General features: G+C 40.1%; 1 long non-coding RNA gene across 2 annotated transcripts; it reads right to left on the reverse strand.

The window, feature by feature from the left end:
* Positions 1 to 7,137: 7,137 nt before the first annotated feature.
* LOC127489003 (uncharacterized) lies at positions 7,138 to 28,948 on the reverse strand. Of its 2 annotated transcripts, none has more exons than XR_011378101.1 (3): positions 28,689 to 28,948; positions 21,103 to 21,166; positions 7,138 to 13,161 (listed from the first exon to the last, which is right to left on the reverse strand). It is a non-coding gene; the product is annotated as an uncharacterized lncRNA (long non-coding RNA). The 2 variants fall into 2 exon arrangements; XR_011378100.1 differs by lacking the exon at positions 7,138 to 13,161 and adding an exon at positions 13,179 to 13,719 and having other exon boundaries at positions 28,689 to 28,947.
* Between the last annotated feature and the right edge of the window lie 43,141 nt (positions 28,949 to 72,089).

A 72,089-nucleotide genomic window follows, 5' to 3' on the forward strand; every position in this document is an offset into this window, starting at 1 on the left:
TGTGGAACTGTGAGCTAATAATGGTATTGCTTTAAGCTGATAAGTGAGTGGTAATTTGTTCTGTAACAATAGAGTACCAGCACAGTACAATATCACAAGGATGGTATCACTACTCAAACTTCAAATAAGTTGCAATTCCAATTAAATTCTAAACATATAATTTAATAATACTTTACAAATTAAACAATAGAATGAAAAGCTAGGAAAAGGCAAGCTAAATTAAAGGAGAAAAAAATCAGTCAGTTATCAAGAACTATTGTAAAGCTATAATAATTAAATTGTTATATTGGAATAATAGACAAGTATTTGTAGGTAGCATTGCAAAGAACCCTCAGGCAGAGAAATATGTATACACGAATTTAGTATACACAAAATTAACACACATATAAATGAGTTAAGAATAAAGTATTTTAAAAATATTGTATTAAGCAAACTGGATTTCAATAATGAAGAAAATAATGATTCAACCCTCAAACAATGTATAATAAGTTCTAGTTATTTTAAATATTTTCATTTAAAAATCAAAGCCTTATACCCCTTACTAAAAATCTAAATATACTTTATGGTCTCCATGGGATGGGAAAATATCCCCTCTCCCAACCCAAGGAAATAAAATATATATATCATGATATAAACAGCTTGTTAAATATTACTATATTAAAATGATAATTTTACAAGAATGCTATCAATCAAAATCATGAGTAACCAATATCTAAAATAATAGTTAACTCCAAAAATTACTAAGCAAATGGCAAAAAAATGCAGGGAAAGCAGGAATGGTTAAAATACATATACAGAAATACAACAAATAGTAAGTAGAAAACTGAAAAATGAAATAACAAGAATTACTTTTCACATAGCAGATAGAGAAAAAAAATCTAAAAATGCCAAAGATTCATAACAATGACAGAATCTTTAGATTCTGTAAATGTAGGAGAGGTGCACATTGTTGTACCTTTTTGCAATACAATGAGATACTTTTTAACAAAATTAAAGTAGTCACGATTCATGATCTGGTAATTTATCTCCTAGATTTAAAATTTTAAGACACTTCTACATGTACTCTAAAACTCTTCAAGAATGGTCATTGAAGTGTTACTTCTCATAAACATTTATCCATAATCTAAACATTGAAAGAAAAAGCAATACATAAAACATCAACTATTTATTAAATGGGGTACTACATAACAGTAAAACAAATACATAAATAAACATGAATTAATAAACCTTGCATATGTCTTACAAATAAGTTGATGAATGAAAACATCAAAATTAGGACTTCTTGAAAAAATGGTTGATTCTATGGCACAAGAGTTGAGGATACTTCTAAAAGTTTGTGGAAAGTGAAATTAAAAGATAATTTTGTTACAAAAAATTGGACATCCATGCACTTCTTTCATATTACACATTTTTAAAAAGTTATTTTTTTCATTTGAAAGACACAGTGAGAGAAAGAGAAAGAGAAAGAGATAGAAGAGAGAGAGAGAGAGGAGCTATCTACTGTTCACTCCCCAAATGACTGCAACAGCCTGGGCTGTGCCAGGGTAAATCCATGAGCCAGCAGTCCCATCTGTGTCTCTCACATGGGTGCAAGGAACTTAAGTACGTGAGCCCTCCACCACTGCTTCCAACACACATTAGCAGGAAGCTGGATCAGGACCACAGTAGCCAGGACTTGAACCAGCACACAGAAACAGATTGTGTGCATCCCAAGAGATGGTTAACCCACTGTGCCACCATACCTACCCTCATACAACACTTTTGCATGTGAACTTTGCAAAAATCCCTGTGTATATGAAATGACCCTGGAACACCTTTTAGTGCCAGAACGTTACGGAAGCACCACACAAAAAGAAAGACATCCATGACAGTGAAGTTATAACAAAGGGACACAGGAGCCAACCGAAAGATTGGCCCCAGTTCAAATATTAGGAGTAGCCCAATAGTTTTGGATTGTATCTAAAATATACAATCCGTATCCATGAATGTACACTGGCATAAGAAATCATTGAATATATACATAGAGAAAAAAAGAAAAACCTGAATTGCAGCAGAAGTACAAAATTTATACTACTAACTTATTCTCAAGGAGAGAGAACTAACCTCTACATTGTAGCTGTGTGTATTAGTCTGTTTCATGAGTTTAACTTCTTTGGAAGGAAAGGTTTATTTCAGCTTACAGTGTACAGGTGGCCCATTGCCCACCGTCTCTAGAGGCTATTCATGGCAGGTATGGAGGAGCAATCATATGGTAAGCTAGAAAGCAGAAGGAATAGCCAGGCAGAACTTGAATTCAAATAATCAATCATCCCTCAAGGACAACCCTCTGAGGGAATCCCCCACTCCCACGTCCTGAAGACCTCCTACCAGATCCAGCTCTCTGTTGCACAATTAGATCAACTCTCCATCAACTCTTACCATCAACTGTTACCACTAAGACCCCTAATCCACCAGCTGTTACCACTAAGACCACAGGGTTTAAACTTCTGCGAGAATTTTGGGGAGACAAATTCTCCTCAACCCTTCACGCTGCACGTAAGAACTTCCATCCAAAGAAGGGTAAGTATGGAATGGGAAAGGGGGGTGGGTACTCTCTCATGGAAAGAAGAATCAGATGTGTCACTCCCTCAGCCAGGTGGCTAGGGTGCAAATAATGTAGGAAACTGGGTGAGATTGTTCTGAAAACATTCTGCATTATTTTATCAATTTTCTGGTAAATATAAACCCATTCTGAATAATCAAATGCGTTTCTTTTAAAAAATGGAAAAAGAAGGCCAGCGCCACTGCTCAGTAGGCAATCCTCCGCCGGCACACCGGGTTCTAGTCCCGGTCGGGGCGCTGAATTCTGTCCTCTGAATTCAGGCGCTGAATTCAGGTGGCAGCGCACCTGCTGCATCTGCCATTCAGGTGGTGAACCAATGCAAAAGGAAGACCTTTCTCTCTGTCTCTCTCTCTGACTGTCCACTCTGCCTGTCCAAAAAAAAAAAAAAAAAAGGAAAAAGCAGAATAATTGAATATGGTTCTATTTTTAAAGAAAACACATGTATTATAACATGTAAAAACTACCAAAGTGGAGACATGTATATTACCTTAAACATTTTATATTTCATTATTTACATAATTTCCTCTGTCCTTCCTTGCATTATTTAATTCTTATAATTAAAATATAGGTCATGTTTGAAGAAAAAGGAAGCTCTGCCAGATATCCCATGAATAGGTAATATTGGCTAATTGTTGACCTGAACCACCACCAAATTACTGACCTGATTTACTGATACATGTTGTCCAATGATGGCCAGAGCATGCAAAGCAGGAACTGAGATGGAAGCAGAGAACAAAGAATGAGTAAGGACATTCCCTACAAGAACAGGGAGCTCATTTGGGGCAACTTACAGACTACCATATCAAGGCAGGTGGGCAATCTGATCAACAATACTGTAGAAAGGGCTGGGAGTTTGCTTCAGTGTTTAGAGTGCCACTTGGAAAACATATTACAAGTCAGAGTCTGTGTTCAAGTCCAAGCTCCACTTATGATTCAGATTCCTGCTGATTCACATCTAGGAGGCAACAGGTGATGACTCAGGGACTTGGTTACCTGACATCCATGTGGGAGACCTGGATTTAGTTCAGGATCCTGGATTTCACCTGACCAAAGCCCCGCCTGTTTTGGACATTTCAGGAGTGAACAAGGGGATGGAAGATTTTATGTGCATATGTATGTATATGAATATATGTACATGTGACTATATATGTACATGTATATATTCAAATAAACAAAAACATAAATAACATGAAAATAAACTTAAATATATAAATAAAACATTCAAATAAATAAACTTAAGTACATCAATAAAATTCTACACTTAAAGAAAAGGAAGCTATGGCGAGATTTTTTCCCCAAAAGGAAGTAGATGGAGCAAATGTCATGCATTCAAATTCCACAGGGAGCTGATGCTATACTCCCTCACATATGCTTTAGGAGCTAACCTCTTAGGCATTCTTGTGGGCTTTCTGACTTTATCAAAAAGAGTTATTACAGCACTAAAGCCTTATGACCTGGGAGCAGTGCCAGCTAGATCAGCAGGTGGTTCGTGTCCTTCTGAGTTAGGGAGAGAGGTCAAAGCCACGTGAGGAAGATGGTATCGCTATGGTTTGCTGTCACACATGAATGTGTTCTTTTTCTTTCACATCCACTGACATTGTGGCAAGGAATTTAAGTAGCCCTGTTTAATAGTCAGATTTATATGTAACAGTTATGACAGCGCTGCAAATTTTGACCCACTACAGCTTCATTGCTTTGTAGAATATTTACAAACCGAGCAACTGAGACGTTAGGTTTTGAGGTCTGCATTGTGGAATAGCAGGTTAAGCTGCCGCCTGCGACAACGGCATCCCATGTTGGGATGAAAGTTTGAGTCCCAGCTGCTGTACTTCAGATCCAGAACTCTGTTAATGCCCCTGAAAGCAGGAAATGATAACAAGGGTACTTTGACGCCTGCCACCCATGTAAGAGATCTGGATTGATTTCCAGGTTCCTAGCTTCAGCCTGATTCAGCAAAGGCTGTTGTAGCCATTTGGGGAGTAAACCAGCAGGTGGAAGATTCCCTCTTCCTCTCTCTCTCTCTCTTTCTCTTCTCTCTCCCCATCCCGACCCCCATCCCTCTGCCTTTCAAATAAAATAAATAAATCTTTTTTTAAAGACTTTCAGTTTGCAGATCCTTTTAAAGGGTAATTTTTGTCTATCTATAAAAACACTTCAAGCAGTTGAAATATTACCAGTATATGATCATTTGTAGACACTCTGTTACAGGTAATCTGACTAATTTTCTCCACCTTATCGCTATAGAGCTCAAGACTATACAACCTGAAGTGTGGAAGAAGTAAACATTTTCTTATATCCACCACTCAAACTCACTTTCTAACATAGACTGCAGAGAACAGCTCTGTGGTTAATGGGCCATCCATGTAGTTTTCTAAAAGCTTCTGAAAGCCTTTTGAAAAAAACAAGATAGGAGCAAGGTGCTTGTATTTTGTCAAGAAAAAAGGAATCTGAGAATCAAGAGAAGGAAGGGAATACAGACTGGAATTACAAAGACGGCTCTGCAGAATAGACAACCTGTCAATTATTTAAGACTGCTCTAAGTGGACCTGACAGGTCATTACTAATGACTTTCTCGTGGTTAAGTGCCCCTGGGGAATATGGATAAGCTGATGCAAGTCATTTGTCTAAAACATCTGGTTCAAGATCATTGTTATCTGACCCAACTGGAAAATACTATTAATTAAAAGCCAAAGGGATGAACACTTCTGTACATTACCAATGCAATATGATAGCAGGATATTCTAAATGTGGAATTCGCTTCACTGGTTCAATCTCATCATGTTTTGCTCTAGTCTTATTAAGAAATTAGCTTTGGGGCTGGTGCCATGGCTCACTTGATTAATCCTCCGCCCATGGTGCCAGCATCCCATGTGGGTGCCGGGTTCTAGTCCCAGTTGCTCCTCTTCCAGTCCAACTCTCTGCTATGGCCCAGGAGGGCAGTGGAGGATGGCCCAAGTGCTTGGGTCCCTGCATCCGCATGGGAGACCAGAAAGAGGCACCTGGCCCCTGGCCTCAGATCGGCACTGTGTTGGCCATGGTGGCCATTTGGGCAGTGAACCAACGGAAGGAAGACCTTTCTGTCTGTCTCTCTCTCTCACTGTCTATAACTCTGTCAAATAAATAAAAAAAATAGCTTTAAGAACATATTGGGTGAGGGGGAGTCAATTTTCTAAAGCAAAGTTTTGTGCATTTATAAAGCATCAGAGGAAAGTATATCTTTTGTCATGACAATGGTTCTTAACCTTTTGGTAAAAGGTGATAAATCTGTTCAAGAATGTGATAAAAGATATGGTAAATTTCCATGTTGACTATAACATACAAAGACATGCAGGCAGTGTTTTACAAACAATGTCTTTGTGGCCAGGTACTCCTGAAGATGAGCAAGGAATCTCAGATTAAGAGTGTATTATAGAGGACCTTGTTGTGGTATAGCGGGTTAAGCCACCATTTGCTATGCCAACCTCCCATATGGGCTCATGTTGGCATCTCAGCTGCTCCACCTCCGATCCGGCTTCTTGCTGATGCACCCAAGAAGGCAGTGAAAGATGACCCAAGTTCTTGTGCCCTTTCATCCAGGGGGGAGAGCTGGTCTGCAGCTCCAGCTCCTGGCTTCAGCCTGGCATAGCCTTGGCTGTTGCAGCCATTTGGGGAGTGAATCAATGGGTGGAAGTCTCTGTCTCTACCTCTCTGTAACTCTGCTTTTCAAATAAGCAAGTAATTATTTTTAAAAGTGTAAGATTTTTCTGAGTTGTTGAATTCTGGAATCTATTGTAGGCAATGAATGTTTCTATGATGGCATACAGGTATATAAATCTTAAGTAAAACAATTGTGAATATGAGCACAATGCTGCATATTATGTCAAACCTTCACATGAAACATTTAGACACAAAATAAATAAATTTAGCTTTTAAAAGGAAAGAAATGTTGGTTCCATGATAGAGAACAACAAGTTGTACTGAAGTTCTTAAGGGACATTGTTTTAATATTTTACCTTGAAAATTTTTAAAAAGATTTATTCATTTATTTGAAAGGCAGAGCTACAGAGAGGCTGAGGCTGAGGCAGAGAGAGAGAGAGAGAGAGAGGTCTTCCATCTGCTGGTTCACTCCCCAAATGGCTGCAATAGCTGGGGTGTTAAGCTGATCCTAAGTCACGAGCCAGGAGCCTCCTCTAGGTCTCCCACACTGGTGCTAGGGCCCAAGGATTTGGGCCATATTCCACTGATTTCCCAGGCCATAGCAGAGAGCTGGATCGGAAGTGGAGCAGCCAGGACTCAAACCAGCACCCATATGGGATGCTGGTGCTTCAGGTTGTGGCTTTACCCGCCACAGTCCCGGCCCCTTACTTTGAGATTTAATGTGAATGAGAGTAAAAGGTTTTCTAAATAACAAATATACAAAATATATATGAGGATATTTAAACAGTCAACCACATATTAGATGTATAGTCAATGTATATCAGATTTTAATATACTTATCTGTCAGAAACAAGATAATTACATTAATTTTGTTTAAGAGATTTTAAAACATCATAAGAAGCAAATTTACAAGTAGGAGACTGAACCAAAACAGAAATTAGATGTCAAAATCGATCTTTATAGCTATATATGCCTATACCTAAAAATATGAGTATGTCTGTCAGAATGAAAGATTTCAATCTAAGTATTGTTCAGTTCCAACAATATTAAAAGTATTTTATTCCTCACTTGACAATGTCCATGGGAAACTTGCAACTTGTCAGACACTGTACTAGGAAAGCATGATGCAGAATTAACCTAAGCAGGCAAGACTCCTTTCTTCATGGAACTTGTGTGGAGTTCCATGTTGGAGGAGGTGGTAGAGCTAAGCTTTGTGTCACCTAAGCTTAACCTATTTGTCTAAACTTTTCTTGAACCCTTTGCCTTAGCCATTGTTCACAATACCAAGCACACACAAGCCTTCTTTATATCTTGCCTTTTTAGTTTCTCCTATTTGGTGTTCTTGGGAAACATCTTTTCACGCTAACCTGACACCTACCCATAATCCTATGTACTTCTAGCTAACTTCAATTTTTCAGGTCTTTTTTATATTTTGTCCTCAAAATTACTTGAACTTTTATAGTCTATAAACTTTTTTTTTTTTTGACAGGCAGAGTGGACAGTGAGAAAGAGAGACAGAGAGAAAAGTCTTCCTTTTTGCCATTGGTTCACCCTCCAATGGCCGCCGCAGCTGGTGCGCTGTGGCTGGCACACCGTGCTGATCCAAAGGCAGGAGCCAGGTGCTTCTCCTGGTCTCCCATGGGGTGCAGGGCCCAAGCACTTGGGCCATCCTCCACTGCACTCCCGGGCCATAACAGAGAGCTGGCCTGGAAGAGGGGCAACCGGGAAAGAATCCGGCGCCCCCACCGGGACTAGAACCCAGTGTGCCGGCGCCGTTAGGCGGAGGATTAGCCTGTTGAGCCACGGGTGCCGGCCAGTCTGTAAACTTTAAATAGTCTTTATGTTTCAAATTATTTGCCCAAAGTCTGTTTTTCATTGAGTTCTTAATCCATAATGACATGGACCCAAAGGCCTAGAGAAATTCTAGGAACAGAGTGGTTATTTGATAAAGGCCTAAAGAATAAAAAAAGGAGACTCTGGATAAGTGAGTGATTATGTAACATATTATTGTGGGGTTGTAATTTGTAGGAGCTTTGAAAGCTTTGTGCAAAGGGTGAGACCTCTAACGGGAATTCAGAGATCTGTAGGAGATAGATGGCATTGCTGTCATGACTAGCAAAACTGAATGCAGTGCTGTATACTGGATGTCATAAAAAACACATTTGCTTGATGCTTCCACTCATCCATCCATCCCTCCATCTATCCATCTATAATTTACATTCATTAGAATATATTGAATGTCCAATAAATAAGAGTGCAATGTTCTTTCTTTTTTGTAACATTTTTCTAGGAAACAACACAGGGGCTGCCCAATAGCAGAGATTTGACAATTTATTTAACTGGATGAATGGTTACACTAAGTTAGAACGATAGAAGTGAATAAAAAGAATAAAGTCAAAGATCAGGGTAAAGAGGATTGCAATGCTGTGTTTTCTAAAATACAACTGTTTTGACCAAAATAACCCATGTTGAATATTTACACTGTATAAACAGGATGGCATTTTTAGAAGTCAGTCTGTTGTTCCCTTCACTAGATATCTTCACATGATAATGTAGTTCTTAGTTTAAATATGTTGAAAATACATACAAATAAGTAGCAACATAGACTCACACATTTGCAAACATTTAAAATCAAAACAGAAAAACAGTCATCATCTGTTCCTTTCTCATTATACCTTAATTTGGTATGCAAATTGCACGGCTTCTACCCATACCTAAATTTTACATGGCAATTTGCTAATCCAGTTTATGTAATGTGGTGCAGACACAGACATTTATAAATGAAAATATAATAAGATCTTATTATGATTCCTGATATTTTATTAGCAGTAATTGAGTGTGATAATTTTCCAAGATAAGCAACCATTTTGATATATATATATATACATATATACTATTTGACAGGTAGAGTCATAGACAGTGAAAGAGAGAGACAGAGAGAAAGGTCTTCCTTATGTTGGTTCACTCCCCAAATGGCTGCTATGGCCAGAGCTGCGCCGATCTGAAGCCAGGAGCCAGGTGCTTCCTCCTGGTCTCCCATGCAGGTGCAGGGACCAAGCACTTGGGCCATCCTCCACTGCCTTTTTGGGCCACAGCAGAGAGCTGGACTGGAAGAGGAGCAGCCGGGACAGGATCCAGTGCCCCAACCGGGACAAGAACCCGGGGAGCCGGCACCGCAGGCGGAGGATTAGTCAAGTGAGCCATGGCGCCAGCCCTTAAATCTCATTCTTGTGCTGTGTGCATTGACATTCATTAGGACTCAAGTATTTCACCCATTTAAAAACAACATTGCAACTTTTGTTTAATTTCCAATTGTTGTAGGTATACAATTTTGATCTATTTGAAATTGTAAAACTATCCTACTTGACAGATTAATATTTTTAGTATACAGTGTTTTTAATTTGGAGAGAAATACCATCTGGAGATACCATTTGGAGATAAATACCAGGCACCCACATGGGATGCTGGCGCCACAGGCGGAGGATTAACAAAGTGAGCCACAGCGCCGGCCCCTGTGTTTTTTGATATATAGTATATGGAAAGTCTCAGCTCCATCCACCAGGATGTAAGCTGAACAAAATCAAGATTAAGGTAACAGAACTGGTTCAAATCAGTTAAATCCAAAATGGTATCCAGATTATGCACTACCTTTCCTCCAGTCCCATTAGACCCTCACTGTGACGCATTAACAGAGTAAAAACCTCTCCCCCTCCTGCCATCACAGGTTACAATTACCATGACAACCTACAGAAATGACCACAAAAGGGGAGAAAAAGAGGTGGAGCCTTAGTTCTGGAAGTTGCCCCCCCCTTTCCAGAAATACAATGACTACTCAACCCAGATAATAACTTACCTTTCCGGACCCCATAAACTTCATTTGTAAAGAGATTGCCACACTAAGAAGAGAGCTACTGCCAGAGGTAACTTGCCCTACAAAGCTTCTTGCTTGACTAACGAGACAACTCTACTGCTCATTTCCTGCCTTCCTTTTCCCAAACTTGATTTTCCCACTCAGAGGACCCACACCTTTTCCTTTTCTTAGTCCAAGACTATCTAGAAACCTCAGTCATGTGGCCACCGCCTTGAAGGACATTCTTTGTGAACTCTTGTGTGTGCATATATACCTAAAACTCATTTTTCTTATTATCTGTCTCATATTACATGTGATTTGTAAGCCATAACCACTGAAGTAGAGGAAAACATTTTTAACCTTCTCTATATGAAATATAGTCAGAGTCTCAGTTCTTCCTGCTAAATTGATCACAAAGCATGTGAGTGTGCCACATGCCTCAACTTGGCCAAGGAAGTGGTAATAGTAAGGAACTGTCTCTATAAGTGGTTGGAGGAGTTGCTGTAGAACCCCCAGACTGGAGATGTCTGCCCCACATGCAGAAAGCCAAATCACTGGCATTGAGATGCTGGGAGAAAGGAGGTACTTATTGCAATGTTCAGAACTAGGAGCCAGGCTGCTGTAGCTCAAGTCGCAGGCTCCTTGTGGGGAGAAGGACAAAGCTTCTTATAGATTTAAGTTGGGTCTTGAGAATGGATGTTCAGCTCATACCTAAGTTTCTGGTTGGTCTGCAGTGTTTGGGCTTTAGCCATTCCGAGGACAACATGCAGATGGTAATTACTTCCTGCCACAGGCCTGGAATTTCCCTGAGAAGATACCCTTTGAGACCATACCAGCCATCAAGTTGGTAATTATTGGAGAAAAAAATGACCACATGAGACCAGTGATGGCTGTAGTACTCCCTCAATTCAGTAAGTTAAATTTAGTAAGAGGCCAACTTGCAATAAAAAAAGGTTAAAACAACAACAACAACACACATGCACACACAACACAGGACAAAGACACCTTACACTAAGGGAGAGAGGCTGAGAGGCAGGGGCCTGGTGGTATCCAACATTTGCATTCAAGGCCATGTATAGGGGTTCAGTTTCACTAACAGGTCAATGTAATGTTTGACGTAGCTTGACTGCCAGTGTGAGATAGTAATAGGAAATACATATATCTTGGTCTCTGGTTCCAGCCCTGAGCACAGATCACCTAACACCTTTGTAGTTTTCTCAGTGATAGGGGTGCTAGAAGAATCTTTGATCCCAATATTTTATTCTGGCCCAATCTCCTGAGTCACAATTCCTAATACCCTACTAGATGGGGGCACTAGGAAAATTACTTTGCTGTAATACTTGGCCTTTGACCCCAGTTCTTGACCCAAATTCCTTTGGAATTTACTGGACACCTTTTTTTTTTTTTTTTCCCTAATGAAACAACTCATAGTGGGCTCTTGACTAAGGTCTGGTCACCAGAATGAGATAACCATGATTATAAAAGTAGGTCATTCAGTTCTCCCTCTCCTATTCTCCAGAGAGGGAAGAGACACTGGAAATAAATAAAACCTCCATAAAGTTCTCCAAATTTAAGGGTTCAGAGAGCTTCCCAATTGTCAAACATATCCTTGTGCTGGGACAATGGTCATCTCAACTTCACAAAGACAGAAATTTCTGTGCTTAGGACTTTTCTAGACCTCACATTGTGTAGCTTATCTGGCTTTTTTATTCTTTCTTACCTTCCCTATCATTCAACTGCTACATGTAAACAAAGTGTTTCCCTGATCTCTGTGATTGATAGAAAATGAATTGAACTCAAGGGGAAGGAAGAAAGACCCCTGATGTAGCTGGTTGGTCAGAGTATAGCTGATGATCTATTACTTATGATTGGCATCTGAAATGGGGAGGGAGCGGTCTTGTGGAACTGAACCTTCAACCTTTGGGATCTGACTCTGTCTTGAGTGTTGGAATTAAGAGGAGTTATAGAGTGGAAGTATCACTATGTATTTCATATCACTATGAACTACATGAAATTTGTTCAACTTATATAAATTTAAAAAAGAGGAGTTATGATGTTCAGAATTTAAGAGGTTCATGTTCTTATCTCTGACATACGAAAGAACTCAAGGACAAGACATAGATAAAGCTTAGCAGAGGAATTAGATTTACTAGCAAAGTGAAAGTACACACTTAGGAGGGAGTAAACCCTTTCAGGAATGGACAAACATTTCCAGGAATTTGGTGACTGGACATTTTCTGGCCTTTATAAGAAGTCTTGGAATTTTCATGGCATCAGGAGCACAATGGGAGTGGGAGTGTCAGCCATGGTAATTTTATTATAATGGAATTATAATAGGCTATAAGTTGTCAGTGCGACACAGTAAATAGCCATGTTGATATTTTTGGCTGGTGCTATTTCTGGGCAGCAACTTTGCTATAATAGCAATTTCAAGTTGCCATTCATGGGATGAGTTTGAGCGGCAACCCTAGCAGGAATGGTATTTCCTCCACCTCTTTCTTGGATACATATCTGTCTCTATAGCTATAGCAATAGGACTCCCAGCAGGCATTTTCTAGAAAATTATTGGGAACTGGGGAAGTGCTTTTCCACATCAGATGTCGGAAGTGTTATTTTAAATGGTGAGTCAGATGGAAAAAACATTTTGTTTTTTCTTATATTTCAGAGCCAAAAAAGGCACCTTTTCAACAATAAGAATTTAGTCTGATGTTTAAACTGTGGCTTTAGGCATCTGCCTTATGGCTTCTTTTTGCTTCTGTATTTTATTCTGTAAAATGGATATATTAATACTGTCTTTGTAAAATTGTGACAAAAAAGTTAGATAATAATATATTCAATATGGTTAATACTGTTTCCAGTCAATGACAATCACTAATTGATATTTAGTTTATATTAGGACTATAATTAACTTTTATATTTTAGGCTTTATAGAGACCTTCCATAGATTTATATAAACCCCAACAAAATTAACTTATTTGTACAATGACTATTGCTTTCTTATCTCAAGGCTTGTTGTTAGAGAAGGAGCTATTCCATGACAAGTTGAATTTATGTGACCCCTCTGCTTCTGCTCCTAGAAAACAAGGAAGTTGAAGGAATCCCATTTTCTTCTATCCCACCTTGTAGTCCATGGAATAACTTGCAATAAAACCCTCCCTTTTCCTATAGGACATGGACAACATCCATGCATTCCCCATTCTTTCTTTATGAAAAGATCATAACACAGAAACCATGCAAATGCCTACTCTTTGGCTCATAAATGACTAATTGAATTGCTTTTTACTGCTTCAGAATATAATCCATGATGTTAAACGAGGTAAGGAAGACTGTAATCAAGAGGAGGCCATCACTATAGGTGTGGAGTCCTATGAGGTGTTGCAGTGGGAGAGAGAGGTGGAACCCAAGCCTATGCGTGTGACCATTTCTAGACAAATAGCAAGGCAAGGGCAGTAGTTGGAGAATTACTAAAAGGAACATCAGGGTCAATGGGGATTCTAGCTGAAGGCAGGCCAGGGAGATGGGACATCATTTGGAAGATGGTGGAGGATGATGAAACTGATCAGACAATGAGGATGATCCGATATTGTTGATGGGGAGTTCTGCTGAAACTGGTGTAACAGGAATCTTCTTCCTAAAAGCAGATAGTGCAGCGGTAGACAAGAAGACCAAAATCTGAGCCTCACTGAACAGTGGATTCAGAAGGAGCCTAGTGCAGGTTGGTCAAGGAAAGAATATGGATCAAAGGGAGCAAAATGCTTGTAGACAAAATTTGGTTGGCTTCCCTCCTTCCCCCAAGCCCTTGAACTCAGGTCAATCTCAATTGGAAACAGCAGATAACTTCCACTATGCCCCCGTTAAGGGCCGCTACCAGAAAATAAGCTGGCCACAAGGTAAAACACTCTTTGACCTACCATCCAATCAAGACACTTTTAAAACCTTTCTTCTCCATAAAACAAAGCCTCTCTCTGGCTAATTCTTGAGACTTTTGCAGGTCTGTAGTCACAGTGTTTTTCCTATTGCAATAATCTCTCCTGTATAGGGCCTCCACCATCTGCCTAGCAATGATATTTTAAAAGAAAATCTGTCCTTTCTAAGTATGAATTTTTTTTGGTTACCTGTTATAAGTGTGGGTGAAATCAGACATGACCCCCTAATATCTACACAAAAATGTGGCCCTTTAAAGTTTCCCAGAGTGCTATCTGGGATGCCACATATGCTACCGGAATTTGGGGTGCCATATGATTTCACCATGAGCTTATTAATAAATCCCCGATATTAATAAGCCCAAGAGTGTTCTTACCTAATATTTAGAGGAGAATTCTAAATACTGGCACAGATAAACGAGGCAGCATAGTACATTTTAAGCTTTTATTTAGTGAGGAAGGTTCATAAGAGAGTGAGAGCTTTATTTAAGAGAGAGGTGAATGGGGGTTCATACCGAGCACCAGGAACCAGCCACGTGGATGAGTATCTAGGCCAGGAAGCCTAGGGCGCATGGCCCAAAGGCCATGAGCCCTGGAGGCACAGGGCTACAGCAAGCCCGCCTCCTGCCAGACACTCTGTGCCCCAGGCTTTTAATCTACTTCCAAAGGGGAGTGGATAATTAACCTGATTGACTGGTTGGCACCCAGGTCTGGCCAGGTAGGGGCATGAGGTCACACAGGGGCGTGGCGAAGGCTTGGTCTTCCAGTTCACAAATCTAATCAATTTTAGCCTGTATGCCTGCCTACTTCAAGGGGAAGTAGGGCAATTTTCTATAAAATAAACTAGAAAATATACATACTTTATTTTGCTTCCTCTTATAAGAGAAAAATATGTTTTCATGGCGAAGACAGTATCCACCTTTAAGTTTTGAGTTTGAAAGAAGGAAAATGCAAGATGGCTTCTCCATACAGAGTCGTGGTATTGCTCAGAGGGCTTCTAATGTTCTTTGGTTCTTATCACCTGCTTTTAAAGCATATGTGACATGACTCTTGGCTCAGCCTTGGAGGCTGGTCTCACCCTTCCCTTCTACCAGTGTCATGGGCATAGGTATTTTAATCTGTATTCTAGGTTCTTGTCCCACAGAGATAAGAATCCAAAGCACAAGCATCCACATAGTGCCCAAGTGAGAGAGAGCAGGATTTATTTAAAATAGAGACACAGTGAACATACATTCACGCATGAGTGTGGGCCCCTCCACATGGAAAGATGACATCATGAGTGGGCCAGAGAGTTGACCACGAGAAGTAAGGGGGAAAAGAGGAGGCCTGAGAAGGATCCCCAAGCATGGCAAGTAGCAAAATAAGGCATCTCGCCTGTTATTAGTCTATTTTATGTGGTGGTGGGGAGTGGCTTATGAGAATTTCTGGGATCTATATAGTCCCTAAACACGGAGTTTAACTACCATGTGGCCAGGAAGGCATCTCTTCCTTGCTGGTCCCCAGTGAGACACAGGTGCATCATGGGAAGGTGGACATATTAGATTGAGAAATGAAGGGATAAAGTTACAGTGGAGGACTGGTAAAAATTCCTGTTGTCCGGCGCATAACAAATCTTCCCAGGCAGATGAATCAATTAAATTCACAGGCTTTTTTGGGATTCTGCTCCCGGGCGAGGTTCACCAGTCCCAGCAGAGCGGGGGTCCAGGGAAGTCGCGTGTCAAAAGTTGAGAGGGCTCCTTTTATAGATTCAGGGGTTAAAGGTTGAGGCGGGTCTGATCCTCCTTGGTTGCCCTTTAGGCACCGTGGGGACCTTGACAAGGACTTTTCTTCCCCGGAAGTGCGGGTAGGGACTTTCTATTCCCGGAAGTATTATAGGCCTTCCCTCCTTGGGGATCCCAAAGCTACCACCTAGTAGTACCTAACTCCCTGCCTAATTTCACAAGGACTAAGACAAGAAATACACAGGGTGTTACTTAAAGCAACTGTCAATGAGTCTGCTGTTTAGGACAAACATTAAGAGTGTTAATTGTCACTGTGCACTAACTCCCCATGCAGGACCTCTGTCCTCAATGAGTTGTTATTATGGAAGTTAACTGTAAAACTAATTCTCAGTTTTTTGTGTGTGTGTATGTGTGCAAATTTTTGAAATGTTTGCTTAGTATAGAGTTGGTCTTCTGTGTGCAAAGTTCATTGAAAATGAATCTATGGAGAATGGGACTGGGAAGGGGAGAGGGAGGAGGAGGAGGAGTGGGAGTGTGGGTGGGAAGAATAACTATATTCCTAATCTTGTACTTATAAAATTTGTATTCCTTAAAAAATAAATTAATCAATTAAAAAAGAAGTACATAGGGACATTCCAGAAAAAAATCTGCCCAATAGGTAGTTACTGCAGATGTTTCCTGAAAATGTGAGGTATTATAGAGGATTCTAGTGTGGAGAAGCAGTTTAATAAAAAAATAGATATCAATTTTTAGAAGATTCTCTCTCCCATCTTGTTCCTCCTCTACATCCGTTTCATTTCTTTGAAGTGCACACTTCTGCTATGCAGAACAATTCAAGAGTTTCTTATCCCTACCACAGACTCAACTCTGGGAATCCCATACCTATGCAACTCATTAATGGTCCTGCTAATCTGAGATCTATTTACAGTAGAGTTAGTTCCTGTGGGGAGCAACTCGGACTAGACTAAGTTACTGGAATTAAGACTTATTCTATGCATCTGCTCTCCCACAATATGGTGCTGGGAGAGGAGCAAACAGCTTCTACCCAGCTGCCTTTCACCAACTTGACAAGCTGCAGGAGCTGCTCCTGATTGGAGGAGAGCAGCGTACTCGGCGTGTGGGTAGCAGAGTTGGGATTGGTGGAAGAGGACTATAAAGGAGGAGAGAGACAACATGCACCAGGAACATCTATCTGAAGGAACACCTGTGCAGCCCTGGAGCGAGCCGGCCGGCGGTGTGCTGCTCCCCCGCGGAAGTGGGGAAAGTGGCTAGGGGGAACCGCCCTTCCACGGAGGTGGAAGGGACGGCAGCCAACCTGGGAAGAACCAGCAGCAAACCCGGGGAGGGCCGAGCAGACAAAAGAACAGCGCAGGGTCCTGTGTCATTCCTCCACGAAGACGGGGAGCGACAGTTCCAACCTTTAGCAACAAAAAACACTGGAAAAATGCTTTGAAAGTACAGACTCCCAAACACATTAAGCAGTAAAGAGGCAGAATCGTTAAATAAGCTAGGGGCCATTGGCCTGAGGCTATCTTCATATTTTCAAGTTTCTATATGACAAGCTGCACCCTCTTTTTAGCACAGAAACTCAAACCTAACTTGGGAGAATGTTATTGTAGCAGAGCGCAGAGGCTCAGTCAATCATAAGCACCACCGTTCAGTCAATGACAGACTGATAGAACGATGCCAAGTAAGGCACTTGCTCTTTGAGAGAGAAAGCAAACTATTTATGCATTTTACCTCTACCTTCACACTACAAAAACTCACTGCTTTGTTGCCTCGGAGCCACTTCTGGATTTGAATGCTGCTAAATTTATGAATCTTTTCATGCATGTATAAACTCAGCTCAATCTATTTTGTCTACAGTTTTTCCTTCAGTGGTTTTTGGAATCAGAATTGATATCCAAAGGAGACTTTCCTCTTCCCCAACAATGAGTAACCAAGAAGCCCATTGTACTCAATGCTGAAACCAAGCCCTTATGGCCTGGGGGACTAGGCTGCCTCCGGCCTTCTCACCAGGAGTACCTCCTCCTGGGGTTGGCTGCCCTCATTCCTACCTGTACACTCACAATCCCACTTTAAATAAATCCTGCTCTCATTTTTGCACATTATTTATGCCTCTGCTTTGAATTCTTATCTCACATGGGACAAGGAGTTGGAATAAAAACAGGAGACACTTTCCTAAAATACTTACCCAGTGCCTTGAATTCAGGTGCTAAATACTACCAGATCCTACTCTACCATGGTCTCAGTCTCCTTCCTTCAAGTATTCCTTGCCCTGCTTTCATTAAAATTAACTCTGAGTTGAGGGTGTGGTGCAACCAGCCCTCCAGGATCCCTAATCCCCTGTGGATAGCATCTTGATGCTGGGCCTTGTCTTGAGGAGTTTCTTTCCCAGGAACTCCAGGCCTGTAGCAAAAAGTAGCCACCACCTCCACATTGCCCCCAGACTGACTGAAGGGCGCTTTGCCATTATCAAAATTCCCAGGGAATCAAAGCAAGGTCATGAGCACAACCTTAATTCCAGTCGCAAGCTCTCTCCTTCTCTCTACTACTCTCAGCCTGCTAACCTTTTAACTCACTTACCTTCCCACCTCATGATGAAAAGAAAGCAATACAGATGCCTTCTAAAATTAGGCCCTCAGAACAACTAACGCTGCTTCGTTAGCCTTCTTTAGGCCTTGGTCATTATTGAGTTCACCACAACAGTGAACATTTTCCCTTGCAAGGGAAAGCTTCCTCTGCTACCCCAGAAATTTTCTGAGGCATTTAGTACTTTCATTGGAAGGCAGGATCTGGGACTTCCTGATCTTTGAAGCCAGATTAGACTCCAATATATGCCTGTCTGCCCTAAGAAATATTTGCAGCTACTTATTTTAAGAAGCTTTTGAAAGACCAAATTTACATCTATAAAAGAAATTTCCATTTGTAAGGCTGCTTGCCCCTCTGCACCAGGAAAGCAGGACAAAATTACTACAAATATTCCTAAGGAGCTGATGGGCTAAAATCTGTAGGACATGCCTTGCCTTTGTTTAAGGTGTTTTCCCTGTCTGTAAGCTGGACTTTTACCTGCACATTTATTTCTTTATTTTGGAAAGTAATGGTTTTTAAGTCTGGAATCTAAGTTCTATGTATTTGAGATGTGAATTTTCTATGGTCTCCCACCTAAGGCCATCAATTTGAAAATGCAAATTTGAGGGAGATGACTCATCACAAGAGAGGAAGAGAACTATTTGGAAAGGAGCAAGCAATAATCTCAGTATTTTTCAGAAATCTTAGTGTTAGTCATCTTGTTCCTGAAAACCAAAATAATGGGGACAAAGTCTGAGGGTAAAGAAAAGACATATGAGGGTTAGCAGACCCTCCAGTCTCCAGATCTACCACCGTCCTGAATAAGGGTGCTCTGGGATGTTTAGGAGGCCACAGGGAAGCAGAATTCAGGAATAAGGGAATAAAGGACAGACGCAGCAGCCTGTTGGCCGCTGGCCAGGTGATAAGGGGCTAGTTGGAGCTGCAGTGCATATCCAGTCCAGTTACAAGGTCAGCTCAGGTCCAAGTTCTTCAGTGGTCAGCAATGCCATACTCTTCAGGGATTTTGATAATGGCAAAGTGGGCTTCAGGGCTTTCTGTCTTGCACCCAGAATTCTCCTATAGAACATTGTTCAAGACAATGCTGTCCACAAGTGTCATGAGTCCAGCGATTAGAACCCTGTAGAGCCATCTCCACCACTCTCTCGATTCAGTGAGTTAAGCTAAGAGAGACTGGCTGGGAGACTGGGGCCTGAGGTTTTTCATTCAAGGCACTGTTTGGGAGCTTGCTTTTAACCTAGAAAGGTTATTTTTTTTCTTTTGTCCAGAAACACAGTTCAGATCTAACTATTCTTCTAGAAACTAGCAGGTTTTGTATTATTATACATGGCCCCTGATTAACAATTTAAAATGGAAGTGATATGATCTTTGTCTCTGTGTGTACGTCTATAGATGTCTGTGTATGTTTCTGTATGTCTATATCGGCATGTATGTTATTTATAGCTTGCCTACCATCTGTGTGGGTTCCAGGTCCTTGGATTTAAGGAACTGTGGGTCCAAAATATTTTTTTTAAAAAGATGCATATCTACTGACCATACATACATATATTTTTCCTTTGTAATTATTTCCTAAATAACACAGTGTAACAAGTATAAGTGTACTTCAAACATAGAATTACAAACAATAGAATTAAAAGCGATAATAGACTTCTCCATTCAGCTCTGTTTTCTCAGGTAGCTACTGAAAGCATGTCAGTGAGAGCAGGTACACTCAACTGGTCTTCCCATTCATGTTCAGACGATTACTGTTGTAAGAACTCTCCATTCAACTCTGAGAAAGAGAACATTCATTGCTCATTATAGGTCTGTAGGAGAAGTGGCAGATCACAGTGAAGCCCAAAGCAACCTCTCCATTTAGAAAGAGATTTGTAAATTTTTGGAGTTAGGCTAATTGGGGGCAAACTGGACAAAGCAGTGACAGAACATGACAGGTACAGAGGAAAGGGATTGGGGGTGTTCTTTGAATAGGTATTGGCAAGTGACAATTATGGGCTATTAGTATGTTAGACAGCCCCTGAAGCTTACCATGAAGCATGGAGAGAGGGGGTCCTCTGTTGTCTCTAGTTTCAACAGTATTAGATTTCAACAGTATTGTGTGAGAACAAGCTGTCCCTAAATTGCCTGTTAAGTATTCAAAAGAAACATCTAGTGAGCATTATCTGAGAAGTGGTGGAACACTTTTATTTATTTATTTTGTTAACTATCAGGTCAGTTTGACACAGGGGACATGCACAAAGGTATGTTTTGTCTTAGCCACCTGCAGCAAACTGGATGACTCCTTTGCTCTGTTTTTCTACCTCATCATGCATCCCTAAAAATGTCCTCCTTAAAGACAACGAGCACCCTTCTTGTCAGCAGCCTCTTTTCAGAGACAAAACCCTCGTGTCTCTGACAGTGCTTGTAGACAATCATATCCTAAAGGAAGTAATCTCTAACCATTGAGAAATTTTCCCCTGGTAACCCAAAGCTACTTTTCAAGCCAAACCAAAGTATGCACATTGTGTATTGAAATTTGGATGGGAATTTGACCTCTTTGGAATACTTCCAAAGACTCATTGTAAGTTGTTGGGCTTGGGTTTCCCACGAATAGGTCACTCACGTTCTACCCTGAATAAACCTCATATTAAACTTTTTTTCAGATCCTGTTTGTTTCCATCGACACTGTCCTGATTGATTCTGAGTCCCTCTAATCAGAACTTGATTTGCCAGCATTTTTACATACAAGCCCCTTCCGACCTAATCCATAAAATCTTTCCCCAGGCCCCTTATCAGACTCCTTACCTGATCTCCTTGTAATAGCTTTCTCTCTGCAAAATAACCTGGATTTGGTGATTGGTCTTCCAGCCTACAAATACAAATACACCAAAAGACAAAAGACAAAAAATACACCAAATGCCTTTGGTAACACAATGGCACTGCTGGCAGAACAGGAAGTCCTTCCTAAATGTTTGCCAGTGGTACACCAGCCCCAGTCAGAGAGCTGGACACAGCCTGTGAATAAAGCAGCTGCCAAGCATGTAGCTCAGTGATTCTCCAAGGCTTTCACCTCTGGTACAGTGGTATTTCTCTCTCTGTCTCTGTCTCTGTCCATCCCTCCTTCCCTCCCTCCTTCCCTCCCTCCCTACCTCCCTCTCTTTTGTTTGCAGTAGAAAAATGTCTCCAGGTGAGTAATCTCGAAAGGCCACTTTATCTCCCTCCTTGACTTTGTATGTCCCTATGTGAGTCCTGTTTAACCCTCCCTGGGTTCTGTTGGGGTAAATCCCCAATCTCACTATTTGAGGCAGGACTGGGTTTCACGGTGGTGAGAACACTTGCTGAGTCCTTCCAGGACCCTGGTTTTATTGTACTCCAACCTTTGGTGCCTGTTCTTTGTTTAGCATCTGCTACGATTTGTGCTGTATTAAGTTGTGTACTTTTTATGGAATCATAAAAAGAAAATTCTAAGAGCGCTTAACTGACTTCATAGCCCCTCCTCTCTCATCATGGCCCCAGCTGCACGGCCTTAGGTAGCTCCTCTGTTTCACTGTCTGCTACGTGGCAGGGTGGAGCCAATGGTGGAAGCCTGGACTAGTTTTCCATTAATGGATGATGTAGAACAACAAAGTTAGGTAAGTTTTGATGTGTACATGTGTGTGTTATATGTGTTACATTAGTTACATATAATATTTACATGATAAAATACCATAAAGAATTGTATTTTGAATTGACTTACAGATCAATGAGTGCTCACATAAATTAAAATTGCTGAATTAGTCCAAATGCCTTTTGGTTCATGTGACTTAAGTAAATCTTTGACAAATAAATTTGTAAATTTGTTGGTAAAAAGAAAGTGAAGGGTTTTTTTTTTTTTTTATGATCATTAACATCCATTTGTGTCTGGGATTGATGACCTAGCAAAATGATGCTTATCAAAGCTGTTAGATATTTAAAATCATAAAAGCATAATTTTAATCTAAACACAAATGATGGGGACAAAAGAGCAATGTGGTTGGTGTTCACTGTTTCCTGGGAATCAAGTACAACAATTCAGCTTTGGGGATTTTCTTTTGACAGGGACAGATCCTGGGTTTTGGTCACTAGACAACATTGCTCCTGGCTTAGCCAGCTCAGATAAATTCCTTTATGTCACAGCTCAAATCATTGTCTCCCTGTTTCCATTGGCATGTGTGCTAAACAAGAACTCTTGGGTTTTCTGCCTCATTATAAACACACGATGGATGCTGGTGTAGGTGGCATTGTTCCACCTCTGGGTGGCACTGCCAAAGTTAATTGGTTAAAATTAGAGCCCTCCATTTAGTTGGCTTCAAAGAAAAATATGCATATATAAACTAACTATCCTTTAAACTGTTAAAGTGATGGAAACTGAACTAAAATATTTCAAGTTTACATGATCTGTGATAATCTTCAGTTAATAAAAACTAGTGAAATTCTGTTTAATCAGAACAGGTCTATATTCAGAGTTTTGGACATCAAATATGCACACACACAATTTTTAATTTATATCTGGGTTGATTAGTTATGTAGGTTTATGCCATCTTTTTTTGAGGTTTAAAAATACAGAACTATACATTCTACCTAAGAATAAATGTTGTTAGAAGAAATACACTTATTCATGTATGTCAAGCACATTTTAAAACTAAATCAAACAAAAGGATTCATATACAGGGTTGTATAATAATTGGAAAATATATGTTGTGAAAAATCTATGAATATTTTTCCAATTTTTTGCACCAAAATAAATTTATCTTTTAATTATTTTTTTTACAAAATCTAATTACTTAACATACAAATAAGGTAAAAATGGCTAAAAGATAAATAAATTGATCATTAGCCTTTTTTGGTGTGTTAATACGTATACTTTAAAAAAAGTACAAAAGTGAAAAATGAGCTACATAATTTTCTGTAGCCTTTGAAGGTCTCTCTTTTGATTATCACTTTGGTTACATGAATAGTGTTATTTAAAAGTGATTTGTGATGCCATTTTAATCAAGTGTTTTGAACTTTTAATATTGATAAACTTCCCCAAATCGAGACATAAGTTAAATCTTTTGACCTCAAACTGGTATAGGGAGCTTGCAGATGGATCCCTGATTTATAAAAATAGAGGCAGAAGGAGATTAAAATAATTCAGCATATTTGATATGTTAAAGTGCATGGAAACCATTGTCAAATAACATGTAATACTGAAACTTCTTTAATTCACATTGTATGGATACATTGTTAATGTACTTTATATATTACATGAAATTCCTAGAAATCTGATGGTTCTAATATAACCCATCAGTCATAATTATAGTTGTTATCTTAAATATTGTCTGTCACAGAAATAATGAAATTTCTTTGTCAATTGCCTTATAATGATCTCTCGTCAAACCTTTAATTATGGCCATTTTAAGTCTTATCATCCATAGACAGTTAATTATTTTACTCTGATACTTGCATGAAAGCTATTGCAAGCAATTATAACCGAAAGTGTTTCATCTTATGAAAGACTCAAGGAAAGAATTCTCATAAGTATAGGTTTCTGATAACTTTAAGATCAAACCATGGCACTAAGGATTCCAAAACTCTAATGACTAAACTGACTGACTTATGAAACCATTATCAAGTAAAACATGAACTAACTGAATACCCAGAAAATTCTTTGGTAAATTTCATGTTTAGTAAAGCTGGTACTGAAATGTGATGATAGGCAATCACAAATGAAATCCATACATGGTACCCTTTTGCATCACTATCATTCAATATAATTCTGGAAGTTTTAGTCAGATCCATTAGTCAGAAAAATAATCAAAGGCATACAAATTAGAAAAAAGATGACAAAAATATTCCTATTTTCAGATAACATAATTCTTTATTTGAGGAATCAAAAACTCCACTATTAGAATTCATAAACAAAATTTGATAAAATTTTAGGATACAAAATCAACTTACAAAAATCAGTAACATTCTTATACACTTACAGTGCTCTGGTGGACAAAGAAGTTCCAAGTTCAGTCTCATTCACAGTCATTACAAAGCAATTAAATACCTCGGGATCAATTTAGCAAAGGATGTGAAAGCTCTCCACAACTGAAATTACAAAATGTTAATGAAACTTATAAAAGAGACACAACAAAATAGAAACATTTTCCATGATCATGGATTGTAAGAATCAGCTTTATCAAAATGTCCATACTACCCAAAGCAATTTGCATATTCAATGTGGTTACAATCAAAACACAAAGGAAATTCTTCAAATATCTAGAAAAAAATACTAATGTTCATATGGAAACAGAAAACACCCTGGAAAACAAAAGCAATTCTAAAAAATTTAAACAAAGCCAAAGGCATCACAATACCAAATTTTAAAGCATACTATAGGGCTGTTATAATCAAAACAGCCTGGTACTGGCACAAATTAGACATTTAAACCAATGCAACAGAGTAGAAACCCCAGAAAATAACCTACCACAACCAACTAATCTTTAATAAATGAGCTAAAATCATTCTCTGGAGAAAGGACAGTCTCTTCAACAAGTGTTACGAAATGATGAACTTCCACACACAAAAGTGTGAAACAAGACCCATACTTTATAGCCTATACAAGAATCAATTCACAATGGATCAAGGATCTAAACCTAAGACCTAAAACCACTAAATTACTGGAGGGAAGCATAGGAAAAATGCTCTAAGACACTGGTGTAGGCAAAGACTTCTTGGATAAAACACCAGAAACGGAGGCAATAAAAGTAACAATAGATAACTGGGATTACATCAAGCTAAGCAGATTCTGCACAGGAAAGGAAACAAGCAACAAAGTGAAGAAGTAACAGATAGAAAGACAATGTTCACAAACATCCAATAAAGGGTTAACATCCAAACTATACAAGAATCTCAAGGAACTCAACAACAACAAAAAACAATCAAGTCAATAAATGGGAAAAAGATATGAACAGTCATTTTTCAAAGGAGGAAATCCAAAGGGCCAACAGACACATGAAAAAATGCTCAGGATCACTAGCCATCAGGGAAATGCAAATATAAACCACACCTCACCTTAGTAAGAAGGGCTGTCATCGAAAAAAATTAATAACAATTGCTGGCAAGGATGTAGTGAACAAGGTACCCTAATGCACTGCTAGTGGAAAATAGCAGCACAATTATTATGTAAGAATAGTATGGTGATCCCTTCTAAAACTGAAAAAAAACCACCAGATCTACCATATGACCCAGCCAACACACTCTTGGAAATATATCCAAAGAAAATGGAAGCAGCATATTGAAGAGTGACCTGAAATCCCATGTTTATTGCAGCTCCATTCACAATAGCTAGGATATGGAATCAACTTAGATGTCCAGCTAATTGGGTAAAGAAAATGTGGTATATATACATGATGGAATGCTACTCAGCTGTAAAAGAATGAAATCCTGACATTTAAAGTGAAATGGATGCAACTGGACACCATTATTCTAAGTGAAATAAGTCTTACCCTAAAAGAAAAATACCACATGCATTCTTGTTTTTAATAGTGAATTTAGAGAGTATAAATACTATGTGGATGTCATATAATTTGAAATATAGTTATAAATTGTGTTTCACTGAATCATACCACATACATGATGATACACTTTCACATGTTCAAAAAAATAGAAATGTGGAGAATAGTTAGAATTCTTGAGGTATCATTAACCCTTTCTTAGTTTGAGTGCTGGATATGAGTGTGATCAGATGGCAAAAACCTCATTCATTTGTACACTCACGTGCATTTCTTGGGATGTATATTGTACTTTGATAAAATGCTTAAAAATTAAAGGGCTTACTTTCCATAATTCATCACGGAACAAAGTGATACAAATAACTGGTTTAGTGACACTTGTAAAATTGATAAAAATGGTTATAATTAATGTATTGTTTGTCAAACATATAATTCTAGCAAGATAATTGGAACTGCAGATGGTATATTTTTGCTACATGATCTATGATTTGAGCATTTACAGATGGGTTTCATTCAATTTTCATCTTCAATGGGTTTTAACACAGTCTTTTAATAGTTTGTAGGTTCTCCAGCAGGAAAACTTGTGCTAGGACAATGGTTACCAAATTAATAACAAAGGTATTTCATTTATGGGACATTGCTGGAGAAATCTTCACTGATAGGCAAGCTATTTTATGGACAAGTTATAAAGCAGTTAGGTAAGGTGTTACAAACATAATGACATTATCATTATCCCGGTTACTCTCACTCTTCTGTAAAGGTCAAATGGACAAATGGCATTTAAAAATTGAAAAAGTTAATTGAATTGATTGTATTGGTTTGGCCAAAGGTACTCCTATAGGCCCTGATGGCAATTAGATCCACTCCCATTGGGAAATATAGATTTACTCCTTATGAAACAGTTACTGGAAGGCTTATGGACTAAGAACATATTATCATGTTATACAGTTCTTGGCTTCAGCCTGTCCCAGCCCTCGCCATTGCAGCTATTTGGGGAGTGAACCAAGATGATTTCTCTCTCGTTCTCTCTCTCTTTTATTCTCTCTCTTTTTCAAGTAAATAAAACAATTCTTTTTAAAACCATCATTTAATTTGATTTTCCATGAACTTTTTAAGCATTCATATTTTTCAGTCTTATAAATTCTGATAAAAAGTTTCTTACCAACCCTACCTCATTAAAACTTCAATACTTGGGAACTTGATCACATACATATCAAGAAAGCAGATCCGGACTCTTGAAAATGTACACTGTTGAAGTCATAAGGTGCAGCTGACCAGGTAAATCTTTCCCAGAAGTAGATGGAATCATGGATGTGTACAACGTTCCAAAGATCAACAACCAAGTCTTCCCTTCTCTGCCATCATAAAAAACTTATCATTGTTCTTTGTTTCTTGCTGTCACAATCCTGTCACTTACTTTCTTACACTCACTGAAAGTCATATCCCTACCTTTTAAGCTGATAACAAAACTCTAACCAAATCCTATCTGGATGATGCTTGTGGAAAGTTTATTATGCTTCCCAGTATCATGAACCCAAAACCTGGAGGCTATCTATGTGGGGTCAAGTAATTGCTTGTATAATATAACTGGGTTAATTCTGCATGGTCCCTTTTCACAAAATGTGGTTATACACCCTTACAGCCTGCCACAGAAAAGTCAATTTCTTCCCAGACCTTGTTTCAAGAAGTGTGCTGAGAAATAGGCTGACAGATTTAACTGATCTAAGCTCAAATGCTATTATGTAGCCCTCTTTTGCATTCCCTGAGGATCCATATTGGATCTGAGGAGAGTTTGCCTGCTTTGTTCTGCCTCCCCACTAGTTTGGATCTTATTTTCTAGCTTGATTCCCTCCTGCCTTCTGAATCGCTTCTCCTATTGGTCTATACAATACTTGCTATAAATAGAAGCCAAAATGACCATCAGTAGAAATTAGCATTAACCCTGAAACAGATAAAAATAAGCTAATGTCAGCTGGAGAAAAACTCCAAATGAAGGCTCACTCTTGGTGGTAATGAGGTGCCAACTGTGTGGAATTTGAAACTAATGCATAAATTGAGAGAAAGTCAGACTTTTTGACTAACTGGAATTCCTAGGGTTTTGTATAGGTAGAAGTCACCCTCCAGAAGGTGTATGACAGCATATGTGTTCAACAAAAGTAGTTACTGAATATTATCAGGCATCTTTAGATTTCCTAGGGACTTGCATATGGCACTGAACAAATCTAAATGCACGTATCTTTCCACTTATTATGCTATTGTTTAAAGTTTAATTCAAAAGGTGGTAATACCACTTTTTCTTTAGGCATTGCCAACAAATGCATTGAAGAAATTCTTTTTGGAAAGGAGTACACAATGTATTTGTGATACTGGATGACAGTTTGAAGGCATTCTAAGTGGTGGCTAACTTGCCCCCAAGTTTTCTAAGCTTAAGGCTTCCTCAAGTAGGTGTCTAGGTCACTATGCTTGTGTTTCCAAGCTGATGACAAACACGGTTGCCTCTTTGGCTGGGCATTTGGTGCAGCTGTTAAGATGCTTCTTGGGTTCTCTGCATTCTATGTCACAGTGACTGGGCTGCAATCCCAGCTCTGTTTCTGACCCCAACTTCTCCCTATGCAGACCCCGGAAGGAAGTAGGTGATGGCTCAAGTGGTTGAGTCCCGGCCACTGGATAGAGTTCCAGAATTAGCCCTGGCTGTTGTGGAAATCTGGGGAGTAAACCACCAGATGGAAGATTTCTCTGTGTGTGTCTTTCTCTCTGCCTTTCAAACAAACAATTTAAGAAAAGATTCCTAGGCAAATCAGATCATTCTACAGTGGATAATAATCCTTAATCACCACAAATTCCTAAAGCTTGTGACCAACCAGACTCAAATACTGTTGAACTACTTACATAGCCGGAGATTTGATTTTTTTCAATTTGATCAGTTGAGCTCCGTTGCGTTCTTGTGAAGCATTGCACTGTAATCTCCTGGAATCACCTTCCTGCTAATCATCACAGTCATCTCTCTGGTCAACTCTGTCCCCTCAAGAGTCTTAAAGATTTGTGTGCCACCATCCAGTGTACATTAGTCTCACTTTGACTAGAATGGAAAAAACAGGAGTCATGCAACTGACCTAACCTCAGGACTTGTGACCAAATGAGTCCATTATGATGATGACAGGGAGTGTTACCAAGCTCCAAGCTTCTGAACACTGCCATTGGACAGAGTGCCCAGTGCTTTGACATTCTACATATTGGACTGCAACCTAATTTAGGAAGCTAACAAACCAAAGTCTAACTTAGAAGTGCTTTAAAAAAAAAACAGAGAGAAGAGTATTGGACGATTACAGGCTTCACACACAGGCAGCCAATGATCATGCTATTAGTCTAAATAAGACAAATACCTAGTGATAACTAATCAAGCTGTTTCTCTATTCTATTTAGACTACAAAAACTTACTACCAATAATGTGGAATAGAGTTCCTCATTCCTCTGCAGGTTTTGTATGCTGCATCATTCACTAATCCTTTAACAATCAAACTACTCAATTGGTCTATATTTTTCTTTTAATATAGAACTCATTCACTTCCCTTTCATATAGATAAACACAATTATTGGTGTAATATGCGTTATTTCAATGAATTATTTCACATATTTGCAATTTCCTTTTTCTTAATTTTTAATTAAAATCATTCTGCTTATTTGACTGTATATATTTTTTACAAATTTATCTCAAATTTGAAATAAATTAATTTAAGCTGAAGTAGGGAATAGTAATTTTCCAATGATTAATTACACCTTGTATTTCCTTTTTTTTGAGTTTGAATATTAATTTTTTATTTGACAGACAGAGTTAGACTGTGAGAGAGAGAAACAGAGAGAAAGGTCTTCCTTCAATTGGTTCACCCCCGCAAATGGTCACTATGGCCGGTGCTGCGTTGATCCGAAGCCAGGAGCCAGGTGCTTCCTCCTGGTCTCCCATGCTGGTGCAGGGCCCAAGCACTTGGGCCATCCTCCACTGCCTTTTTGGGCCACAGCAGAGAGCTGGACTGGAAGAGGAGCAACCGGGACAGAACCGGCGCCCCAACTGGGACTAGAACTTGGGACCTATATGCGATGCCCGTGCAGCAGGCGGAGAATTAACCAAGTGAGCCATGGCACCAGGCCTGATACCTTGTATTTCCAAAGTAGATTTTCCATTTTTTTCTTCACTGAATTTGACTTTTCCAGGGTCTGTTGGAAAAGGGATGCCTCCTGATTCAGGTGAGTTCCTGGGGGTAGTCAGGCTGAAAGGACCATGGGAACATAGAGGAGCTCTAGCATTGCTAAAAGAAGATTCTCGTTTTCTTATCCCACAGACTCCATTCTCAACCTGTGCGAAGTTTTGGCTGTGTTCCTCTTCGACAGCTATCGGATTCTGCTTACAATCACCTGATCTTGCGTCTCACAGATACTTTCTCCCCTGAACTGAACCAGAACATCTTCATGCGCCCTCTCCTTATGCCATTCTTCCTTCCTACAGAGCTTCCTTTAATTCATTTTCTCTCTAGTTCCAAAACTTACGTTCCATAAATTAATGTGTTTCTAACATTTAAATCCAAGGATCAAATCATAGTATTTTTTCTTTTAAGTCTTTTTAAGCAATTTTCATTTTCCTTTTAGCTCTGCCTGTTTTCTTTGTGGTTATATTATACTGATATTACATACATATGGCATCTTAGATATACGTGGAACATCCCTAAATTATAATTCTCCCTATGCAGAGAACCCTGAACTACAATGTAATGTGCATGTAGAAGGTAGTACTTCTGACTCAGGCTATGGATTACAAAATAGATTTATTATTTCTGGAGTCTTTACATTATATACCCAGATATACTTCTTTGTTTTCTAATTAGTGAGTTTTAGATATATTTGTCAGGTATTTGTTAAACCTAACAGAAAGCCCAGATATATGATTTATGTCATATGACTTATTATCTAATTGTAATAGTATTTCCTTTTAATTTATAGCAGCATCCCTCCACCTCCCTCCATTCAGATAAATTAGATAATTCTATAGCATTCATCTGTAAAATTTGCTTAAGAAATTTCTTAGCACTAGTTTTCTCTCTACTCTCCAATAAAATTGTTATATTTAAAAATAAAAATTGTGTTTTTTTCAGATAACCAAATATATGAATTTCTTTTGCTATCTCTATTTTCTTGAACTAGACACTCTCCAACTTTATTATATTATTTTGCAAAAACCAAATGGAAAATAAATGAATATGGCATTATAATAAAACTGTGCTTGTATTGTTCTTATGGGTAATAATCTTTATTCACAGTTTGGCTGTGAAAACTTATCTTGCCACTCTGCAGAGAAAAATGATAGGAAACAGTAGATAAGATGTGTTTCTAGAGATAAATCTTCCTTATTCTCAAGCATTTGCCCCTCTCCAATGTCTGTCTCTGAATTGATCACTTCATAGCTCATCATCACTTCATAACTCATCTGTGAGAGGCATCACAAGAAACTTAATTGCTCAAAATGTGAATGATACTAATGGAAAGGAAAAGAGGAGGCTGTGTTCAAGCCATTAAGTCTTCAAAAAGCAGCAGATGCTGCCAGCAAAAAAATACTCTAGAGACACATTTGACAGTTGTGCTCAGATCACAAGGAGGTTCCTCTGAATCAATTTTGCAGAGTCCTCATATAAATTGTAGAGAGATTGCATATTAACAAGTGGGGTTGACATTCGGCAGAACAGGGACAATAATGTTCCATCTTTACAATCTTAATTTACTGATGTGAGCAGAGCTGATTCCTGTATAAGATGTCTCACCCTTATCAAATCTTCACACTCCACATGAACCCAGTTGCCATGACTTGCACCACTTTATCTACCCTATCAACCCCTTACATCTCTGGCGATCTTACTACTCCAAGTGCTCAGTGAAGTGAGAACAAGAGGGGAAGACTGTACATGTGACAGTAGCATATTCCCAGCTAAGTCCAGATCTGTGGCAAAAGATAGAACTGGAGAAAGGAATAATGGAACTGAATGCCAACACAGTCAAGAATCAGGATGATAATGTGTATGCTGATGGGGTTCAGGAGTGCTGCCACAAATACTCACACTGACAAGTGAGGAACTGCCAGAAGCAGAAAGCACTCTGACCTTCTCCCATCATTCTCCCCAGTAGAAATGAATTTTCAGAAAAGAATTTTCCGATGTTCCTCTACAATGGGTCTTTAATCCCTCATGGACTCTTCCTATCCCTAGAATAAAGGAACAAAGACAAGGAGATGCAAAGAATAATCTGAATAAACAGGATTTGATAATCCCCCCTTAATTATTTTTTGTTTTTGATTTGTTGTATTTTAAATGTAATTCTTTAGTTGAAAGGCAGAGACAGAGAGAGACAGATATCATTCATTAGCTGGTTTACCCTCCAAATGCCTGTAATGGCTGTGGCAGGGCCAGACCAAAGCCAAGACACCAGAAATCAATCTGGTTCTCCTATATGGATGGCAGGAACCCAAGTACTTAAACCATCACCACTGCCTTCCAGTGTCCACATCAGCAGGAAGCTGGAAGTGGAGTCAAAGGCTGCTATGGACCCCAGGCAGTTGGATACGGGATGGGTCATTCTAAGCATCTTCTCAACTCCTGGGTCACATGTCTGCCTTCCTCAATTTGTTACCATTAAGTCATATCCTTTAGTCTTCCAATATTATTTCTGCATGACTACCCATAAAAAACAAGAGATTTTAAGTGTCTTTGGGTCTTCATTTATGATGGCTCCATGTCATATCAAACTTAAATAAAGTTACGTGTTAGTCCTTGTTAATATGACATGTGTTATACTTGGTCATAAATCTTGTGATGGAAGAGAAAATGTCTACTTCTCTGCATTTCCAACTTGTATTAGAGAACAACCTGCTTTAGTAGATCTGAGTTAGTAGAAGGGACTTCCAATAATGTTCGCAATTTTCTAATTATGAAGGCACTTTAAAAATTTTAAAGAAAAAATAATTTAGAAATGAACTTATTTTTTTACAAAAGTATTTGAAAACCAAGTCTAAGTTCCTCATAATACATATTTGCCATGAATTTTTGAAGCTCCCTTGCATCATCACATTGAAAATGAAACATGAACTCTACACAAAAGAAGCAAATTATAATTATTTTCCTAAAATATTCATTGCAGCCTTTTGTTCAGTGCTGTATTAAATGCTGAGGACTTTGTAATGAACAGAATTGCCAAAAATCTCTATCTCTTTGGTACTTATTTATATCTGGGTGTGGGTTAGGTGCACATAAGTGCATGTCTGTCTGTTTATCTGTGTATCTATCATCCGTCTACCTATATCTGTATCTATCAACTCCATCTTTCTAGTATCTACCTATCATCTATGATGAGTACTATTCAAAAAGTCAACCAAGCATAGAACGAGAAAGTGTGGAAATGTGAAGGATTATGGCTGGATCTCATTTCTAAATGGGCCTTGAAATTGATCTCACTGAGTTGGTTACATCTCAATGAAGGCAGTGAGGAAGTGAGTCAGAGCCATAGCTGAGGAAAGACCACTCCAACTATAAGAAATAGGAGGTTCAAAGGCCTTGAAGTCTAAGAACAGCTGGTATATTCCAAAAGTCACAGAAAACAGCATAGATGAAACTATGATTTCAGAGAAGGAATTAAGCCCATTGAAAGATTTTGACTTTTATCCTAACTGATCTTTAAGATGTTTATTTAAAGTAGTAAACTTGTCACTGAAATTTTCGTAAAAATAATTTATTCCTGTGGGGTTTTTTTAAAAGATTTATTTATTTATTTGAAAGTGTTACACAGAGAGAGGAGAAGCAGAGAGCTAGAGAGAGATGTCTTGCATCTACTGGTTCACTTCTCAATTGACCACAATGGCAGGAGTTGTGCCGATTTGAAGCCAGGAGCCAGGAGCTTCTTCCAGGTCTCCCACGTGGGTGCAGGGGCCCAAGGACTTGGGCCATCTTCTACTGCTTTCCCAGGCCGTAGCAGAGAGCTGGATCAGAAGTGGAGCAGCTGGGTCTCGAACCAGCGTCCACACTTCAGGCCAGGGCGTATAACCCGCTGAGCTACAGCGCTGCCCCTGATTCCAGTGTTTTAAAAGGACCAAAACATTGTAGGAGTATGAGAGAATTTCAAAGAGTTTGTGGAAAATGGAATTAGGTAACTATTATTTTGGTGCAAAAATGTTTGTTTTTTTTCATAGTAGTACATTTTCCATGAACTTATTGAAGACTGATCATGTATGTCCATGAGGTGGGGGAGAAAAGTGTTAAAGGCTTAAGGAAGGAAAAATATTAAACAGAAGGAAACCTAGAGAGGAGCTGGCATCTGACATAATGATAGGATGCCAGGTGAGACACCTGTATCCCCTATCAGAGCGCCTGAGTTTGAGTCTCAGATCCAGTTCCTGATTCTGGTTCTTTGCTAATGCATACCCCACGAGATAGCAGGTAATGATTCAGGTCGTGGACTCCCTGTCACCCATGTGGGAGACATAAACTGTGTTTCTGGCTCCTGGTTTCAACCTGGCCCAGCCCTGGCCATTTGCAAGCATTTGAAAAGTGAATGAGGAGATGGAAGCTCTCTCTCTCTGCTTGTCTCTCTCTCTCTCTCTCTCTCTCTCTCTCTCAGACTCTGCCTTTTTTTCTCTCAAATAAATTGATAAAATTTTATAAAAGATAGGGAAAACAAGAGACCGAATGAACAAAAAAATATATTGCAGAACTCTGTTATGTTGCTTTGATTTAATCAGCATATATTTGAGATGGGATAATTCAGTGTTGTGCTGTTCTCCAGCCATATTAGGCTGAGAAGGTGCAGGTGTATTATAGGAGTAGAGCTGCATTTAATCAAGATGAAGATTTTCTCAGATCATTAGCACAAAGGATGAATTGTGATGAAGTCAAAGATTTATATAGAGGATTATCAATAATAATCTCCTATAGAAGGCAAATAAAGAAAGGGAAGGAAAGTCACAGGATATGAGAAACAAAAGGGTAACAAGATTCAAGGATTGTGGACCTGTTAACAGAATCAGCTGAGAGCTGGATTATTGGTAACAGACCCTGTTAACACTAAGACAGAGACAGCCCTCAGCACGTAGGATTCTTGCAAGTGAGATTGTGGTGTGTGAGGTATAATTACCTGAGAGCTTCCCGTAGCGTGGAAGACAGGCTCATTAAAGGAGAGTGGGCCAGGACACTGGTGGGTTTGGGCTACTTTCTCTGCTGAATGATACCCTGTGTTCTTTTAAGAAACCACGCTTCTACGTCTTGATAGCTGTAAGATTCTGGTAGAATTGATTTCTTTCACACGTGTAGGGATGGCCCTCATGGTCATCAGCCTCCATGCCATGGTAGTTATTTCCATTTCCAATCAGAAATAATGCAAATGACAATAAGTGCTCACAAAATTTTGTGGGGAAAGGAAGCGTTAACTCTGTTCCACAGTAACTACAAGAGCTTGATATGAAGGTGCCGCTGCAGAATTTAGACCAACACGAATTAGAGAATCTGAATCCTTGGGATCCCTGGACTGAACCCCTGGACCAAGCCTTGCCTGAGAACCATCTCTGAATACTTCAGTCGTGACAGTCGTATATATTGTATATATTATTTCCAGTATTAAGCCAATTCGTTAGCCTGGTGATGAGAATTTTCTGGAGTGTGTGAAATTTCCATTCTGTAGAAGTTGTATGGTATTAGCTAATGTTACCTTGAGCTAAGAATAGAAGATGGCTTCAAAAACAGTTTTAAAGAATCAAATTATAATGTATGATTTACTAACAAGTTGAATCAATCACTAAGCATGTCAGAAGATAAAAATTTAGAAACAAAAAATTAGACTGCATCGGTAATGATAAAGGAAATAGGAACATTATGCATTTCTTGGCATAATGATTAAAGTAATATTTTCTTCCCATTTGTCCAGCCAGTTAATTGGAAGTTTGGAGAGCCGTCTGTTGATATAATTATTTCCCTGTGAATGGATATCTTTTTCATCCTTTTAGAAATAACATGGTACACAGTATTATAATATGAAAAGGATAAATGAGTACAAGACCACCTGAGAACATGAGCATTTATATTTAAACATGAATAAACCCAAGAATAGTGACATACTTATCAAGGAAATGTTAGGAAGTGACCTTGGCTGTAATCTCTAATTTTGTGAATACCGCTGCATTTATGCCCATACATGAGCATTGTGCAGTTAGCCTCATTGTGAAGCATTCCTTTAGGAGTAAAATTTCAATTCATATCATTTCTTACCTGTTACTTTTACCACCTGAGATTAATGGCAGGCTTTATTTAATATATATGAGCAATATTGTTAAATCAACAACAGGAGTCACTGTGCACTTGCTCCACATGTAGGACCTCTGTCCTTAATGAACTCTACTATGAGAATTAATGGTAAAACTTGTCTTCAAACAGTACTTTATACTTTGTGTGTCTGTGTGGGTGCAAACTGTTAATATATTTACTTAGTATAGAGTTGATCTTTTGTATATAAAAATCATTAAAAATTAACCTTAATGAAGAATGTAATGGGAGAGGGAATAGGAGGTGGGACGGGAGTGGGAGTGGGAGGGCAAGTATGGGGGGAGGAACTGCTGTATTCCAAAAGCTGTACATATGAAATTTATATATATTAAATAAAAGCCTTCTAAATATATACATATACATGATCAATAAGATAACCTTTTCATCATTTTACTGTAAATGATTCAGAAATCCTTAATAACTATTAGGAAATATTAAATAATTATCTTACCAAAAAAGAAGAAAATCTTTACTGGTGAATGTGGTATATGCCAATATATTAAACAGTGTCCTGTATAAAGTATTTTCAGCTTTTGGGTTTGATCAAAGTTTCATATCAGTTGATTATGTTGACACAATGCACTACAGAAAGGACAGTGTTAGCTTGTGAATGAAAAGGTGGTGCTAAGCTTAAATCATAAAATTAGAAATGTCTGAATGACTATGTAGATATTTGGAAAATATTTTAATAGATAATTTTTATAAAAATTAAAATTGCTACCTTTCACTTGTTATATTTTTAATTTATACAAGGTGAGCAAATGTCATGTATTTCATATATACAGACTAAATGGCTCTCAAAGTATTGGCGACTCTTAGCTTTCCACAAATGATGTTTGGTAGTAGACGTTTTATGACAGTCTTACCAGATACGGCTCTAGCCATGTAAAAGGAGGTCCTTGGTCGCTGTCTTGCCTTCCTCTTCCAACGAGTCTGTTCCCCAGCATGCCTTTGACCAAGGACAGAAACAGACCCAGGCCCACCCCCACCTCGAGCTGAGCTCCTCCAGGTGTCCTTCCATTCACAAGACTCCTCAGAAGAGTGGCTGTTCAGGGGAAGGCCATGTTAGGAGGTTTTATGTGATGAAACCAACTCTCATCCTCATGAGAGCAAAGTCTGAAATGATGGGGAGAATATTACACAAAGTGTGTAGTTTTTATTCCCTCCAGATGAATCTAATGTTCCTATAGTCTCTCACCTCACTTCTGTGCACACAGCAAGTCCTGAATTGATGAGGCAAGGATTTCAGACAGAGATATGACATGATATGACATGATATGACATGACATGACATGACATGACATAACATAATATATAATATAATATAACGTAATACAATGTATATTCTGCTCAGCCAATCTATTCCTGCTTTCCAAAGATCTGTAGCTAGAATACATCTCTGACATGCTTTCCAGGTACTAATATATATAGTTAGGCTGTTTCCAGGAACATGAAATGGTCTGTAAATAATTCTGACTGGCAGGAGCTCAGGGATCTGAAAAAATTCAACACATTCCACATGACCATAAAGAAAAAGAAAAAAATGTGAAAATGAAAAAGATAGAAGAAAAAGATCAGTTCAAATGAATTGCTCTGAAAAAAAGAAAAAAGAAAACGCCCATTTGAAAGACTTGGTGACAAAAATGTCTCGGAATCATCTGCCAATCCCTAATCCTAAGGACAACCACCCAGCCCATCGCTGCATCAACCTGACAGGATCCATAGGGAGGGAGAGTGTGGTGGGTGACATGGAGGGAGGAGTGGGGTAGGATTAACAGCTCTTTCTGCCCCTTGGACCCAGCACTGACATAATTGTCTTGGAAGGTACACAAACTCCAGAGAGAGCAATTTCATTTTGGAGTAAGCAAGAAGTCTGTCTAGGATGCACTCATAATTTTCCAGGAAACTGATTTTTTTTTCCCGAGAGGGAGCTCTTTCCAATGAAAATGGCCCAGCAGTTCAATCTGCTGGGCCTTTTGGGGATCATTCAATTCTGTACAATTCCTGTTCAACTCATTGTTTGTAATACACGAATCACACTGAAAAAACACATCTCTCTCTCTCTCTTCCATGCACTGGTCCATTCCCCAAATAGCCACAACATCCAGGGCTGGGCCAGGTCAAAGCCAGGAGCAGGAACTCCATCCAGGTCTTTCACATTGGCTGCAAGGGATCAAGTTCTTGGGCCATCTCCTGCTGCCTTCCCAGGTGTATTAGCAAGAACCTGGATTGGAAGCAGGGCAGCCAGAGCTACAACTGACACTCCGATGTAGAATACAGCAATCATTGGCGGCAGTTTAACCTGCTGCACACCAATGTGCCCCACCTCCTTTTTTCTCTTATATTCCCAGAAATATTCTGTAAATCTGAAAACAATTTTGTAAGGCTCTTACATCCATTTTTCTGGTAGGTGACACCTGTCCCAACCTGACCTGCTCCACCACCTCTCACTTCACCCACTTTGAAACTGCAATTCCAGCAGCTCAGGGCTTGGGAAGTATGTGCAAATAGGGTTGTGTCCCCAGAAATTCAGTGTGAAACCTCACTGGGTTCTGAAATACCTGAAGACAAGGACACAGTCACAGGATGTTTTCCTGCTAAAATTCCAGTAAAGATATTTATTTTTATCACTGATAAGGTCCTACTTTTTCTTCATGTATCAAATACTGTATTTCCCATGGGCTGAGTGCTAAGGACACAGATGGAACAGCCAGCTTCGCCGCTCTCGGAGGGCAGCTGAATCTGCAGAGGAGACACAGGCACACAAAGGATGGCATTGCCGATAAGCTTAAGGTATATGAACAAATTATGCTTCCACCAATGGTACAGCAGTTATTATAGCACTTAAAATCTGGAAAGGGTACAAATTAATCATTTTTACTTCTTCGAAAGGTTCTAAAAATGATGCATTCTTAACAGCAACCACGGAGCAGAAGCAGAAGGACTGTCCGGTGTGATGTGACGGCTGCGGTTATCAGTGTAGGCAGAGTAAGTGCTGCAGAGAATTCAGTGAGTCGGGGCCTGGGTATGTGTGCACCACCTGTCACTCCCTTAACAGCTCTGATCTCAACCAACTCCTTAGAATATTATTGCACCATTTTTCAATCTCTGCCTGTGGAAGCTTAATGCAGTCACTGATGCTTTTTCCCCCAATCTGAGTTAATATAGACAAGCATTTTTTAAAGCAGCCCTAAGGCCAAGGAGAGTATTTATATCCACCACTATTCAGAGAATAAAAGAGCCAATAAAGCACTCGATAGATTTTGCACTTTTCCCATTATGTTTCTGGGCTTCCTGTGGGTATTCTATGAAAGACTGTGGGTGTACTTAATCAAGGAAAACAGCATATTTCTTATACCACTGTGTGCTAGCAACGTTTTCATTTAAACAGATTTCTTGTCAAGTGATATTGAAGTTTCTAAAATATTTTCTTTGTCCACTGGAACATGTACAATGACGCCAATGTATTGGTATTCATTGGCCACATTCAATTAATTTTGATAGACTGGGAAATGCATTGAGGTTTTCAACACAGAGCTTTTCCTCTTCAATATAAGAATACATGAAACAGAGGCATGGCCAATACAGCTCAAATGCAAGTGCTAGGAAAGCTCTAAGGGAACATCGGAAAGCAAGTTTCCCTAACTGTGGGAGCCTGGATTGTACCCCCTGCTGTGCTTCTCATTGGTTACTGATTTCCTCAACTTCAGTCTGGAGGACTTTTTCCTCCTGAAGCCTCCTGGCATCCTTGACCTTCATATTTCCAAATCAAGATAGACATAGAAGTGATAGACAGATGATACATTAGGTAGATGATAGATCGATATAGGTTATAGATGGCTAGATGTGATAAATATATGGTACATAGAGAGATGATAGCTAGCTGGCTAATAGATGGATAGATATGATAGATAGATGATAGATACAAAACAAGAAAAAACTAAATGCTGAATGTGTCAACATCTACAGAATCAAAAGTACTTATAGAATTTGTTTTTATGCAACCAAAAATGCTTAAAGAATTGTTTAGGTAAGGAATTCCTTACAGTCTCACCCAATCACTAGCAATAATGAAAAGAAAAAAATGATATGTCGGGGGAATAAAAGACAAACATTGGAGAGCATAGAACTCACATATTTCTATGCAAAAACATTACAATTCATAAATCTGCTTTGATTTATGTAGGATCAGGGAAACTATTTTCTGAAATACTCATTTCTTTCTCTGCTTTTCATCTTGAATTGATATGATGATTCCAAAACAGACAACTCGGCCGGCGCCGCAGCTCACTAGGCTAATCCTCTGCCTGAGGCTGGCACACCGGGTTCTAGTCCCAGTCGGGGAGCGGATTCTGTCCCAGTTGTCCCTCTTCCAGGTCAGCTTTCTGCTGTGGCCGGGGAGTACAGTGGAGGATGGCCCAAGTGCTTGGGCCCTGCACCCACATGGGAGATCAGGAGAAGCACCTGGCTCCTGGCTTCGGATCAGCCCAATACACCGGCCGCAGAGTGCCAGCCTCTGCGGCCATTGGAGGGTGAACCAATGGTAAAGGAAGACCTTTCTCTCTGTCTTTCTCTCTTTCTCTCACTGTCCACTCTGCCTGTCCAAAAAAAAAAATAGATAACTCATAACAAGTATTATTTAACCTTTCTTTTCTTCTATTACTATACACCAACTCTTCCATTTAATGTCTAGATAAATTATATTCTCCTACTACCATTTTTTAAACTAAGAATCTTTTTAGAACTTATTTATTTGAAATGGAGAGAGTGAGAGAGAGAGGGAGAGAGAGGATAGAAAGAGAGAGAGACTGGCCAGCACCGCGGCTCACTAGGTTAATCTTCCACCTGTGGCGCTGGCACCCCGGGTTCTAGTCCCAGTCGGGGTGCTGGATTCTGTCCCGGTGGCTCCTCTTCCAGTCCAGCTCTCTGCTGTGGCCCAGGAAGGCAGTGGAGGATGGCCCAAGTGCTTGGGCCCTGCACCCACATGGGAGACCAGGAGGAAGCACCTGGCTCCTGGCTTTGGATCTGCGCAGTGCGCTGGCCGTGGCGGCCATTTGGGAGGTGAACCAACGGATGGAAGACCTGTGGGGAGCAACTGGGAGCAACTCGGACTAGACTAAGTTACTGGAATTAAGACTTATTCTATGCATCTGCTCCCCCACAATATGGCGCTGGGAGAGGAGAAAAACAGCTTCTACACAGCTGCCTCCAGTTCAACCAATAAACTGTAGGACTTGCTCCTGATTGGAGGAGAGCAGCGTACTCGGCGTGTGGGCAGCCAAGTTGGGATTGGCGGAAGAGGACTATAAAGGAGGAGAGAGACAACATGCACCAGGAACATCTAAGGGGAACATCTATCTGAAGGAACACCTGTGCAGCCCCCAAGAGAGCCGGCCGGCGGAAGTGGGGAAAGTGGCCAGGGGGAACTGCCCTTCCACGGAGGTGGAAGGGACAGTAGCCAACCGGGAAGAACCAGCAGCAAACCCGGGGAGGGCCGAGCAGACAAAAGAACAGCGCAGGGTCCTGTGTCGTTCCTCCACGAAGATGGGGAGCGACAAAGACCTTTCCCTCTGTCTCTCTCTCTCTCTCACTGTCTAACTCTGCTTGTCAAGAAAAAAAAAAAAAAAAAAAAGAAAAGAAAAAAAAGAAAAAGAAAAAAAAGAGAGAGAGAGAGCAAGGAGCCAAAAACTCCATCCCAGTCTCCCCCATTGGTGGCAGGGATTCAAGTACTTGAGCCATCACCTTCTGCTTCCCAGGTGCATTAGCAGGGAGCTGGATGTGAAACAGAGTAACGGAGACTCTCACCAGGCACTCAAACTGAAGATGCGCATGTCCCAAGCAACAGCTTAATCCACGGCACAACACCTGCCTCTAATTTATTCTTTATGTGCAAACCTAATGGAAGACAAAGAGAAAAACAGGTCCTGCTCATTTGACTTAGAAATTTATAATTTGCTGTTATGGTGAAAAGATGACACCAAAAAGCCACCCCTTTCATAAAAATGTATACTTTATTTGGATAATATTAATTAGGTTATTAGGTTAAATTTTCTAATATGATAACCTTTTCCTCTGAAAATTTTAGCAAACAGAACTAAATACAAGTCTTCCCAGAGGCTATGTGCCTTCAGTTACAAGTCACAGAAAAGTGACAAAGCTTTCCTACGTGACGTCCCTAACGGATGCTTTTCATGGGTGGTTGGCAGGAAGATAAGGAGAGGGACATTAACAGCCTCTCCTCTATTGGTTTTAGTCACTGATAAACACAGAGGGGATATGACAAGTAATCCTTGCAGTCAAATCCATCGGACTGTGGAAAAGTGAAAGCTCTCTTCAGAAACAGAACTGAAGTTGGAAAATTTGTTGAGTTTTGCCAAATTCAAATATTCATTTTCCTGTCTCAGCTTTTTGAAAACAAAATTAAACATCATGTGTTAATCTGGACATGTTAAGGGAGAGAAGACATGATTATGATTTTCAGCTCAAGAAACAGGCTAAATTCTGTATGAAGAATGAAATACCTGCACCAACCTTTGCATTTAGAGAATAATGCAAGGCATAAAGTTAGCTTTCTAACACAGTGAAAAACATTCACGTTTATGAGAACAAACAGTTTGTTCTTCCATCACCAACTCTTATTTTACTGTATTTTGAATATTGTGTTTAATGATCCAATGTGATTCACTGGACTCAGCAGCATAACAAACTTCATTTCATCTGCAAGTCCAAGTTTAATAATGGCTCAGTATTCAAGGGCATCTTCTGTCTAAATAATGGGCATGCATTTAAATTCCATGAATGTTTGGTGTCAAATCCTGATCAAAGAATTATAAAAAAAATTCCCATGGCCTATACCTTAAAATCAGTACGAAAGATTTGAATTATTTAAAAAGAATTATAAGAATAAAAAATGAATGTTTGCAAAATATGAATAGCAAAAAATGACAGGATTGTGGAATTGAGATGCTTAAATAAAACAAAAAGAAGTAAAAAAAAAATAGACATTTACAACACTCTGTTGGTCTAGTACCAAAGAGAATCAGTATAAGTGGAGAGAAAACAACCTCATTATATACAGCAGAGCTTGCTTTTTAAAGTTTTATTTATTTATTTATTTGAAAGGCAGAGTTACAAGGAGAGGGAGAGAGAGAAAATCTTCCATCTGCTGGTTTACTGCCCAATTTGGCTGCAACTGGTGAGATAGGGCCACACCAACGCAAGAAGCCAGGACCACCATCCAGATCTCCCACACAGGTGCTAGGGGCTCATCTTCTATGACATTCCCAGAGCATTAACAGGGAACTGGATTGGAAATAGAGCATCCGGGACTCAAACCTGCACTTGTCGCGGGTGGCTGCTTCACCCACTGCAGCACAGCCTTGACCCTGAATCATGTGTTAATTATTCTCTCAGTATTTGCAGAAGGCAACTGTATGCATCAATCATGCTTCATTCGATGTCAATGATTCCAAATGTCATCTTCCTGTCCCGAGAATACAACATGCGTATTCTTTTATATGTTTCTTGTGTTTTCCTCTGTTTCTCAGTCCCTCAGTATCTGCCAGATTCCTCATCCTCAGCCGTCTCTTTCTCTCTAGCTACAGTTTCAATAATATAGTCACCAGATGGTAATTCAGCACTCGCCACAAGCTCCAGTCAATGAAAATTCAACATTACACAAAAGTCCCTGCAGTCATGGAATTTATATTGAAGTGGCAGAAAAATGAAGTGAACAATAAGCATTTAATCTGAGTTATTGATGGGAAGGAAAAGGTGGTGGTTTATGGAAATAAAGAAAGAGTAGTGAAAACACGAGGGCACTATGCTTATGGAAGGTTTATCTAAGGAAAAGAGGAAGTTGCCCATCTCCGATCTAGAGGAAGAGTTCTCCTGGCACATGGATCAGCAAATACCTGAGCCTAAGGTAGGACTAGAGCTAGTATCACAAAAGAGGACAGGGAAGAGCAGTGCAGGGTCATGGCTGTTGGATCACTGTACCAAATTCAAGTTCTCAGAGACCTTACTATAGTCCTCAAATATGGAAGGGGTCTTGCCATTTCTTTTTGCTCTGAAACTACCAAAGAAAATTCTTTCAAATTGGAATCTAAATTTTAAAATAATCTGAAAATGATATTCTAATGATAATAATCAAGAGATTACTGAGATTAGTGGTATAATTTCTTTCCAGGAAGCCGTATTTGGAAATGATACATATTGATTGATTAGCTCCATGGACACACAATACATGACATTAACATACAGATACTGGTACTGAAAAAGAATTATAGGATAAAGTTCTTGTTCTCAAATGAATTCCACCAAGAAGAACTTTACCAGGTAAGCGCATTTTCTGAGGGAAAATCAGACAGGCACTGAATCTCCCTTCAGACATGTAACACAGTCCATTGAAATGGTTGCTGGTAGCGCTTTTCCCTTCTGTTATGAGCCTTGTAAGGTAAAAATGTGCCCTGGTTCATGGGTGTGTGCTTGCCTCAGAAGAAGGGAGAGCATTTTAAAATACAGCAGGCATTCAGTAACTACTTGTTGAAAGAATGAACCCATTAGAAAACAAAGCCACGAAAAATAACAACTCTGATTAATAACGACTCTGATTCTGTCTTACAAGGATGGTGGAACACTCTGTTGGGCCCGGCGGTGATGCAGAAGAACGCTGAGGCTGCAGCTGAGCAGCGTCTTGAAGGACCCAGAAGAGTTAGTGGGAGAAGGGAGGACATGGCTTCTGTAAAGCACATGGTTTCTAGAACACAGGATACTCCAGGGCATTTAATTCATTCTCTGTTACTTGAGCAAGGGGAATCTATAAGAAAATGATTTGCGATCAAGAATCGGTTTACGTGTCATGACAAGGAGTTTGCATTTCATACGGAATGCAACAAGGATTGATGGAAGAAATAGTACCCTTGCTTTGCCAGTTCAGCAAGACCAATCTAGTGGGAATAAAGAAGATATTTTGGAGGGGCCTGAACCTGCTTAGGAAGTGTTGACAGTTACTCCAGATGAAAATCACAATGGGGAGCCTGTGTTTGTCCTAGCCCTCAAGACGCCATTTAAAACAGCTGAATCCCACCTGGATTAAATGCCCCCTTTCCAACCCCTGTGAAAGCAGACACTCAGAGGCAGGGGTGACAGATAGCTCAAGTTGCTGGGCTCCTGTTCCTGTTACCCACAAGAGAGAACTGAATTGAATTCTTGGATCCCAGCTTCAGATCAGCCCAGCCCCAGCCACTGGGAGCATTTGGGGAATGAACCCGCGGTTGGGGGTTCCCTGTCTAGCTGTTGATCTCTCTTTCACTCTCCCTGTGTCTCTCAAATAAATATATTTTTAAAAACAATAAAATAAAGAAATGGAAATAATAAGGGTGAAGACAATGGGTGGAATGAGCAGAAATAAGTTTAAAGGACACAATCAGATGTGATAACTGCATATTGAGATTAAGGGGACAAGAAAAAAGTTGTCTGAAATGATTAGCAGGTATTTATTCCTAGTTTGCCCTGGATTTATCTCCACGAAATGGAGAGAAAAAGAAATAATTTCTTTCTTGACCTGTAAACGCCATTTAAAAAACATTTAGAATCTGTATGGTCAAGCACTAGCTGTTTGTGATCAAATCTCTTACCTTCATTTTCTTTTGTATCTATTCATTGAATTGGGAAGAAAATCAATGAGATGATGGATGAGAAAGTTAATGTTAATGTTAAAAGTCACAAAAGCTACAAATTTGAGTGCCTTTATCACTTCATTATTTTTCTCCACTACTTTTATTGTCTGTCCTATCTTGTAAATTTGGTTTTTAGTTAAGCTTTCTCACAGTGGTCTGCCTATATTTTTCTTCCTTTTTCTCTCTTATCCTTTCTCTTGCTTTTAACACAATTCAGATTAAGCTAACAAAGTTTTGATGGTATCTTGAGTAATTTTTCCTCCCTACCACTGAACAACCTCAATATTTAGAAAAAGTTGCACTAAGTACATATTAGAATATCTTAGGCTGGCGCTGCGGCTCACTAGGCTAATCCTCCGCCTTGCGGTGCCGGCACACCCGGTTCTAGTCCCGGTCGGGGCGCCGGATTCTGTCCCAGTTGCCCCTCTTCCAGGCCAGTTTTCTGCTATGGCCAGGGAGTGCAGTGGAGGATGGCCCAAGTCCTTTGGCCCTGCACCCCACGGGAAACCAGGATAAGTACCTGGCTCCCGCCATCGGATCAGCGCGGTGCGCCAGCCACAGTGCGCCGGCCGCGGCGGCCATTGGAGGGTGAACCAACGGCAAAGGAAGACCTTTCTCTCTGTCTCTCTCTCTCACTGTCCACTCTGCCTGTCAAAAAATAAAAAATAAAAAAAAGAATATCTTGTGCACCATTATCAAGAACACAAGAATATATGTATACTAACAGTCATAATAGTCATACAGACTGTGTCACACAGCATGGATTTTAGTATTAGTAACAATGATGACAACAATAATAAAGTAATATTTTTGGATTGCAACATTGTAGGTACTTCGCATTTTTTCATTAAATTCTTATGGTAATCTATGGACAAGTGATATTGTTTTAGTTTCATTTAGGTAACAAATCTTTGAAAAATGTAGATAGTATACCTAATACATGAAGTGAGGATTAAATTCATGTATGAATGTCTCCAGACATCCATAATAATAAATGCTTCTAGCATATATTTTCAGCCACAGAAATATTCCTACTGGGTCAAAAGGATATTTTTCTTAAGTTATTCTCTTCCTCTTCCTAAGTGCATGAATTCTGTAAATATTCGTTTGACTTGGGATTCTGAAAGATGCTAGCAGAAAGCAACAACACAAAGATATGCAATTAAGTACTAAACAAAGGTATATAAATTCTGTGTAAATAAATGCAAAGTATTTACGTGAGATGTATTCAAATAGGAGGAATGTCATGCCAATCATGTGGGAGACATGGATTGAGCGAGTTTCCGACTCCGGCTTCAGCCCAATTATTCCAGGCATTTAGAGAGTGAGCCAGCAGATGGGATCTCTCTCTCTCTCTCTCTCTCTCTCTCTCTCTCTTTCTCTTTCTTTCTCTCCCTCTGTTTATCCCCCCCTGCCAAGTAAATAAAAATTTTAAATGAAACCAGATGATTTTGCTGGACTAAAACATAAATGCACCCAGTTACATAGTATGTTCAAAACAAACCAAAAAATTCGGGGCGATGAGAACTCCACTCTCTTCACCGTGGGCAAAGCATGTCCTGAAGACTCCTCAAAGGTGACAGGGGCCTGCCCGTTTAAATCAGGGAGTCTATCAGAACCACCTGCAGGACCTACTGACACCCTGTGCCCAGAGTTTCTGACTCAGCAGATTTAGGTGGGAGCTTGAGAGAATTCACATTTCCAGAAGGCCCCTGGCCAATGCTGCTTTTTCCTGAACACTCCATGCTAACACCTTTTATGCTAACCAGTTTCTAGAGTCTCACTTTTCATTTACAATAGTTCTCTAGAAATATGCTTGAAAAATTGCCTGTGGTGGAAACCTTTAACTTCTCATTTCCTACCTCTGTCCTCATAATTGCCTTTAGTTTACTCATAAAAATGGAAAGTATTCCTGGGTTCTTCCTGTGGTTTGTTGTCCAAGATTTTAAAATTTCTATGGCCCCATATAAAAGAACAGTTACAGATATCAATATTGAGAGAGAGAGAATGTAAATTAATTTATTCATACCAGGTTTTGCAAGTAAGGTAATCCCAAATTTTATTTTCTACAAAATGAAGGAGAATCTGATGAAAAGTCACCTGAAGAATTTTTAAAATTAATTTTGGAGGACAAATATGAAGTCAGCAAGAAGGAATTCAAACTTCTTTAGCAACACTGCTATATTTCTCTTTATCTTGTATCATCAAAATTTGTCAGTCTATTTTTATACAAAGAAAAATAATAATAGAACTGGTGGAGACAGCATTGTGGCACAGCAGGTGAAATTGCTGCTCTTGACACATGCATCCGACATCAAAATGTCTGTTCAAGTCCCATCTGTTCTGCTTCAGATCCAGCTCTCTGCTAATGAGTCTGGGAAAGCAGCAAAAGATGGCCCAACAGCTTGAGCCTCTGCCACTTCTGTGAAAACCCAGAGGGAGTGCCAGAGTCCTGGCCTTGGCGTGACCCAGTCGGTAACATTCAGAACCTTTGAGGAATGAAGATGGAAGATTCTCTGTGTCTCCCTCAACCCCCACCCCACCATGCCACTCTGCCTTTCAAATAACAAATAAAAGTCAGACTTATAAAGAGTGATGGGGACACACACACACACACACACACACAGAGAGAAAGAGAGAGAGAGAATCTTCCACCTGCTGGTTCATTCTGCAAATGGCTAGATCAGGGCTGGTTCAAGCTGAAGCCAGTAGCTGAGAAATCCATCTGAGTCTCCCACATGTGCAGCCTGGGCCTGAGTTCTTGAGCCATCCTCCACTGCTTTCCCAGGTTCATTGGCAGAGAGCTGGATCAGAAATGGCATAATTAGGACCTGAACTGGCACCCATATGGGGTATTGGCATTACAAGTGGTAGCCTAACCCACTGTGCCACAATGCCAGCCCCATGTCAGGGTCTCTTGAAGCAAAGCATTTAAAAAACAATGCAAGTTCTATTTTTCTTCTTCATATCTTCTCCCTCATCCCACTTCCTGCTAACATAGACAAACTCTGCTGCTCAAAGTTCGAAAATGTAGCTTGCGAGTGGATATTAGAGAATGTTGTAATTGTATTACCCATAAAATCTGATGAAATCGTTTATCATACATCTTGCATTGACCCGGATTTTTCTTGACTTCCATGAAATGAAAGGCACCATGAAGCCAGTGAAATATGCTAGGCCGGCGCCGCGGCTCACTAGGCTAATCCTCCGCCTGCGGCGCCGGCACCCCGGGTTCTAGTCCCATTCGGGGCACCAGATTCTGTCCTGGTTGCCCCTCTTCCAGGCCAGCTCTCTGCTGTGGCCCGGGAGTGCAGTGGAGGATGGCCCAAGTGCTTGGGCCCTGCACCCCATGGGAGACCAGGAGGAGCACCTGGCTCCTGCCTTCGGATCAGTGTGGTGCGCTGACCGCAGCGCGCCGGCCACAGCGGCCCCTAGGGGGTGAACCAACAGTAAAGGAAGACCTTTCTCTCTGTCTCTCTGTCTCACTGTCCACTCTGCCTGTCAAAAAAAAATGTGCTAAACCTCCACTGTAAGTATCCTCTCGTCTTACCTTCGGCATAACCCTGATTCTAGAGTCAATTCTCACTGGGAAAGGCCAGGTTGATGCACGAGAAAGATTATTATCTTTACATAACAGGAACTCTTTTGCAGACTGCTTTCCAACATTGTATCTTCTCCACCCCATTAAACTGCCTTCCTGTGCATTCATTTTCTACAGCCAAAGGAACAACTGTCTGCAGCCTTTGTGACTGGAGGCAGCACACAGTTAGATTTTGCTGCTCTGTAGATCAGAAGTCTGCCAAGCTAAAATCAAGGGTCTCCAGGGCCTGGGCTATTCTGGAGGCTCCACAAGTCCACTTGTTTCCTGCTTGTTGAGGTTTTGTCTGAATTCACTCCCTTGTGATCAAGGTCTCTGCTTTCTTGCTGGCTGTGAGTAGATATCTGTCCCCAGCTTCTAGAGGGCACTGAAGTCCTTGGATCATGGCCCCCTTTCTTATCTTCAAAGGATGCAACAGATAGTAAGAGAATCCTGTCACACCTCCTTGTCCAGCCCTTCTGCCTGTCCTTTCTCCTTTTAGAAGCCAAATGTTTAGACTGGGCTCACTGGAGTATGCAAGAATAGCTCCCCATTCCAAGGCTTTTATCCTTAATCCTATTAACAACATAAAATTTCCATTAGGCACATATGCAATTTAATCTCAGACTTTCAGGGTTAGGAAAAGGTGCCATCGCTGGGGTTTTCAAGGTTGTACCTTCAACCACAAATCCGAGTTTTCTTACCTTTTTTTTTTTTTTTAAGATTTCTCATTTATGTTCTTTGCAGTAACTCTGTGTCTTAAGGGTCTCTTCCTGCACAGTGGACAGCTTACTGAGCCAATGGGCAGGAATTCACGTACTTTCTGCCAGTAAGCACCTCATCTTGTCTCACAAGGAAATGCATCAACCCCAATTATAGTCAACGCTTCTATCCCAAGCCACAGTGTGAGAAGTGGGCATTGCACAAACCATGGTGAAATCATTCCATCAATATTGCAAGCAGGGGGATCCTTTAGCAGCCATTAATCTGTGCAATCTACTTCACTATGGGTGGATTCAGGACTATTTAGACTTGATGGCTTTCTGGGACTTCAGTTCCTAAGGTAAGAACGACTCTGTGGAGACGGGCATGTGGCACAGCTGCTTAAAGTCCCCACTTCAGGCACCGCATCCCACATCAGAGTACTGGGTGTGAGTCCAGGCTGCTTTGCTTCTGATCAAGCATTCCTGCCAGTGTGTGCCCGGGAAGCAGCAGATGATGGTCCAAGTGCTTCCATTTCTGCCACCATGTGGGAAACCTGTGCTGTTGCTGTGAACATGGTGGCGCAGGTGTGTATGTGTTCATGTCTTTTGGGTATCTACCAGTTAAGAAATTTCCAAACTGTGTTCCACAATGGCTGAACTAATTTGCATTCTCACCAACAGCGTAAGTGCTCCTCTTTCTCTACACCCTCACTGGCACTTGTTACTGTCTTTTGCAGTTCAGCCACTCTGACCAGGGTGAGGTGATATCTCATTGTGGTTTTGATTTGCATTCCCTGATGGCTAGTGATTGTGATAGTGAGCATTTTCTCATATATTTGTTGACCATTTGTATTTCCTCTTTTGAGAACTGTCTATTGAAGTTCTTTGCCCATTTTTCAACTGGATTGGTCCAGTTTGTTTGACAAAATATGAAACAATGTTTGGTAAAACTATATTTGCAAGAATACTGGTACACACGACATTTCTTTCTGTTTTTGCTTTTTTGATTTTTTTTTAGGTTTAGTTTGCACACATACAATGACAAACTTGCATTATTCATCTTTGTTTCCAGCTTATTTCACTCAACAATATGTCCTCCCATTGCAACCATTTTGATGCAAAAATGCACAATTTCATTCTTTTTGTAACTGAGTAATATCCCATTATTTATGCCACATTTTCTTTATCCATTCATCTGATGATGGACACTTTGATTGATTCCTTATTTTGGCTATAGTGAACAATGCTGCTATAAATATGGTGATGCAATATTTTTTTGTATATACAATGTGTTCATGTCTTCATCTAGTAGTGGTTTTGCTGGATCATATGGCAATTGTCCTTCTAGTTTTCAAAGAAATTTCCACACTGTTTTCCACCGTGGCTGCACTAATTTACATTCCCACCCACGGTGTATGAGAGTTCCCCTTTCTCCACATCATTTCCAGCATTTGTTACTTTCTGTCTTTTGAGTAATAAGAAATCTGTCTATGTGTATTTCTTTTATTTCTTTTAATCATTTGCTTGAAAATTCTAATTTTCATTTGTTCTGAGCATTTGTAATTGTTGGAGCATTTTTATATTTGCCTTAGAATACTTAGGAGATAATTCTAACGGGTTATTTTAGTTTGGATGTTTTAAAAATGTTTACTTTCTTATTCAAATTCAGATTTTTTTTCCTGGTTCTTACTAAGTTGAATATTGGTGGGTTGTATCTTGGGCATTGTGAGTGTTAAGTAGTGAAATTCCAGTTCTTATTTAAATCTCCCTCTTTAGCAACTAGACAACATGTTAGGGTCAGAATCTATACCCTGACTCACTTTGTGGACTGTGGTTTGAATGTCAATTTGGCTTTCAAAATCATTGCATGCAACTCTGGCCTGTTCCATTATGTGCTGTGTAGAGGTCAATCTGTAAACCTGATGTTAGATAATAAAGTGGTTCAATTTGCAAACGTTTACTCTATTGCATCTGGTAGGTTTCACAGTTGGCTCACACAGAATTCTTACCAGGACTTCATATCTAAGTTTGAGTCTAGATCCTAAAGACATGTAGGATTTGTGTTCTCTTCTCCAATAAGAAAGTCCATACACTTTTCATTGTTCATTATTTCTTGCAGTGTTTACTGGGGAGTCTTTATGGATGCTCTTTTTGCTTTTAAAATTTCCATGCTTCAGTCTACAGCTTACTCTTAAATCAGATTGATCACTCTTAAGACATCTGATCATAATACTCATTTACTCCAGATCCTTCAATGGTTTCCCACTTCAATTTGGAGGATCTCAGTATAATTTACATGATAGGGATGGGGAACCTTTTTTCTACCAGGGATCATTTGGATACTTATAGCATCATTCTCAGGCCATACAAAACTATCAACTTGAAAATTAGCCTGCAACAGACAATGTATAAATACATATATTGTAAGCAAGAAATGTCATCCAGCTCCTCATTTTCTATTTTCTAGACAATTTGCTAACATTTTATATAATGCTCCTAGCAAATCGCTTCTCAAGGAGGTAATTTGTTTAGGTAATTATATGATTTTGCCATATCTTTTAGTTTTTCCCATTAAGTACAGCTTTCCTCTGAGAAAAAAAATAGAAGCTTGCTATAGATTTATTCAATTTCAAGCCCTGCCTAGAGTTGCCCTAACAGGGTCAGATCAAATGACTTTGCAGACCTTATATGGCCCACAGACTGGATGTCCCCTCTCCTGCATCATTTATCATCTAGGCTTTCTTATTTCTTTCACCCCAGTCCTGTTTTCCCACACTTTATCCCACCATACGGAGCTACTTTTCTCTTTCTAACGTGCCATAGTTTTGCTTCTCTTTGGCACCCACCCATAACTCTCACCTGGATAGACACAACTCACCCTCCAATTAAAGTGGACATTTCCAACTCCAGAAAAAGTTATCCCTAGCTAAGTGTTCCTGTTAGTATTTCTGGATAACACATAACATAGCACTGTAATTTAACTTAAATAATGCTCATCCTTGATAAATATTGCCTTTCCTAATAGACAATAAGCTTTAATGAGAAAGTTATAATTTCAGTATATTTATCACTATATCCCAAGAATCTGACACATCAGGAATCCAAAAAGAATTGAATGAATTAATGCATGAATGAAAAAGGATTCAGCCTGGATGATTGAGCATGTAATGTGCCACTGCCAAAGCAAGGTAGCCAAGTAGGGGATGACTTGATGATTTGACTGGGGCAATGGCACTTCCATTTATATATGCATGTATGTGAGTATGTGGATGTGTGGGCATGTCTGAGTGCTGATTTCCTGCATGAGTTAATTGCATGTAACCATTTGAAATAGGCATGAGCACTCTGCACCTAACAAAATTTGCCTTCAAGAGAAACCATTTTCACCAAGGTCTAACTTGGGGATTTTTCAGAGCCTAACTGACCTTAGGAAGGGGAAACAAGCTCTCCTATCCCACCTAAAGATTTGGGGAACTGACCTGTGAGTCGACATGCAAGAGGCACAGAGACACTGAAAATGAGATTTAATCATATACCTGACAATGCAAGTTCTTTCCCCATCTTGCCAACACATAACTGACATCCTATTTATAGCAGATTTTTTTTGTCAATGCATTTTGTTGAGCGTTAAGCAAAAAGCTGAAAGTTGTATTAAAACTCAAAAACGGTTTGAAGAGTAATAGCCAGGCTCAGTTATATGGCAGGAACTTTTTAAACTATGATTAATTTGCCAAGGGCTCTAGTGGATAAAGTAGCCAGCATGCAAGAACATAGCAACAATGCAAGCAGAGAGATGGAAGACGCAAAAAGGAATACTAGAGATAGAAAACACTGTAACAGAAATGAAGAGTACCTCTGGCAAGCTGCCAACGAGATTGCCTACAACTGAAGAAAGAATAGCTGACCTTAAGGATAGGTCAATAGAAACTTCCAAATTTGAAACGCAAACAGAAAAAAAAATCTGGAAAAATACAGAAGAAAATATTGATGAGTTGGGAGACAACTACCAAAGGTATAACAATACATGTAACATAAATTCCAGAAGGAAAACAAAGAAAGGAACAGAAGCAATATAAGAAGGAATAATAAAGGAGAATGTCCACAGATTGTCAGACACCAAATCACAGATCCAGGAAATTCAGAGAGTATCAAAGAGTGAAAACATCAAAAATAATACATATAAAAATAATATTCATTTTAGAAAGGTAATGATAAAAGCATAATCTTTTTTCTTTTTTTGACAGGCAGAGTGGACAGTGAGAGAGAGAGACAGAGAGAGAGAAAGGTCTTCCTTTTGCATTGGTTCACCCCCCAAAGGCCACTTGCTGGCGCGCTCTGGCCTGCATACCACGCTGATCCAAAGCCAGGAGCCAGGTGCTTCTCCTGGTTTCCCATGCGGGTGCAGGGCCCAAGCACTTGGGCCATCCTCCACTGCCTTTCCGGGCCACAGCAGAGAGCTGGACTGGAAGAGGGGCAACCGGAACAGAATCTGGTGCCCTGACTGGGACTAGAACCTAGTGTGCCGGTGCTGCAGGCAGAGGATTAGCGTATTGAGCCGTGGCGCCGGCCAAAAGTATAATCTTGAAAGAAGCCAGAGTACAAAAATCAACATACCTATAGTAGGGAAAGGATAAAAATTATATCCACCTTCTCCTAGAAACTGTCAAGTACAATCAGAGGGGAGTGAAATATTTAACGTTGAGAGAAGAAAAGACACCCACCCAGAATTTTGTGTCATGTGAAATTATTCTTCAAAAGGGAAAGAGAAATAAAGATTTTCTCAGATAAAAATTGAGGGAGTTTGTTGGCCAGGGACCTGTCTTGAAATGAATGTTAAAAGGATTTTTTTAGAGAGAAGGAAAAGGTTGCAAGTCTGAAACTCAGATCTACACAAAGAAAGGAAGAATGTCAGAGAAGGAAAGTGAAATAAAAAAATCTCATTCTTTGAAAGCAGAGAAATTGGGGGTGGACAGCGAGAGAGCGAGAGAGAAAGAGACAGAGAGAGAGAATGAGAATCCCCCAATCCCTGATTCATTCCCCAAATGCCCACAATAGAAGAGTTGGTTCACAGTGAAGCCAGGAGCAAGAACTCCATCCAGGTCTCCACATGGGTGGCAGGGACCCAAGCACTTGAACCATCACCTGTGGCCTCCTAGAATGCATGAGCAGGAAACGATTGGAAGCGGAAGTGCCAGGCTTTGGTTCGATGCTCTGACGTGAGATGCAGGCTCCCTGAACAGCAGCTGAATCCCTGCTGAAAATGAGCAGCAGTGTGTGCTGCATGCCCATCTGTTTTTCTTATTCATTTAAAAAAACATGTATTCATTAGTTTAGCAGGGGAGAGGGGAGGGAGGGAGGGAGGGAGAGAACTCTCTCATCTTCTTTCATTCCTCAATTGCCTGCAATGACTGGAACTAGGCTGGTGCTAAAGCCAGCAGCTAAGAACTCTGTCCAGGTCTCCCACGTGGGAGAATGAGCTCAATTATTTGAGCCATCACTGCTGCCTCTCAGGGTGCACATTAGCAGGAAGCTGGAATGGGAACCAGGAATTAGAGCCAGGAACTGAATCCAGCACTCTGATGTGCAATGCAAGCACCTTAACTGAATAAACAACATAACAATTCACAGATTCATTAATACTTTAATGAGCCCAGCTCAAACTCATCTAATTCTCTCAAGAGACAAATAATTGACTGATGTTTTCCAACCTCCTAATGTTAGAAATTAAAATATGAAAAATGATGTTATAATTGGATGTGGCCTATAGATAATGATAATCTCAAAACTTTGCCTTTGCTGTTCTATGGAAAATTAACCTGCAGCTGGGGCTGTGGCATAGCAGATAAAGCAGCTGCCTGCAGTGCCAGCAGTGGGGCCTCTGAACCCACGTGGGAGACCCGGAAGAAGCTGTTGGCTCCTGGCTTTGGATCAGTCCTGCTCCAGCCGTTCTGACCATGTGGGGAGTAAACCAGTGGATAGAAGACCTCTCTCTCTGCCTCTGCCTCTCTGTAACTCTGCTTTTCAAATAAATAAATAAATAAATCTTTTTTTAAATTAACCTTTTAGCTAAATTTGTGTTCTTATTGTTTATTCTTTCTTTTTTTAAAAAAAAAAAGATTTAATTTATTTATTTGAGAGGTAGAATTATAGTCAGAAAGAGGGAGAGAGACAGAAAGAAAGGTCATCCATCTGCTGGTTCACTCACCAAATGGCCACAATGGCATTGTTTCCCAGGCCATAGCAGAGAGCTGGATTGGAAGAGGAGCAGCCGGGACATGAACTGGCAGCCACATGGGATGCCGGTGCAGCAAAGGCTTAAACTACTGAGCCACAGCACTGCCCTAACCCCAAGGTTCTATCACCCAAAGTTATGAGACTGGGTAGCTTGAGCAGTAGGTGCTGAGCAGTGAGGATTCTCTGAGCATGCCTTCCTTAGAGGAAGATTGAGACCACGGATAAAGTTACTGGGGTATGGGCAAGACTTGGTCTGTCTAATACTGGGCTCTTCCAAGGTGTGAGGTGGCTAGTCTGCTAGTGGCTGCTGCATTCCTTTCTGCAAGTGCTTTGTTTTCCTTAGGCCCCTCACACACCAAGTAGTTTCTAACTTCCTACTTAACTAAACTGTCAAATAACTTTGGACATTCTCTTTGTCATGGCCCTGTGTGTAGACCATATAGCCTAGGTGTGTAGGAGGCCATATCACCTGGGTCTGTTTGTAAATGTAAAAAAAAAAGAAAGAAAAAAGTATAAACTCTGATGTTTGCACAATGATACAATCACCCAGCGTTGCATTTCTCAACACATATTCCCAGCATTAGCAGACAATTGGCTAAGTGTAAGGATACTGGCGTAGTAAGAGCAAAAGAGCTGTTACCTCTCCAAGACCCAGAAGTAATTAAGGGAAGAAGCCGGTACAGAGCATAAAGGAGACACTGCAAGCAGTAACCTTGGCTCAGCGGTACAGTGAGTCTCAGGTTCTTGGGAGGGACAGAGCTAAAGCAATGGCAATCTGGCCTCATGTTCTCCCTCCCTCCAATTCCTTCACTGAGGTTTTCCATTGGGAATCAACCAGGTCAACTTCTTAGGGCATGGTGAAGAAGGGTGAAAAGAGCAATTAGAAGAGAGGTCCAAAGACAGAACACATGGCTGCAACAATCTGAGTGACTTTTCAGTATGCAGGGCCTCCAATCAGCCATTAGGAAAAATAGATCCACAGTGACCTTCAACCAGACTTAGTGTGTGTGTGTGTGTGTGTGTGTGTGTGTGTGTGTAAATAGGAAAGAAGGAAGGCACAGCTAGGAGTTCTCCCACTAAAACCTATAGGATTGCACACATATGTGGTCACACACACGGGAAATAAAGAGAAAAAGTATAAGTGGAGTTTAACTCTTTTTTCCCCTAAATATGCAGATGTCTGGTGTGATTTGATCCAGGATCTAAAGCTGCCTTACAAGTTTATTGAATACTTCCAGAAAACAACAAAGATACCAAGACTTCATCCATTTGTTTGCCAAATCATTGTCTATAAATAATTAAGTGGGGAAAGGTTTGAATGCAGCTGTGACCAAGTTGAAAAAAAAAAATGGTATTCAGTTTGTGAGGATATCTTTTGCCCAAAATTATTACTACTATTTTTTATAGCTTAGCATATTTTAGAGAGTAAGGGGAATACACAGGAAGGTGAGGGCTTTATAAAAGGGAAAAGGGGTTTAGAAAAGTGAGCTAGGCAGAGAGCAGGCCAGGAGCCATGTACGAGAAATCCACAGGCTGGAAAAGTGGCATGAAATACAAACTATGCAAGTAATATTAATGCCTATTTTATCTGATTGATTGATTGATTTGGAAGGTAAAGCTTAAAAGACAGAGGGAGAGAGACAGAGACAGAGAGAGATAGAGACAGAGACAGAGAGACAGAGACTATCTTCCATTTGCTGATTCATTCCTCTAGATGACTGCAAATGCCAGGGCTGGGCCAGGTCACAGCCAGGAGCCATCTTCATCTGGTTCTCCCATGGGTGCAGGGGCCCAAGCACTTGGGCCATTTTTGCTCTTTTCCCCGGCTCTTTGCAGGGAGCTGGACTGGAATTGGAGTAGTCCGGACATGAACCAGTGCCCATATGGGATGCCAGTGTCACAAACAGTGTCTTAACCCACTATACCACAACACTGGCCCTGTACAATGCCTCTTTTAATTCTTGTATTTCTTTTGCAAATATTTATTAAATACTTAAAATAGATTAATGACTTTTTCACCTAATTATTCTTTTTGCTAACTGTGATATCCCAAGTTGTTTTTGAGTATTATTCTCTCTGTTTATCATAGTCAGGAAAACTTAGGAGAAAGGTTGAAATGGGGGAGAAAGATTACTAAGTAGCTGTCTTTTAGTTATTTTTCCTTTCATGTTGTCTGAGATATTTTGTAACTCTGTGAAGTTATAAAAACTGAAAATATGGCAAATATTTTGTCCATAGGTATATAAATAAACTCTGTCCAGTGGAAAGCAATTAATCATTTCTCACAGATACTGACCAACTTTGCCCATATGGTATTTGCAAATCCAGTTCACCATTCATCAATACCTACTACTACATGTGTACTTCAAAACCTTCCTAGGAAGTTGGTTGGAAATATACTTATACAGCTACAAATCTGTTGAGATCCATGCCCAGTTTGTTCCTAGTGCACATTTTTACATGAATTTTTAAATTTTTATTTGTTTAGTTGAAAGGCACAGAGAGAATGACCTCCCACCCTCTGGTTCACTCCACAAATGCCCGCAACAAATGGGAATTGGATGGGGCTGAAGCTGGGAGCCTAGAACTCACTCCAGGTCTCCCTCATGGGTGTCAGGTCCTCACTCAGTCACCTGCATCTTCACCACTGCCTCCTAGGTCTGCATTCGGAAGCTGAAGTCAAGGAACACAGCCAGGCACTGAATCTGGACCCTTAACACTGGACAACTGTACTCTAATCAGCGTCTTAATTGCAAAGACAAATGTCTGCTCAACTTGAACTTTTTGAAGATTGTGTACAGTTTTGTGAATTCTCCTTGAAGCCAGTCGCTAAGTCTTGCTGTTAATTGATGTGCTCAATGAAACCTTTGACATGTGTCTAGTTTGTGTTTGCAAGAGTGTCAAAATTTTGTTACTTAAAGAAGTATCCTTGGCTGGCGCCATGGCTCACTTGGCTAATCCTCCGCCTGTGGTGCCGGTACCCCGGGTTCTAGTCCCGGGTGGGGAGCCGGATTCTGTCCTGGTTGCTCCTCTTCCAGTCCAGCTCTCTGCTGTGGCCCAGGAGTGCAGTGGAGGATGGCCCAAGTGCTTGGGCCCTGCACCCGCATGGGAGACCAGGATAAGTACCTGGCTCCTGGCTTCAGATCGGCGCAGCGTGCCAGTCGTAGCAGCCATTTGGGGGGTGAACCAACGGAAGGAAGACCTTTCTCTCTGTCTCTCTCACTGTCTAACTCTGCCTGTCAAAAAAAAAAAAAAAAAAAAAGAAAGAAAAAAAAGAAGTATCCTTCACTGATAGCCTGATTAAAGCCCAAGCTTGTGAGTGAAGTGGAGAAGACACATTGGTTTCTCAAGCAGCTGCAAAGGAAGGGGCTGATTCCCTGGAGGGTGAAAGAAGGATTGCTCAGCGGCAGTTCGAGTAAACATCAATTTAAGCACCATAGGCTTTATGTGTCAAGTTGATAAAGGAAACAACTTAAAACGACAAACACACACAATGCTTCTTAACTTGATCTGTGGTTTTTATGATCAACGGCGGTACTTAAAAAGCCTGCTGTGTAGTACTTCGAAAATACCTCCGAAAATGACAGGGTATGATTTCCCTTCTCTTTTTATGATACAGAAAAAAGTAATTTTATTGTTGTTTGAATATTTTTATACACATCCTTCACGCTTGGGCTCCCTTATCATGAAAATTGAGGGTTTCCTACTGTTCCATACTGTTATCAGGTTAAGGAGAAAAGGTTTACATCTCATGCAAGATTAATTAGGTCTTTGCCAAGTTTAAACGTGTCATCTATATTGTGTAGGCTTAGAGAGAACTTGGCAGCATCGTCAATCACTTTCCTATTTGCCCATGTACAAGAATGTATAAAAAAATCTGAAGGCTAGCTTGCTTTGTGTATAGTTACAGTGAGAAATATTTTCCTTTGAAATTTTTTTGATTTTGTGTAAAATTAATCAACAAGTAACTTTGATAATACTCCAAGGGTTCAATCTATATGGAATGTCAATATTAAAGTAAATAAATAGGTCCCACATTGTGGTCCAGTGGATTAAGCTGCTGCCTGCAACACTGGCATCCCATAAGAGCAGCAGGTCAAGTCCCATCCAGAATCTTAATAGTGCACCTGGGAAATCAGCAGGAGATGGCATGGATGTGTGGGCCCCTGCAACTGATGTGTAAAAATCGCTTGAAGCTCCTGGCTCCCGGTTTTGGTTTGGCCCAAGCTCAGCCATTGCAGCCATTTGGGGAGTGAACCACCAGATGGAAGTTCCCTCTCCTTCCCTCTCTCTGTCCCTTCCTCTTTCTCTGCCTTTCAAATAAATAAGTAAATCTCCTTTAAAATGAGTTCATATAGTCTAATCTGTGTTCTTTAACTCATGTATTATGTTTAATGACTTAAATTATACTTAGCTGAGATGAGCAATTACAAATAAAAACTTAGATACATTCAAAGATTGTTTAGTAAATGGCACTTGGGTTTAAATAAACAAAAACCCTAATACATGATTTGGATTGAGATCTGATAACCCATTTGAATAGACATAATATTGAAGCAAATTATATCATTATATGCTAATGACAGATCTTGTTAAGCATGTCAGTAGGGGGCCGGTGTTGTGTCCTAGCTGGCTGGGATGCCACCTGCAATGCCACATCCCATATGGGTGTTGGTGGGAGTCTGACTGCTCCACATCCACTCCATCTCCCTTGGGGTGCACCTAAAAAGCAGCAGAGATGGCCTAAGTCCTTGGGCACATGCACCCATATGGGAGACCTGGAAGAAGCTCCTGGCTCCTGCTTACAGGCTGGCCCAACCCCGGCTGTTGTGGCCATTTGGAGAATGAACCAGCAGATGAAAGGTCTCTCTGTCTGTCTGTCTCTCTCTCTCTCTCTCTCTCAAGTAAATAAATAATTCTTTAAAAAAATTTTCAATACAGCAAAAATAGACTTTCCTCATAGCTTGGCTGCTAAGGAATAGGACAAAAACATCATTTCAATCTCATTTCCTATAGACTCTGAAATTTTGAATTTATTGGCTGATGAAAATAGGCATAATCCCTACCATCTATCATTTAAATAAATTGTGATTTATTATGATTGACCCCAAAGGACATAGTGACCTATCAAAATATTTTCAGCTGCCAGATCTGCAAAGCCAAGGCACTCTGGCAAATAAAAAAAAATGTCCTACATAGAGGACCTCTGTGGGAAGACTCCATGGAAAGAAGTGGCCAACAAAGAAGGTTGTACTTTTCTCTGAAAGAAGGAGAAAACTTCCACTTTGCTTATGGCTTTGTTGAGCTACTGGATCCAAAAGTTTTCCATAGTCAAGGCAGCTCATGTCAAGAGCCTTGGGTGATCACTGATGTCATACATAAGAGTGTTATTTGGTAAATAAACAACAAGAGTCACTGTGTACTAGGACCTCTGTCCCCAAGGAATTGTATCATAAGACTTAATAGTAAAACTTGTTCTCAAGAATCACTTCCTGGCCGGCGCCGCGGCTCACTAGGCTAATCCTCCGCCTTGCGGCGCCAGCACACCGGGTTCTAGTCCCGGTTGGGGCGCCGGATTCTGTCCCGGTTGCCCCTCTTCCAGGCCAGCCCTCTGCTGTGGCCAGGGAGTGCAGTGGAGGATGGCCCAGGTGCTTGGGCCCTGCACCCCATGGGAGACCAGGAAAAGCACCTGGCTCTTGGCTCCTGCCATCGGATCAGCGCGGTGCGCCGGCCGCAGCGCGCCGGCCGCGGCGGCCATTGGAGGGTGAACCAACGGCAAAGGAAGACCTTTCTCTCTGTCTCTCTCTCTCTCACTGTCCACTCTGCCTGTCAAAAAAAAAAAAAAAAAAAAAAAAAAAAGAATCACTTCCTTTTAGTGTATTCATTGAGAATATTATTATGCCCCATAAGTTATAGTCCTGTCTAAAAGCTCACAAAAGATGTATTGTTCTTGGGTCCTTTTTTAAAGATAATTAAGTTTTTAAAAGGAAAAAAAGGGGGAGGAAGGAAGGGAAAAGAAGGGGAAAAAAGCAAAATCACCTTTGAGAAGCAATAAATTGAACAGCCTTTGTCTAGACTGCTGAGGAATAGTTTTCTTATTTTTTTATACCTTTCTTTTTCCTTTTCTTTCTCAGACTAAACAGGAGAGGGAGGAGGAAGTGGATGGGAGAGTGAGTGGGAGGGTGGGTATGGTGGGGTGAATTACCATGTTTCTAATGTTGCATTTATGAGATACATACAAAAAACAAAAGCAAAGTGAATGAAAACAAACAAAAAAAAGTATTCTCAGCACCAGAAATTCATTTCAATTAGTAGTGTCGTAGTGTAAGTGCAGTGAACGGTAGCAACTTTGGTCCATTTCTTGTGTGGATCTCAATGACTCCCAGTCAGTTCTGAGTGCAGCCAGGAATGTAGGAGCGTTTGAGGCTGATGAACAGGGAATGAAGAACAAATAGCTCTGATCTGTTGACTCTGTTACTCAACCTTTTCTTTGCTTGGGCCACACTAACAGTTATTCTCAAACTGGAAGACTATGATTCAGAACAAGCCTTATCATAGGGTAATCCAAACATAATGCATAAAGCATATATGTTTACTGGTAAAGGAGAAATATGACATCAGTCTCCAGCTAGACTTCAGGCCAGAAGGTAAGTCTGGGATTGGCTGTTTCTATTTGTGATATTCATAGATGTAAAATTGAGCTCAAAACTAAGGTGCTAAGTTAGCCAAAAACACAATTTTTTAAGAATAATAGGCCACTGATCTCCATTATAAATGGAATAGTCACCCACCATCTCTTTGGACAGATGTCCAAGGAAAATGTCTTGGTTTCTGTCTCCAGGGCAAAGCATATATGTCTTCACAAGCATTTAAAAATTTCAGATTCCATGATTTGGTGTGCATAGTTCAATACAAGGCTAAGTACAAATGACAGATCTATTTTAAATATTATTTATCTCTTACCACACGCATTATCTTATATCTCTCTAATGCACAGACACACAAATATGTAAAATAAATATTGTATAGGTTCTGCAATGTTAAAAATAACAAATTTAAACTTTGAAGTCAGTCTTTAAGAACAATAAAAAAATTCTGTTAATGTTTTGAGTGTTTAAAAATATGTTCTCTATTTCAGAACCTTCTTATTTATTTTCACTTTATTTATTTGAGAGGTAAAAGGAAACAGAAAGACACAAAACAGTGACAGACAGAATCCCCATCCACTAGTTCATTTCCCAACTTCCTGTTGACGATGAAAGCCAGGGACCTCAATTCTGTCTCCCATGAGAGTAGCAAGGACCCGACTATTTGAGCCATCACCTGCTCCTCCCAGGGTGCACGCTGGCAGGAAGCTGGAATCAGGAGCAGAGCAGGGCTCAAACCCATTGGACGTGCTCTTCCCAAGTGGCATCTTCACTGCTAGGCCACACCCTTGCCTCTGTAGTGTATTGACACCAGGCTTTTCACACAGAAATTTTATACTCTTGTTTCATCAATAAATCATATTGCATTCATCAAAAATCAGTGAGAGTTCACACTTTCCAATAATGTCAAATACACATGATGCCACTTTTTCAATTCCAGGGTCATTGCAGTCTTATCTCACTTCGGGTGTATAAAAGGTTTGCTTTTATTCTGATGCATTTCTGCCTTACTGACCTTAAGACAAGATAGGCACCCTTCCCCTCTTAACAAAGCATTGTTGGCCTGCGCCAACCAGGAGGAAGCACCTGGCTCCTGGCTTTGGATAGGCACAGCGCACCGGCCGTAGCGGCCATTTTGGGGGTGAACCAATGGAAGGAAGACCTTTCTCTCTGTTTCTCTCACTAACTCTGCCTGTCAAAAAAAAAAAAAAAAAAAAGTAGAAGCACTGTTGCTTCCCATCGCCCATAAAATGTCCCATGGTCATCTTACTGAAATTCCCAATCCTCCTTTCCTCTTAAGGAAACCCTGGTTTTCTGTAGTGAAACAGTGGAACAGTGAAAGGAGAGCCAGGCCGTGAGAAAAGCAGATGTGCATCATCCCTACCGTGGCAGCCCAGGTGACACCAGCAGGTGCAGAGGCCAAATCACAGCTTCAACTAAATTGTAGTAAGTGTGAGCTTTTCTCATTTTACTATGTCACCCTTGGGTCAGTTTAACTATATCCAGGGACTTCCAGTACTACTGGCACTGTGCATACGTAGCACATTGTTGATCCCTAATGTTTCTGTCCCTTTCTGAAAAACAAACCAAATAGAAAGTATAGTCTTTAGTCCCTGACACTACACTATACTGCTGTATTGCACTTTATCCAACTTTTTTTTAACTTTTATTTAGTAAATATAAGTTTCCAAAGTACAGTTTATGGATTACAATGGCTTCCCCCCCATAATTTTCCTCCCACTCACACCCCTCCCATCTCCTACTCCCTCTCCCATTCCATTCACATCAAGATTCATTTTCAATTCTCTTTATATACAGAAGATCGATTTAGTATATATTAAGCAAAGATTTCATCAGTTTGCACCCACACAGAAACACAAAGTGTAAAATACTGTTTCAGTACTAGTTATAGCATTACTTCACGTTGGACAACACAGTAAGGACAGATCCCACATCAGAAGTAAGTACACAGTGACTCCTGTTGTTGACTTAACAATTTGACACTCTTGTTTATGGCGTCAGTAATCTCCCTAGGCTCTAGTCATGAGTTGCCAAGGCTATGGAAGCCTTTTGAGTTCGCCGACTTCGATCTTATTCAGACAGGGTCATAGTCAAAGTAGAAGTTCTCTCCTCCCTTCAGAGAAAGGTACCTCCTTCTTTGCTGGCCCTGTTCTTTCCCCTGGGATCGCTCACAGAGTTCTTTCAATTAGGTCTTTTTTTTTTTTTTTTTATGGGGCATGTACTCTATAGAACACTATACAGCAGTCAAAAACAATGAAATCTGGTCATTTGCAACAAAATGGAGGAATCTGGAAAACATTATGCTGAGTGAATTAAGCAGTCCCAAAGGGACAAATATCATATGTTCTCCCTGATCGGCGACAACTTTATCCCTTTTAGTTTTTTTTGTTGTTGTTGTTCTAGTACTATTGGTTGAACTCTGTAATTAACACACAATTATTCTTAGGTGTTTAAATTTTAACTGAAAAGTGATCCCTGTTAAATATAAGAGTGGCAATAAGAGAGGGAGGAGATGTACAATTTGGGACATGCTGAAGCTGACTTGCCCCAAATGGTAGTGTTACAAATGTGCCAGGGGATTCCAATACAATCCCATCAAGGTGGCATGTACCAATGCCATCTCACTAGTCCAAGTGATCAATTTCAGTTCACAATTGATCACACTGATAGGTCTAAGAGTCAAAGGGATCACACAAACAAGAATAGTGTCTGCAAATACTAACTGATAGAATTAAAAAGGGAGAGAACGATCCAACATGGGAAGTGGGATACACAGCATACTCATAGAATGGCAGATGTCCTAAATAGCACTCTGGCCTCAGAATCAGCCCTTAAGGCATTCAGATCTGGCTGAAGAGCCCATGAGAGTATTTTAGGCATGGAAAGCCAAGACACTCTGGAAAAAAAAAAAAAAAGACTTTATCCAACTTTTAAAACATGTATGCATTTATTTAAAAGGTAGAGCAACAGAGAGAGAGAGAGAGAGAGAGAGAGAGGTAAAGAGAGAAATAAAGGGAAGGAGGGAGGAAGGGAAGAAGAGAGAAAGAGAGAGAGAGTGAGAGAGAGACATCGTCCATCCATTGATTCACTCCCCAAGTGACCACAACAGCCAGCGAAGGGCTTTGTCAAGAGCCAGGCACTCCATCTGGGTCTCCAACGTGAGGAGTCGAAACCCAAGCATTTAGGCCCATTATCCACTGCCTTCCCAAGAGCATAGCAGGAAGTAGGTTTGGAATCAGAGTAGCTGGCACCCAAACCAGCACTATGATATGGTTTAAACAGTGGCTTAATAGGCTGCACTGCAATACCAGCCCCTTGTTCAATTTTTGGTAACATTTTCATGCCATACAGAAGGACTTGACATTGATCCTTTCATGTAAGATTGGATTATACCTTATCAATAGGATTTCATTTAAGAACATATAGAATAGATATAAATTAGCTATAAAAAAAGGTTATATATTTACATCAACATGGAAATATATCTAATACACACTAATTGAAAACAGAAAGCAGATCTTAGAATGGGTGTCACAGGATACTCAAATCATTCCTGCTGTGTTTTAAATTGTATTGAAAGAAATGAAACAGTAAGCACAGATTTGTCCACGACATCCCCTGCGCCTGTCACACTCATTTGCTCCGTCCCTTCTCTCAGGCTGGTTTTACTCTAAGCATCTTTCAGGTGAGAGGAAGGAATCCCGGCAGCTCTGCAGAGTGATGCTACTTTTTGTTGAATGACAAACTGCTGCACTGCCCTTATGAAGTTGGCAGATAATATCTAACCCACCACAGATGCTGTGATTGAAAGCTGTCTGATGGTCAGACATTTAACCTCAGGCAATAACTTTCTCCCAAAACGTGTTCCCCACCAGCGAGCTACAGATTGATGGAAGCCTAATAATTGCAATCAAATTTTCCCCAGGGCAGGCTGCCAACACCACTCCCATTTATACCCAGATTATTTACTGACACCTGTTATAATCCCCCTCTGAGCTGTTGGGCCTTCTGATTGACTGAGGGCCTGCTTCCCGGCTCAAACTGCATAGAAGGAAAAATGACTTTAAAAAATGTCTTTAGAAATGGACCATATTTAAGGCGACGAGTTACATGGCTGAGAGGAGGCAATGATACCAAAACATTTGGTAAACGTCCCCTTTGTGTATTCTATTTGGCTTCTTGCCTTCTTTTTTAAAAATTAATTAATAAGTTATTTTACATGCAGAAGGCTAGGGCATCTGTCTCCTTTTTTAAAGATTTATTTATTTTGAAGGCAGAGTGTCGGGTGTGTGTGGGGGGGTGAGCTTCAATCTATTCATTCAATCCCCAAATGGCCCTAACAGGCAGGGCTGGGCCAGGAGTCAGGAACTCTATCCGGGTCTCCCACATGGATTGCAGGAGCCCAAGCACTTGCATCATCTTCCACTGCTTTCCGAGGATACATTAGCAGGAAGCTGGATGGGACATGGAGCCGCCAGGACACAAACGGGCACTCCAATATGGAATACAGGTGACCAAAGCAACAGCCTAACCTGCTGTGCCACAATCCTGATCCCTGGTAGGGCTTATTCCTCACTAGCCAGAGGAGTTAGGAGTTTATTGGTGATTTCAGTGAAAATGCCTTCAACAATTCCCTTCAACAGGATGAAAAGTAGCTAACAGATGCTTATTAGGGAAGAATTAAACTTCGGGATATCAGGTGACTCACCAAAGCTGGAAGTCCACTGTTTTATTGTGCTTCTCTCTCCTTTGTAATAATTATATGCTTGTAGTTATATATCATCTACATATGTGTCAACAGCTCTAAATACTGATGTCCTGTGAGCAGCATGTGACAATATGTAGAGTGTTTTGTAGTTCTAGCTATTTGGCCTCTCCTTCTACCATACAAGTGTTTAGCTTGTGATCCTCCGTCTTCAAACCTACAATACTTTTTCCATGATCCTCACTGTCAGCACAAGATCTTGCTTGCTCATGCACCGAAAAATTAAAGGAAACTGAAGGAAGTTTTCATGACGTCCTACAGTCACATCTTCCCACCTGTGCCCACTGTGCATCTGTTACTTGTGGCCATCCATGGTAATACAGGTGTGTTCCTCTGTGAGGCCGAGATTTCCATCGTGTCCCAGCTTTCATTCCTCTTCTCTACTCAGGAATATTCCTCAAAGTGTCTTCTGCATATCTTGTGCGTCATGGATTTTTTCTTTTCATAAGATTATTGAAGTCAGCATACAGTCAAGTCTTAACTTTCTCTCACATCAGAAAGAAGCCAGTGAAATATCTTCTTTGGATCACACATATGCCTCAATGATGTCTAAAATCATTTCACCCGAGTTTTTGGGCTTCTTATTCCAATGCAGCTGTTTCCTTCTGATTCTCACATTACTTCCAGATTCCTACCTCAAGGGAAAGTCACAAAAATATCATCACATTCGGTCTAAGAGCAGCATTTGGCTCAATTAAATGGTCCTTTGGAATTCTTTCTTCAGTGGAATTCCAGGATGATATCCTCCTCATACAAATAAGGTTGGAGCTGCAAGAGTAACACTGTAGGAAAATTAGATGAGTAGATGGAAAGGATCTTACATGCTTCAATAAGAAGCGTGGATTTATCTGTGAAGCACCTAGCACAAAGGAGAATTTTAAGTATAAGATGACACAATAGGACTTGTTTGAACGGCATGATTTTAAGTGTAAAAAGGATTTTATTTGAGAAATGCATGCACATGATTAGGCATGCAATTAACTTTCTCAGTTTCAACCAATGGATATAAAATTAATGTGTTGTGAAGTCAGAAGACTCAAATGTGTAGATTAACACAGCCATCTTCAATAGGGCTCAAAACTGAGAGGGAAGCCAAGTATAAGAAACCGTGAAAGATCCATGGAAATACATTTTCAAGTCAATACACTGCTAATTAGAGTAATAGAATAAGTATTTCAACAATTATGTCTACATTGTTTCCAGATTCAGGCTTAGGAATGGGCATACATTTCTGCTAACATTGTTCAAGAAACTGATGCTCAAACTTTGGTTTGAATAACGTTCAATTTAGAACTAAAAATTTTGAAACTGTGCTTGGAAATTACAGATTTTTCTTCTTGATATTTAAAAACAAAGTGTCCAGGCCGGCGCCGTGGCTCAATAGGCTAATCCTCCACCTTGCGGCGCCGGCACACCGGGTTCTAGTCCCGGTCAGGGCGCCGGATTCTGTCCCGGTTGCCCCTCTTCCAGGCCAGCTCTCTGCTATGGCCAGGGAGTGCAGTGGAGGATGGCCCAGGTGCTTGGGCCCTGCACCCCATGGGAGACCAGGAAAAGCACCTGGATCCTGGCTCCTGTCATCGGATCAGCGTGGTGCGCCGGCTGCAGCGGCGGCCATTGGAGGGTGAACCAGCGGCAAAGGAAGACCTTTCTCTCTGTCTCTCTCTCTCACTGTCCACTCTGCCTGTCAAAAATAAAAAAAAAAATAAATAAAAATAAAAAAAAAAGAGAAAAACAAAGTGTCCAAATAATGATATATGAAAGACCAGTTTATGTTCTGAATAACATGAAAGATTAGTTTAGTATTAGAAGACAGTTTGTAGCTCATTCAAAAAAAATTCAATTGACTCCTTTGCCTATCTTAAAAAGGTAAAAATTCATGAGGTCAGTTGAACAGATTTCATGGAAACTTTATTATGAACCCATGTTACCTGCCTTACCTCTTTTAATCCTTGTGATAGCCAAAGTATATATTATTTTCATTTTCCCTCTTATATTGCTGACCATGAACAGTTTTCCCAAGCTCATATAAGAAGATGGGGAGATAGAGTAAAATCTAGGTCTCTTTGCTCTTTATATATAATCTGCATCTATCAGACAGCACAGGCATTCATCCATGAATATAGCATAACTTGCAGTTCATGGATTTTATATACTGCATATTGTGAAAGAAAGACTACCAAATGTTAGTATAGCAGACTAAGGATTTTTCTCAAGATAAACTGAAGATCCAGTATTTGAATGGTAAAGCTCAAGCTAGGTGTTATTTACTGTAGTGATAGCCACTGAACTGCTTAGAGAATGATTTCAACCTGACCCTCTCTCTCTCCTCTCAATACACACACCCCACTCGTCTCAGCCACCATTTCTCCATGACCATGTGATTTCCAGGGACATCTCCGTCATCCAGCGTGACCGGCCCATGCACCATAAGTAATCGTCTGTCTCTGGCTATCCCAGGCCTGTGCCACAACAGTCAGAGTATGGTCCCTGAATTTTGTAGTTTGGAGAAGCAGACCTAGGAAAGTTACACACTCTCCCTTGGAGTTGAAGCTGTGGTTTGTGAAACATGAGAATGTCGGTCACGTAATGAGAAATATTGGTCACGTATCACTTAATGTTGTTTTATTAAAAAGTACTCTTCTGCCTCAGAAACAAATGTAAATAAGAGGCCCTGAAAAGCAGGGAAAAGAGAAGCCCTGGTGCGACTTATGGCTCTGGTTCCAGTTGTTTCTGTGTTTCCTGTGGCTTCTCTGAGAAAATTTCAGAAAGCTGTTTTCTGAATGTAATTGGGATAAATGTGAAACACTTACCACTCACACATTGCAGAGTGGGTCCCAAGAGTTAGAGGTTGGAGATAAAACACTGGGTCTTTCACAGCCCAGAAGAGAGAGAGGCCTTGAAAAAGAAGCTAGGACTACACAAATGCAAATGAACTGTTGTGGGGAGTAATGGACATTGCACCTTCATCTAGGCAGTGGGCAGATTTCTTAAAAATTCTCATCATCTAAATAGGCACCTGTGGCTGAGGATGAATTTGCTTCCTAAAACACCAGTTAATGGAAAGGCATCAAGACGAGGATAAAAAGAGTCTCCTGTACACGCACAGATATATTCCAGGCAAGGAGAATTCCCATGAGTCCACCCAGTAGTGAGGAGCACGACCATAAATACACAGCCATAGTCTTTATGCAGATTGGGATTATCAAAGTTTCATCTCCCCTATATAAAACAGATACTTAGATATTAAAATAGAGAAATCTGTACTCATGTATGTATATAAGTGTGTTTCTTTCATACATGAGTACCTTAAAAACGTTTCCGGAAAAATAGAAATGAAACATAAGTTTATTTTGTTATTAAAAATTGAATCCTATGGATAATTTTTGTAATATAAATTTCCAAGAAGTTTTTTAAGATGCCTCATATCTATGCACACCCATCCACACAGTCCTCATGAAGAAGCCTGACACAATGAGAAATAAAGCTTGAGAACTTGACAAGGAAAAAACTGGTGAATAAACTGTTCTTACAAAAATCCTTGGATTTGTGTCTGACATCGGTTTGATTTCACACTTGGAAACATATACTCACTGAGTGACACAACACACTAATTGTTCAACAAAGCTTTCTAGTATGTATTTATAGTTACTTAAAATTGACTTACTAACAAGTACTTGTATGAAAAATGTATTTGAAAATTTGTCCCTACTGTAAAGCTAAATATTTTGATTTTCAACATTTTAAACTAATGTTTTATGTGGGAGCTAAGAGAGAACTTCTGCTTTGACTATGACCTTGTCTAAATAAGATTGGAGTTGGTGAACTCAAGAGGCTTCCATAGCCTTGGCAACTCATGACAAGAGCCTCGGGTGATTACTGACACCATAAATTGTTAAATCAACAACAAGAGTCACTGTGCACTTACTCCTCATGTAGGATCTCTGTCCTAAATGTGTTGTACTGTGTGAATTAACAGTAAAACTGCTACTCAATCAGTACTCTATACTTTGTGTGTCTGCGTGGGTGCAAACTGTTGGAATCTTTACTTAGTATATACTAAATTGATCTTCTGTATATAAAGATAATTGAAAATGAATCTTGGTGAAGAATGGGATGGGAGAGGAAGTGGGAGATGGGATGGTTGCAGGTGGGAGGGAGGTTATGGGGGGGAACTGCTATAATCTAAAAGTTGTACTTTTGAAATTTATATTTATTAAATGAAAGTTGAAAAAAGTCAAAGAAGAAACAACAAAAAGGAAAAAGGAAGAAATTTCTGTGTGTATCAGTACTGGTACAGTTTTGTAAAAATCTGTTTTATA

Source organism: Oryctolagus cuniculus, chromosome 8, assembly GCF_964237555.1.
Source record: "Oryctolagus cuniculus chromosome 8, mOryCun1.1, whole genome shotgun sequence".
In the NCBI taxonomy this organism is placed as follows: domain Eukaryota; kingdom Metazoa; phylum Chordata; class Mammalia; order Lagomorpha; family Leporidae; genus Oryctolagus; species Oryctolagus cuniculus.